The sequence below is a fragment of the Cajanus cajan genome, chromosome 6 (genome assembly GCF_000230855.2).
Source record: "Cajanus cajan strain Asha chromosome 6, NIPB_CcT2T_4, whole genome shotgun sequence".
Taxonomy (NCBI): Eukaryota; Viridiplantae; Streptophyta; class Magnoliopsida; order Fabales; family Fabaceae; genus Cajanus; species Cajanus cajan.
In genome coordinates this window covers 33,829,269-33,901,357 of record NC_138522.1, presented here as the reverse complement: position 1 = coordinate 33,901,357, position 72,089 = coordinate 33,829,269, and the positions used below count along the sequence as shown (strand labels likewise).

The 72,089-nt window shown below is 35.3% G+C and overlaps 2 protein-coding genes across 3 annotated transcripts; one reads left to right on the top strand and one right to left on the bottom strand.

The window, feature by feature from the left end:
* Positions 1-24,607: 24,607 nt before the first annotated feature.
* On the top strand, positions 24,608-34,292 carry DMR6 (2-oxoglutarate (2OG) and Fe(II)-dependent oxygenase superfamily protein). 2 transcript variants are annotated; one of them, XM_020383262.3, is made up of 5 exons: positions 24,608-24,977; positions 25,111-25,358; positions 31,649-31,973; positions 33,435-33,722; positions 33,864-34,292. In XM_020383262.3, the coding sequence occupies exons 1-4, from the start codon at positions 24,780-24,782 to the stop codon at positions 33,678-33,680; spliced, it is 1,017 nt and encodes a 338-aa protein (XP_020238851.1). In that variant the 5' UTR covers positions 24,608-24,779; the 3' UTR covers positions 33,681-33,722; positions 33,864-34,292. The 2 variants fall into 2 exon arrangements, with proteins under 2 accessions (XP_020238851.1, XP_020238850.1); XM_020383261.3 differs by having other exon boundaries at positions 33,435-34,292.
* A 4,882-nt stretch (positions 34,293-39,174) lies between these two features.
* Positions 39,175-42,608, bottom strand: OMT1 (O-methyltransferase 1). Its single transcript, XM_020383263.2, has 4 exons — positions 42,135-42,608; positions 40,086-40,396; positions 39,842-39,906; positions 39,175-39,669 (listed from the first exon to the last, which is right to left on the bottom strand). Exons 1-4 carry the CDS (start codon positions 42,551-42,553, stop codon positions 39,367-39,369), a joined length of 1,098 nt encoding a protein of 365 aa, XP_020238852.1. The 5' UTR covers positions 42,554-42,608; the 3' UTR covers positions 39,175-39,366.
* Positions 42,609-72,089: the final 29,481 nt, after the last annotated feature.

Here is a 72,089-nt window from a genome sequence, read left to right as displayed (position 1 = left end):
TGGAAGACCATGAGCCAAAGGCCCAATTACTATAGCCATGGTTAAGAGCATACATGAGGGATTGGCTAGCTTGGAGAATAGTGGGCTTTCTAGGCCCAAGCTACTCTTCACGTGAATCATTACATCTTGAAGCTTGATCTAGCCAATTTGTACATAGATGATGGCAAAAGAAAGGAGAAGTGAATGAGGTTCCTCCCCTTAGCTTCACCAATGCACGAATCTTCTTCTTGGAGACTTTAACCAAACGGATTGAAGGTGTTTGAATGAAGAACTCGAAGTAGAGAAACCTAGGCTAGAGATGGAAGCATCCTAGCTTGAAGGTTCAAAGGATTGCTCACTTCAAAAGGTAGGAACTATGGTGAGTTTCCTAGGGTTTGAAGGCAATTTCACTCGGTGACTCTTGGGAGAAATTTGGCTGAAGTAAGCTCACAAATTTCATATATTCAAAAGTGAGTACAATAGGTGAGGAGGGAACCATTTAAGAAACCGAAATTAGGAAGCATTTGGCGCCAATGTGAAAGCTTCACATGTGGCGCCAAGATTTGAATTCAAAATTTGAAATTTTGAATTCAAATCTAAACCCACATGTGCAAGTCCGGATCTCATGGGTACTAAATGCATTTAGGTTTAATTTAGTGTGTATTTAGGGTTGAATTTGAGTCACACATGTTCAGCCAAGGTGGCTCCATCCATGTGACTCAAAATGCAACTTAAATGCATACTAAATTAAACCTAATTTTTCCTAATTCAATTAAACAAGTAATCCTCCTTAAATCCTAAACTAATGACCTAAATACAATGGTCAAGGAAATACAATGAATAGGAAAAATTACAAGAATGAAAATGAGCCCAATACTGGGTACCAAAAACCTAAAGGCCCATGAAGCCCAAAACTAGACTCGACAAACCTAAAGCCCAAAATGCTACTCTATGTGGTCCAAAATACAAGACCAAAATATATGAATACTATACTAATAAAACATAAGAAAAATGTTCATAACAAGATAGGCCCATGTGATGCTTGTCTTGGGCCTTTCAAGCCCATCGGGCCCATTGGGCCTTGACTGGCCCAATCCTCCATGTCTAGCCCACTCCTCTTGGATCTTTTAGTATGTCACCTCTTGCATTCCAAAGCATGATTTCATCAATAGATTAGGATCATTTCACTGTATTAATTTTTGATGGAATCACACTAAGGCCAAGAAGACCAAGAGGTGATATATTGAAGGAGGTAAGAGGAATGGGTTAATTTTGAAAACCATAAGAGGAGTGGGCCTACTTTTGGGCCTTAGCTCTTACGTTTTTTTTTATTAGTATAGGATTTATTCCTATTTTACCCTTGTCTTTAATTTCCTATTTTACCCTTGTATTTTGGGTACCTTAGACATAGGATTTTTTTATCTTGTATTTCCTATTTTACCCTTGTATTTTGGGGTGTCTTAGTTATAGGATTTATTTTTACTTGTACTTTCCTTTTTACCCTTGTATTATGGGGTGCCTTAGATTATAGGATTTTATTTTATAGCTAGGGTATTTTATTAGGGTGAGAAAATAAGGCCTAGACGTTTTTTTTTGTAGCCTTGGATTTATTTTTGGACTGGCAAGGTTTAGGCCCAAATGGAGGGCACCTAGGTTGCATGGTCTTATCATGCACCTAGATGTAGCTTAACCAAACCCAAAGATTCCATCCTTGGCCACCAAGTAGCATCTAGGGTTAATTTAGGTTTCATTTGAAGTGCATTTGGTTTGCATTTTTCAATCAAGCACTCTCAAATGTAACCCTAAATGCATTCTTCCTTCTATAAATACTCTAGGCTAGCAACCTTGTAAATACTTTGGAATTTATGATATTAAGAGAGCCTTTGAGCCTTAATATTCTTTCCTTAGTCCCCTTGGTCATTTTGGCCAACTATCCTTCTCATATTCACCGTGAGTGTTCTCACCTTTAGGAGTGGCCTTCATCCATCAATGAAGTGAGCCAAAACCCTAGAGTCTCCCTCTCAAACCTTTCATCAAACACCTTCACCTCACCCTTCCATTTTTGGTTTCCATCCTAAAGCACGCCCACCTTGAAGAGCTTGATCCAAGGAGTCAATGCTTCCTTCACATTGGTCATCATCTCTCCACCAATGCTAGTCAGGATGCCATCAATTTTGTCTTTTATTTTTGGCATTTTTGGCTATAGGCTTTGCATATGCAATATTGATCTTATTTTCTTTGTCTTTTTATTTTAGGAATTATTGTGTAGTTTATTTTTGACCTTGTATTTTAGGTTAAGTAGTTTAGGTCATTTTTTAGGCAGAAGGAACCTAATGTTCATTAGAATGTAATTTAGGATTACATTTCATATGCATTTGAAGCATGCATGATAGGTCACACCTAGGTGCCATCTACATGCCTCAAATCCATATGAAATATTGTCTAAATTACATTTCAAATGAACACACAGTTCATGTGAGGGAATGCAGGCTTGTGTGACTTGCCAAGTCACCCAAATTTGAATTTGGGTGGCTAAGGTTTAAGGTAACCATACCATGGTTTCCTTTAAACCTTAGTTAGGCTTAGCTTCTCCCACAAGTTTCTCCACCCTATATACTCTTTGGACGTTTAGCTGATCACTTTTTGATGGTATATGGGTTTTCATTTCAGAAAATTCTCTCAAAGAGTCCTTGAGAACTTCAGGAAAATTATCCCTTCTTAAGCTACTTCACAAAGGAATCCTTCCTTTGTGTTTTGGTGCTTCTTGCTCCTTCATTAGGGAGATGAACCATCCATGATTTTAGCTGCTTCTTCACGATTCTAGAAGTCTTCTTCATCCATTGGAACCTCAAAGGAACTCGTGTGGACTTGGAGGAAGCAAGGTGAAGAACATCCATCACTTTTACTTGCTTATTCCATCATTGTTTTAGCCCATAAAGAGCCTTTTTTATTTGTAAAATTTGTTCTTATTTCCTATTTTCACATAGCTAGGGAGTTGATCAATAAATACATGTTCCTCCAAGTAACCACGTAAGAATGCAACTACCAACCTGATTGTGTCATGTCTTGCAACTGGTGAAAAAATTTTGTGTAATCAACCCCATACTGTTTCTTGTAACCTTTAATGTACTTATCCATTTCACCATTTTCCTTTAGTTTTTTTTTTAAAACCCACTTCACTCCTATGGTATTGTACCCAAATCAGAAGATCACAAAACTCCCAAGTATCAATTCTTTAATGGAATCAATTTCATCATACATCATTTTTCTTCTTTAATAGCACTTTCAAATATTGTAGGATCACATTCTAAAAATAAAGAAAAATGAGTAATGAGATCTTCAATTCTCGTTACCTCATAATCAAGCATCCATGTAGGCTTACTTCTCGCACGTTGAGGTTCTTCTATTCAAATGTGGCTGTTGGAATTTGTTGTTCTTCTAGCTCCCTTGGCTACGGCTTTTCATCTTCATTATCTCCATCAAAATTTTCAAGAAATCACTATGTTGCATCTATGTTATTTTCCCATAATCTTTCTTCATTTAAACAACTTTTGATTGTTCACTAACACCAAGAAAGATACATTTTTCAACTTTGTCCTCAAGATTTGATCTTTTCTGGTATGGAATATGAGCATATGCAACACGCCCAAAACTCCTAAAATGGTCCATAGTGGGTTTTCCTCCACTCCATGCCTCCTTTCGTGTCATATTCTTCATAACAAATGTGGGACTTCTATTTAGAATGTGCATGCTCTAATTAATTGCTTCATGACAAAAACCTTTTGAAACACTACTCTTAGTTAAGATGTTGCTCACCTTGTTGAGAATGTTTATATTTTTTTCTCTCTCTAAGACACCATTTTGTTGTGGTATATATGTTGTTGTCAACTCCTATATTTTTTGTTTTTCACAAAAAAGAAAAAATTAACCTGAACAATATTCTCCACCACGGTCTACTTGAAGAGACTTAATAGTCTTTTTTGAAGCTTTTAAATGATGAGAGATCTTTGGATTTTTCTTGCAAAAAATAGACCCAAGTTTTCCAAGAAAAATCATAAGTGAAAGTAATTAAATATTTTTTACCTCTATCAGAAGACGAATTTATCATATTGCAAATATCTAAATGGACTAATTCCAAAAAACACTTTTTGCTCTCAAAATTTTCCATTAGAGAATTGATAATGATGTTGTTTACTAATAACACATTCTTCATAGACTTAAAATGGAGTACTAATTCGTGGATGCCCAGTCACCATGTCTTTTTGTTCAAGGGTCTTCAATCCACTGAAGCTCAAATGACCATCAAACTAGATTGAATGCTTTCAATTTTCAGTGGGAATAGACTATTTGAACTCATTTTTACAACTACAATGGCACCTTGAACATGATCAAAAATTTCACAAGCACCTTTATTAACAAAAATTTCATAACCTTTTTTATATAATTGACCAACACTTTACAAGTTGTTTTTCAAGTCATGGACATATAACATGTTATAAATTATTTTTATAAAACCATTATTGGTTTTTATCTTAATATCACATCTTCCTATCCCTTCCACTCATGTGACTACTACAACCAGATTTCTGCCTCGCTATCTTTTACATCTTCAACAGCCATCAACAAGGTTTCTACTTCTTTCTCCCTAACAAAATTTGAACTTTCCCCTTTTTCTTTTAGATTAGGCAGTCTAGTATAGCATTCAGAGGCATAATGACCAAATTTATGACATCTAAAGCATTCTACCTTTAATTTCTTAGGATCTCTCCCTCTATCTTCACCTTGAAATTGGTCACTGTTGCCTTTAGAGTTCTTATTGAAATCTCTATTTTGTCGACCTCCACACCCTCTACCAAGACCTCTACCATACCCTTTCCTCTAGAGTTGTTTGAATGAGTATTGGTAGAAGCCCTTAATGCTTACTCCTTTATTGTTGATCTTTTGTTCATGGACCAACAAAGAACTCTGAAGCTCATTAAGTGAGAAACCATCAATATCATTCGATTCTTCAATTGAGTATACCACATAATCAAATTTTGGTGTTAATGAGCATAGAAGTTTTTCAACAGTGGTTGTGCATCCATCTTCTCAAGGTGAAATCGCATATTGTTAGTAATACCCAAGGTCTTTGAACAATAAATGGTTACAAATTCACCTTCCTTTAGTTGTAGGACTTCAAAGTCTCTTCTAAAAGCTTGAAGATGAGCATGTTTAACTGTTGAGGAGCCTTGATATTTTTTCTTCATTGAATCCCAAATATCCTTGGAAGTATCTTTCCAAAGAATAGTTTAAAGGATTGAATGATCAATAGCTTGAAACAAATAATTCTTGACTTTCAAGTATTTCAATTTCATTACATCAAGCTCCTTCTGTTGTGCATTTGTAAGATTTGTGCCATCTTCTAGTGTTGCCACACCATCTACAACACCATGCCAATACTCCCTAGATCTCAAGAGATTCTCCATCAGCATGCCCCAATGGTCATAGTGACCATCAAATCATGGAATGGTTGGCTACACAAAGTTTTTGAAAGCCATCAATGGTATAATTTTCTCCTCTCTCCTTTTTCACTCTCAGACTACTACCCGTCACTTTCTCCTTTTAACACGTTATATCTGTTACTCTTAATCAAGCTCCTGATACCATTGATAGAAAAATAAAAATTTAGAAGAAGAAATGTGTATTAAAAAATGAATATTTTTCATAATAATAGGAGCCATTTTTTATAGGCAACAAGTACGTGACCAACGTAAAATCACCATAAAAGAAAGAAACATAACATTGATTAACTTAAAACTCCTTAAAAATAGTAACAATATCCCAATAAAGTAGGACAATTATTAACCAATAAAAAAACGTTACAAAACAAAAAATGTCAACAAAGAGTTCTTATAAAGTGATTTAACACTACAAAAAATTGTCATATAATGGTACACACTATAGTAGCTCATTACTTGTCACTAAAAATTATTCTTACCTATATTATAGATACAATATATATGTTGGTATATTGTTAAAAATGTAGATATAACCTACAGTGAAACACAATATATGTTATTGAATTTCATTCAAAATCAACACTAAAATTATGATTAAGTATATGTCAAATAGATCAATGTCAACATATATTGTATCTATAATGATACTTTTTATGTGTCACTCTATGTAACATTTTTTATAGTGTAAAAATAAGTTGAGTTACAATATATTGTAGATTTAAAAACCTAATTATCAAACTTTGAAAACCCTTTATTTATTTTTAAAATCTTACAAGTATTGTAACATTGTACATATTTGCTAATTATTATTAATTTAGTTGAAATATATGTTGTGGTGATTTTGTGTTTTAATTGATCAGAAACTCTATAATTAAGGAATTCGTTGTGAGTTTTAATTGTTTAGAAGTGTCTACGAGTAAAGGTCCAGTTTGACATGTAGGGGGACATATAAGGTTTACTTCAAGACTTGAGCTTCATAAGTTTTCTTATGATTTATGTTTTCAATCTGATTGGCAAGAAATTTTTAAATCTTTTATGTTCTTTACATATATTTATTGCATGTACGTACAAGTGACATCACATAATAACTCTAACTTAGTTGTGAATGGTTACTTTTGTTGTATAGTAGCTAAACTATATTAAGTATAAGTGTAATGACCTGTCGAGTGTGACACCTATTCTACCCCTAACACATATAGTAATAAAATGAAGAATAAATGATCAAAATCCTGGGTTAAATGGTTCACAAATGAAACCTCCAAATAATCGTCTAATCAAAAAATCAAAATTTGAAAATAATAGTTTGCAATTGTACTTAAATAAAGGAACATAAAGCCCCAAATATAATAAAAATTATCAAATAAAATTCCCCGTCCCGATGTCATACTATCACAGTAATCCCTCAACTCAACTGTTGGCACCTTAAGTGTCATTCACACCTTGATCTTCCTCACCTAAAAACAACCACAAAATGTCCAGTGAGAAAAGAAGACATTCTTATACAAATCACAATAGGAAAATCCAATTAATACACCCTCAATTAAATAAATATACACAATTAAACCTCGGTCAATCATACTTTATATTATCAATTCTAAGTTCATTCAATTTTCATTACCACATCACAGTTTAAGCATGCACCATGTCGCACATCCAACATCATGTCACGTACACACCCATGCCAATGCATCACACATCCAGCACCGTGTCATGCACACACCTGTGCCAATGCATCACACCTCCAGCACCATGTTACACATCTAGCACCATGTCACGCACACGCCCATGCCGATGCATCACACATCCAGCACCATGTCACACACACGCTCGTGCCGATGCATCACACATCCAGCATCGTGTCATGCACACGCCCGTGCCGAGGCATTATACACAACATTCTCATACATCTCAATTTATAATTCACATTCAGATCCATTCCATTTCAGCATACACCATATATATATATATATACACAGAGGCACATATATATATAGCAACACATAGGCCATCCAACACACACAAATTTCATCTAATTATATGAAGATGCACCCGACGCAAGGAACAAAGCCCGACTAGCGCAACTTTCTACAATTCTAAAAATGCAAACAAACATCTCATAATTTGTCAATCATCAAACACACTATTTTCATATTCTATTCAATCAAAACTCATCACAATTACTCGAAAACACATCATAACACATCAATTTCATAGAAACATGCATCAATTCCAGAATCCCCAATCCCTCATGAACCCTAACTCACAGTCACATTTCAATCAATCCAATCCATCATCCAACAGTAATTAACACGAGAAATATTAGTATAGATACACACAGAAATCATTAAAATTATTAAACATGCAAACAGAAATAATTATAAAATTTCTAAGAATCCTAGGGAACTCTTCCTCTTCCTTAGAGCTCTTATTTTTCCTCTCCTCTTTTCTCACACCTTCAGAATACCATTTGAAAAACTACAAAACGAGGGTTAATCTGCTAACCCTTCTTAACATCCCCTCGATCCGGGTCAACCCAACTCATTTCACTCTCCGGCCCGCTTCTCTTTTCTCCCAAATAATCAAATAAATAAATATAATACAAAATACTTTTTTCCCAATAATAATAAAATATTTCTGATCTAAAATATATTTTGATATTAAAATATCCTATAAAATAAACCTTTTAAATTTTATAATAAAATATATAATTAATTTAATTATAAAAATATAGAGGGGTTGTATCTCATCTCAACTCCTAAATTATCCTTAAAACATATAAATAATCATTTAAAATACTAATAAAAATACTTATTTAATATGTATAAAATAGTTATTTAAAACATACAAAATATATTTTCTTATAATAATAAAAATAATTTTGACCAAATATTATATAATAATAATAATAATATTTAAAAAAAATGGGTGTTACATCGAATCCTTACAAATTTACAATTTTAATTCTATTTAATTTTAGCGCTAACTTTAATTCTTTCTAAAGATTAACTTGCCTATTAAGACATGTTTCAAACTTTTCTTTTTATATTAATAAGATATAACTTTTTATCATTAAATCAATTTTTATAACAATAACATAATATCAAATTGTAATCCTTAATTATACATACAAGTAGCGACCTATTTGTGATGAGATTTTTAAACAAGTTTCATACTTTGTACCCCACACTACTGCGCAAAACAGTAATGTACGTAACATGCCATGGTGTGATGTCTTGCTCTTTTTTGGTTAATCTGGGTCCACGTATTGATGATCATAAACAAGTGCACAGCACGATCTCTAGAAAGATACTGGAGTGCTGTTTGGGTTAAAACTTAAAACATTACGAGAAATGTCAGAAATAATTACATATAAAAATTATAAATATAATATACATAATATAAATCTATTTGATATATAATTAATATAATTTTAATATTTATTTTTAATAAAATATATTGTATGTCATTATAATTTATATTTATATTTTTTAACGATATATCAATTAATATATATTATATTTATAATATTAATAAAAGTAATTTTTAATAATAAATATTGTATTATTATAAGATGTATATTATTATATAATAATTATTTTTAATAAAATAGTATTTGTGCATGATGTTTGAATAGATCTCATCCACGTGCTTTTTGTCCATTCTATAGTTGCACCTCTTTTATTATGTACCCGCACTTTTTATCTCAGGAATACCAAGATTTTATGTGTTTTTATGTGTGCAATACACGGGATAAACAACAATTGTGAGTATAGTAATTAATTAGTTTTAATAATACTTAGAATCAGTTCTAACTTTTACATAATGACAAATTATGTTAAAAAAAATTAATTTAACGCTTATAACTTAATGGGTTATGAGACTTTCGATTTGTATATAAGATATATTAGTTGTTAATTAAATTTTTTAATACCATGTAAACAGGCATGGAACCAAAAAAAAAATATTAGGGGAGCAAGAAAATTTATATTTGAGTTGATCATCCATACAAAAAAATTTATATTTAAATTAATCATTCATATATTGTCACTGTAAAGTTTTTTACACTGGCAACCAATCATATTTTTTAAATTATTTTATTTTATTTTTGTTTCATTAGATGAGCAACTGACATGATACTATTAAAAGATATAATTAATTTTCACGTAAAAAAATTTTATACTAACAGTATATAATTTGTAATATTGAGATAAACTGACTCAAATTGTCTGGGTAGCCTGTAAACCTACTTCCGTCACTGTATGTAAACATTACTTGAGAATATGAAATATTATGGTAAAAATCATTTGTTTTGTCTGTTTACGAACTACGATACAAATTCATTGATTAAAGTTGAAGATTGAGAAATTAATTAAACAATAAATACAAACTTATCTATTTTTCACAACAACAAACTTTCAATACACGGAAATTCATATTTAGTAGAACTTATAACGCTTAACGTCGCATTATATGAAATTATTACTACTAGTATTGAAATTAGTCTACTAAAATTATAAAAGTATAATTAACAAAAAAATTGAATATATATAAAATATGAATATAAAAGTGTCATTATCATACTGAGATAAGTTATACACATGTATATACAATAATCCCAAAGATAAATTATATAACTAGTACCAGTCGAGCACACATATAAGCTACACAAAGTAGTATTATCACCAACAAATTCGCACTACCTACCAGCAATAGATCCTCAAACCTATCCATGATCTGCTCTCATGTAACGTATGATCATCGTATTCCAAACTACAATGAAAACAGAAGAGTAAGCTAGGATTCAAAAATATGTAAGCATAAAAATAATTATATATCATACAACATCATACCATAACCATATATATATGGAAGCCAAACACTTCAAGGCAAACATATATCTCATCAAAACTATGTCAAACAAGATATCCATTAATGCACATGATCACACCATATCATACATCATATGCAAACATCTCAACCAATGTATCGTTATGCATTCACTTACAAAGATCTCTTAACAACATGAGCAATCCAAGTGACTCCATGCTATCGAACCACCCCAGTCATTTTTGTACTCGAAGCGTCGGCTCGATTACAACAAAATGTGATAACAATCCCTCCTTTGGTAGCTCGAATCTTGTCACTTACACTAGAAAAGTTTGATTTTACTGTTAGGAATAGTACAATTAGATATAGGTTCATCACGATCTTGACATGCATTACTAAGTCACATATGAAATTCGCTCATTAGTTATCCTCAAGAAACCATTCAACCTTTACATGTACTTGGTTAAAGGTTGTAGCTCTTGACCTCCTACCTTATTCAACCACTAACTAAGGACCTAGAAGAGACTCAACACACCTCAAAACTCACGCTAAGAGACACACCTACTCAAGGAGGGTTTTTCAATAGTGACCTACTCAAGCACCACTCCAAGATTCCTTATGTGGGGACTTCATTTTTTAAAACATTTTCTTCTCCTCAAGTCCTATGTCATTCAACATGCCTTAATATCATACCGCATTTTTAACATACATCATTTATATACATCACATCCAGTCAATGCATATAGGGACCCACACCTCATATAAATACATAGTATAAATATGTGGGGTCTTTAATTTTTAAAACATTTTCCTCTCCTCAAGTCCTAAGTTAACCAACATGCATTGATGTCATACCATATTTTCAGGATCCACGCCTCATGCATACATCATCTATATACATCACATTCAATCAATGTATATAGGGATCAACAACCTTATACAAATATATAGTATAAATAGGCACATCATCATCCAACACCATACAAACATCTACATATGTCATATCCAATCAACATACATAGAACTACATCTTTCATACTTCATACAACATGCAATAAAGCTCATACATGTATCCAGGTTTTCCATACAACCTTCCAAAACACACCCATAATCTAAGCATCCCACGCCCGACGCAATATACCTTGCGCTTGACACCATCGAAATAGGGAACTCTCTATCTTGCTCACGTTTAACACCATTGAAATTGCATTCGATGTGATCGGGGTGGAGACCCCCTTGGAACCTCTCACCTAGCATGGCAAAACCCCCGCCCGACCACATCAAGTAGAGAGCCTTTATTTGATTCACGTCTGGTGTCACCTTAGTGGTGTCTAGTGTTACCTAGTTAAATACTTTTCCATACTCCCACATCCAACGTTATTCGAACCACACCTGACGCCATCCCAACTTGAGACGAGTCTCTCCCTTCAAGTTTGACACCACCAATTTTGCGTTTAGCATGACTAAGATAGAGACCTCTGGTTGGAACTATGTCTGACACCATGAAGGCACGCCTGACGTGACACCAAAAATATGTGAATGTAGACTTCGAAAATCACTTCAATCCACCTGAAAAATAGCCAACTCAAACATGCTATGCATCCAAATCCTCGTACCAACTATATACAACTCAAAACCAAGATCAATTCCAGCATGCAACATCATATGCAATCAAATCACTAAAAATCACCCTAACATCCAAAAACACCAAAATCCTTAACCATTCAATCTGATTTTGGCCACATATAACCAAGAATTCATCAAATCAACCAATTGATATCGTCCTGTCATAATCAAGAAGGAGAAGGAAGGAGAAGATGAGTTTTTTCGAACTCCAAGCTCACAAGCTCCACATCAGTCCAACTCTCTGATTCTTAGCTCAAGCTTCAAATCTCACACACAAGAGAAACCTAGAAGGAAGAAGCGAAGACGAAAAGCACTAGTAAGAACTCTTCTCTCTAGAATTCTCTTTCTAAGGTTCTAAAGAACAAGTGATTATGAAGCTATTCTCAAAACATAGACCTTATAAACCTTTCTTCTTAAAGTCAACTGGACCTCTGATCATAGACCCTTATAGTTTATCCGACTCACCTAAGTATAGCATTACAACACTTATTTAAATAACATTAAAAGAGATAGTTATCATTTTGTGATCAATCATAAAGATAAGTGTACACATAACAACAACAAGGAGATGAGATGAAAGACTTATTATAACTTGAATTTTTTGTTCAATTAAAAAAAAGTAAATTAACTCAACATAATTATACCAGTAAAAAAGTTGCATTTGAACAAGAAATTAATAGTCAATATACAAGCACTCTTCCTTTTATCAACTCTTATATATTAAATACAAGTTTGTATCTTGTGCGAAAATGATTTTAAAGATTTTTCTTCAACGAGAAGATTTTTAGAAATTTTTTTAATTTCTTATCTGATTCACATTTAATATATCATAACTATTTATGAATTAACTTTTAAAATTTTAATATAAATTATCAATAAATAAAAGTAATATTATGTTACAATATAAATTATTTATCATAAGTTTAAATATAATTTATATGTTATTGTAAGAAAAATATAATTTATTAGTAAAAATATTTATTTATACAAATTTTAAATATAATTTATATATTTGAATATAACATTTATTTATATATTACTTGTTATAAATTTTAATTATATCTAATAAATATATAATTTATGTATTGTAGATGGTAAAATACTAATTATTATTGAAATTGATTTGAAAAGTAAATTTAAACTGCATATTCATTTCGCGACTGTTTAGATCTGCTTGATTGTAACCACTAGGGTTAGCCTAGCGGTTGGGTAAGGAGGGGTTGGAGTAGTTAGAAACATGAAGACCTAGGTTCAATTCTCATTGCGACCATCTTTGTAATCTTTCCTATCTTTAAAAAAAAAAAAAGATATGCTTGACTATATAAAATTAAATTTAAAATAATATTAAATATAGTGATATATTTAAAATTTATTTAATCTATGCCGACTTTCAAGATTTTATCTTATGAATTATTAAAGACTTAAAGTTGAAATTTATAAATTAAAATCATACATAAATCACCCGATTTTAACATACAATTACAATACCCATGTTGTTCAAAATAATTATGCAACTTTTAAAACTAATTTAGAAAATAAAATAGAATAAATAACTCATATTATTCTTAAAATACATGGATATTCATTTAATTTACTTATTCTTAATGTGTATATTAAATATTTATTATATAAAATTAAAATTCAAAATAAATCATGTATATAAATAATAAAATAAAAGAGAATAATTAAATGATACTAATATAATTTTTATTAATTATTACATTATTCAATAATATTCAATTAAATAATGATAGCATTTTTTTATAAGAAAAGGTATAATGTTATATTATTTATTAAGATATAGAATGTCATATATTATTTTAAAATTAAATATATTATTTAATAAATTATTGACTCTTTATTTAATAGTTATGTAGTTATCTGTCTGTTTATATATAAAAAAGATAAATATGTGATGATAGTTTTCATTAAATAGAATTAGTACATTGAATAAGTTATTTGAAATAAATAACAACTATAACAATTATTATTTGATAAGTGGAATTGTGAGACCCCCTTTTTCCTTTTTCTTTCTCTCCCCGACACTCTTTCTCACTCACACTCTCTTCTACTCACTCTTGCTGATACACTCTCTTCTTCCGTCTCAAACTCTCATTTCTCCTTTTTTGCTTGGATTCTAGGTGCTGATTAGAGTTGTTTGAGTGTGTCGGACAAATTTCCTTTCTTCCTCGTTGAGTTTCTTCTCCTTCTCCATTGTCTTCTTCGTCCCAGAGCTCGGAATTCTTGTGCCGAGGTAAGGGAAGCTAGGTTTTTCGCTGTTTTTGGATGAAAATGAGTTCTAGAATCTCATTAGCTGTCGGTGTTGGTTGATTTTGGCTGAGTTTTGGTGAAAAATGAATTTTTGGGGTCTTTGGGGTTTTGAGAAAATTTTGGGTTTTCCTTGATTTGTGGATGCATGTGTGAAAAGGTGGTACTTTTTAGGTGTATGATGAAAATGTGGCATTTTGGCTAGATTGCATGTGCAATTTCTGTTGATTTATGCAGGTTTTGAGAAAAATTTTTGAAGTTGGAGAGTTTCTGATTGAGAGCACACTGGGCGTTGTTCTTGGCGCCAGGCGCGTGACCAACAGAGGGCTTCATTGGTCGAGCATGCCGGGCGCGGAGTTATGTGCGTCAGGCGAGCTTGAAGATGGATGCCCCTGGATGGCTCACGCCGGGCGTGGTTGGACCACGCAGGGCGCGCTATCAGTTAGTAACCCACTCTTTTGGTTTCTGGTGTGGCGTCGGGCGTGATTATGTCTCGCCAGGCAGGGAGGCTCCTTGGGAGTCTCTGCCAGAGGTGGCGCTAGGCGCAATTTGTATTGCACCGGGCGTGAGACCCTGGGGAGGTCTCTGCTTTCTTGCGCCGAGCGCGGGATTAGCACGCCGAGCTTATGAGACCTTGTGAGGTCTCTGCCTTCCCTCACGCTGGGCGCAATAGGAATTTCACCGGGTGCGCAGGTTCCCTGGTACTCTCTGGTTGTGCCACGCCGGGCACGACCATGAGTGCGCCGGGCGCGTATGATGATGTTGAATTATATGCTGATAGTTGTTGACTTATGCTGAAATTGCTGAGCTGAGATGTAATTGATGAATATGCTGTGTTGACTAGATGGTTATGCTGAATAATGATGTTAAGCTGTTATAGATGTATATTGTCGTGCTGAGCCGTGCTGTAAGACGTTATTATTGTATGATGAATTGTTGTGCTGTGTTGTATGCTGATATAAACTGTTGTAGGCCGTAAGGCTGAGCTGTTGTAGGCCGTAAGGCTGAGCTGTTGTAGGAGATCTCCGAGCTGATATGCGTGATGACGCATTGTGTGTTTATTGCTGATTATGTTGTATAACTGATGAGATGTATGCTGATGTTGTGCTGATAGTTGTAGCTGTTCATATTACTTAAATATGTTTTACATGCTGATTCTTTACACTAGCTTACCCTTTGTTGTTTCCATGTGTTTGGACTGCGATGATCATACGTTGTATGGGAGCAGAGCAGGGTTAGGTTGGTGATAGTGGTAGGTCTGTAGCTGGAAGATAGAGGAGTTTTATTTTGTTGATGTTTTGATGTTTTGGCCACTAGTTTGGCTATTTTGGGCTATATTTGTATATTCTGATGTAGCTCAGATTGGACCTTGTATATATGTATATATTCTAAACACTATATGTATATAGTTGTTCTTTTCTGTGTGCATGTCGTCGTTGTTGGGTAGCGTGTGGTGACCAGCCGGGTCGTTACACTTTAGTGGTATCAGAGCCTGGTTCGAGTCTAGAGGACACTCTGTGGGGGTGGTTCCTTTAGGCTTTTGTTGTGCTGGGATCTGTGTTGTGTTGTCTTGCTATGTTATTTGCTGTGCTGATTGCTGTGTTGTTTTGCTGTAATGTTGATTATCATTTGGTTTAGTGATTGTATACTAAAGATGTTGTTGCTTTTGTAGACAATGACTAGAACCAATGAGAAGATAGCCCGTGCCATGGAGATGATGGCTATGGCTATGCAGTAGCAAAATGCTTATTTTGCTAGGGTGGAGGCTGATAGAGCTGTAGCTGGTGCAGCAAGGCCCACGGGGTCACAGGAGAGCCGGGATCTTGCTGAGTTCTAGAAGTGCCATCCTCCACAGTTCAAGAGAGATGCAGATCCGGAGGTAGCTGACCACTAGATCTGTGAACTTGAGAAGATCTTTACTGTGTTGGGATGTTCTCAAGAGAAGAGGCTGGCATACGCTATTTACATGCTGGTAGGAGAGGCCGAGCATTGGTGGAGGGGTACTCACCATATGCTTACTACTAGAGGAGTTACAGTTGACTGGGAGTGCTTCAGGGTAGTGTTCTTGGAGAAGTACTTCCCGGAGAGCGTGAGGCACGCCAAGGAGGCTGAGTTCATGCGGTTACACCAGGGTGGGCTGTCTGTATCGGAGTATGCGATGAGATTCGAGCACCTGGCTCGTTTCTATTCGCAAGCTATATCTGAGGCCTGGAAATGCAGGAAGTTTGCTGAGGGTCTGAAATATGAGCTGTAGAGGGTGGTGGTGCCTAAGGCCATCACCGAGTTTCTGACCTTGGTGGAGAAGGCGAAGGTTGTGGAGAGATTAGAGGGTGGTAACTGTGTGACTAGAGCTGCTGAGGGATCAGTTGGGTCCAATAAGGGAGTAAATAAGAGGAAGCCATATGATAGGCCCCAACAATAGCAAGGGGGTCCTGTCATAAGGCAACCTGCTGATGCTGCCCGAGGAGGGAGACAAGGTGGAGGAGCTGCCCTTAGATGCTATAGGTGTGCTCGGCCCCATTTGATCAGGGATTGTCCACACATAGAGAGCCGGTGTTTCAAGTGTCAGTAGATGGGCCATAAGTCGTTCAACTGCCCCACCAGGAACAAACCGGAGAGGGGTGCTTAGAGGAGTGATGTGTAGAGAGCCGATACTCAGAGGGGTGACAGACCCACTGCAGCTGGTAGGGTGTTTTCTTTGACGGGTGTTGAGGCTTCGACTTCTTTTGACCTTGTGAAGGGGAAAGGCAAAGCTGCTGGTAAGGATGTGACATTTTTGTTTGATTCTGGAGCTTCCCACTCCTTTATTTCCTATGCTTGTGCTGCTATGCTGGGTGTGCCTGTGTGTGATTTGGGGTTGAGACTACTAGTGTCGACGCCCGCTTCTGCTTCGGTAGTTGCATCTGAGCTGTGTGTTGGCTGCCCTATTGTTGTGAATGGGATGAGGTATAAGGTGACTTGATTTGTTTGCCTTTGGTTAATATTGACATAATCTTAGGGATGGATTGGTTGTCTACAAATCGCATCCTTATAGATTGTGCCAATAGGCAGTTAATCTTTCCTCAAGCGGAGGATGAGCTATTGATCTCAGCTGGCCAAGCTGAATCATTGCTGAGAGTTGGAGCAGAGTGTTATCTTCTGCTTGCTGCTATGAGTGTGGAGACCGATAGGGTCATTGTTGAGATAGATGTGGTGAGGGATTTTGCTGAGGTGTTCCCGGATGAAGTACCTGGGTTACCTCCTGTTAGGGAGATGAAGTTTAGCATTGACTTTGTTCCAGGTGCGGGGCCAGTGTCGGTGGCTCCCTATAGGATGGCTCCTGGTGAGTTGGTTTAGCTGAAAGGTCAGTTGGTGGACCTGTTGGAGAAGCAGTTGGTGCGGCCGAGTGTTTCGCCGTGGGGTGCTCTTGTGTTGTTGGTGAAGAAGAAGGATGGAGGTAGTTGACTTTGTGTGGATTACCGGCAGTTGAACAAGTTGACCATTAAGAACAAATATCCACTTCCCCGATAGATGACTTAATGGATCAACTGAGGGGAGCATCCGTTTTCTCGAAGATTGACTTGAGGTCAGGTTATCACCAGATTAGGGTGAAGGAGGGCGACATACCGAAGATTGATTTCAGGACTAGGTATGGTCACTATGAATATGTTGTGATGCCGTTTGGTGTGACCAACGCCCCTGCAGTGTTCATGGATTACATGAACAGGATCTTCCGGCCTTTCTTGGATAAATTTGTGGTGGTGTTCATTGATGACATCCTGATTTATTCAAGGACACCGGAGGAGCATGGAGAGCACTTGAGGTTGGTGCTGGAGATTTTGAAAGCAAAGCAGCTGTACGCTAAGCTTTCAAAATGTGAGTTCTGGTTGGATGAGGTGAAGTTCTTGGGCCACGTGATTTCAGCTGAGGGAATTGTTGTTGATCCGGCTAAGGTGGAGTCGGTGTTGTAGTGGGAGCGTCCAAGAACTATCACTGATATTCGAAGTTTTGTGGGTCTAGCGAGTTACTATCGAAGGTTCGTTGAGGGATTCTCTAAGATAGTAGCGCCTTTAACCCAGTTGACGAGGAAGGAGCAGCCATTCATTTGGACAGATGCCTGTGAGCGAAGTTTTGATGAGCTGAAGAGGAGGTTGACTACTTCTCCTGTGCTGGTGTTGCCGGATTCTGGTGAGCCCTTTGATGTGTACTGCAATGCTTCTCACCAAGGTCTTGGGTGTGTGCTAATGCAAAATAGGAAAGTAGTGGCATATGCTTCAAGAAAACTGAAGAACCATGAGAGGATTTATCCCACTCATGACTTGGAGTTAGCAGCTGTGGTGTTTGCCTTGAAGATATGGAGACATTATCTGTATGGTGCTCGGTTCAGCGTCTTTAGTGATCACAAGAGTCTGAAGTACCTGTTTGATCAGAAGGAGCTGAACATGAGGCAAAGACGGTGGGTGGAGTTTCTGAAGGATTATGACTTCCAGTTGATGTATCATCCTGGTAAGGCCAATGTTGTGGCGGATGCGCTGAGTAGGAAATCCATCCACATGTCTAGTATGATGGTGAAAGAGCTGGAGCTGGTGGAGAAGTTCATAGATTTGAATCTCTGTGTGGAGTTAGCTCAGGATCACATTATTTGTGGGGCGATTACCATAACTAGTGAGTTCTTGAGGCAGGTTGGACTCAAGCAGTTGCAGGACGTTGAGCTGGTGAAGCTTCTTGGTTTGCTGGGTACCAAGAAGGCTATTGGTTTTGAGCTGGGCGGAGATGGAATCTTGAGGTTCAAGGGCAGAATTTGCCTACCTTAGGATGCTGAGCTGAAGAGAGCTGTTATGGAGGAAGGCCACAAGAGCAGACTTAGCATACATCCGGGTATGACTAAGATGTACCAAGACCTCAAGAAGACCTTCTGGTGGTCTGTTATGAAGAGGGAGATAGCTGAATATGTGGCGGCCTGTCTGACGTGTCAGAAGGCAAAGGTTGAGCATCAGAAGCCGAGTAGATGGAGATTCCGGAATGGAAATGGGATAGTATCACTATGGATTTCATTATGGGGTTGCCTAGGTCGGCTAGGAATAGTGATGCTATCTGGGTGATTGTTGATCGATTGACCAAGTGTGCTCATTTCTTGCCTGTCAACATCAAGTGGTCCTTGGAGAAGCTGATGCAGTTGTATGTGAGGGAAATAGTACTGTTGCACGGGGTGCCTTCCAGTATTATTTCAGACAAAGATCCGAGGTTCACTTCCAGATTTTAGCAGAGTCTACACCAAGCCTTAGGCACGAAGCTGAAGTTGAGTTTTGCTTATCATCCGCAGACGGATGGTCGGTCAGAGAGGACAATCCAGTCCTTGGAGGATTTGCTGAGGGCTTGTGTGTTAGACCACTTGGGTAGCTGGGAGGAGGTCCTACCGCTGGTTGAGTTCACGTACAATAATAGCTTTCATGCTAGTATTGGGATGGCGCCGTTTGAAGCCTTGTATGGCAGAAGATGTAGGACTCCTCTATGCTGGTATCAAGATGGTGAGTCAGTGGTTGTGGGACCGGAGTTGATCCTACAGACTACTGAGAAGGTGAAGATGATTCAGGAGAGGATGAAGACTGCTCAGAGTAGGCAGAAATCATATGCTGACAAAAGGCGTAAGCCTTTGGAGTTTGCTGAAGGGGAGCATGTATTTCTGAAGGTGACCCCGACTTCTGGTGTGGGTAGAGTGCTGAGGGCAAGGAAGTTGACACCGAGGTTTGTTGGTCCCTATCAGATCATACAGCGTGTAGGTCCGGTTGCTTATCGGTTGGTTTTGCCACCGACCCTTTCAAACCTACACGATGTATTTCATGTATCCCAATTGAGGAAGTATGCTCATGACCCTGGTCATGTGGTGGAGCTGGATGATGTGCGAGTGAAGGAGAACCTGACGTTTGAGAAGTTGCCGGTAGCTGTGGTTGATCATAAGCTGAAGGAGTTGAGGGGCAAGTCTATTGCTCTGGTGAAGGTGTTGTGGGATGCAGCTACTAGTGAGGCTACTTGGGAGGTTGAGCAGCAGTGCAAGGAGCGGTATCCGTTTCTTTTCCCAAGTAAGTCTGTTTTTGGGGACAAAAACTCTTGTTGTTGGGGAGGTTGTGAGACCCCATTTTTCCTTTTCCTTTCTCTCCCCGACACTCTTTCTCACTCACACTCTCTTCTCACTCACTCTTGCTGATACACTCTCTTCTTCCCTCTCAAACTCTCACTTCTCCTCTTTTGCTTGGATTCTAGGTGCTGATTAGAGTTGTTTGAGTGTGCTGGACGGATTTCCTTTCTTCCTCGTTGAGTTTCTTCTCCTTCTCCATTGTCTTCTTCGTCCCGCAGCTCGGAATTCTTGTGCCGAGGTAAGGGAAGCTAGGTTTTTCGCTATTTTTAGATGAAAATGAGTTCTAGAAGCTCATTAGCTGTCGGTGTTGGCTGATTTTGGCTGAGTTTTGGTGAAAAATGAATTTTTGGGGTCTTTGGGGTTTTGAGAAAATTTTGGGTTTTCCTTGATTTGTGGATGCATGTGTGAAAAGGTGGTACTTTTTAGGTGTATGATGAAAATGTGGCATTTTGGCTGGATTGCATGTGGAATTTTTGTTGATTTATGCAAGTTTTGAGCAAAATTTTCGAAGTTGGAGAGTTTTTGATTGAGAGCACGCCGGGCGTTGTTCTTGGCGCCGGGCGCGTGACCAACAGAGGGCTTCATTGGTCGAGCACGCCGGGCGCGGAGTTGTGCGCCAGGCGAGCTTGAAGATGGATGCCCCTGGATGGCTCACGCCGGGCGTGGTTGGACCACGTAGGGTGCGCTATCAGTCAGTGACCCACTCTTTTGGTTTCTGGTGTGGCGTTGGGCGTGACTATGTCTTGCCAGGCGGGGAGGCTCCTTGGGAGTCTCTGCCAGAGGTGGCGCCAGGCGCAATTTGTATTGTGCCGGGAGTGAGACCTTGGGGAGGTCTCTACTTTCTTGCGCCGAGCGCAAGATTAGCACGCCGGGCTTATGAGACCTTGTGAGGTCTCTGCCTTCCCTCACGTTGGGCGTAATAGGAATTGCGCCGGGCGCGCTGGTTCCCTGGTACTCTCTGGTTGTGCCACGCCGGGCGCGACCATGAGTGCGCCGGGCGCGTATGATGATGTTGAATTATATGTTGATAGTTGTTGACTTATGCTGAAATTGATGAGCTGAGATGTAATTGATGAATATGCTGTGTTGACTAGATGGTTATGCTGAATAATGATGTTAAGCTGTTATAGATGTATATTGCCGTGCTGTAAGCCGTTATTGCTGTATGATGAATTGCTGTTTTGTGTTGTATGCTGATATAAACTGTTGTAGGTCGTAAGGCTGAGCTGTTGTAGGCCGTAAGGTTGAGCTGTTGTAGGCCGTAAGGCTGAGCTGTTATAGGCCGTAAGGCTGAGCTGTTGTAGGCTGAAAGGCTGAGCTGTTGTAGGCCATAAGGCTGAGCTGTTGTAGGAGATCTCCGAGCTGATATGCGTGACGACGCATTGTGTGTTTATTGCTGATTATGCTATATAACTGATGAGATGTATGCTGATGTTGTGCTGATAGCTGTAGCTATTCATATTACTTAAATATGTTTTACATGCTGATTCTTTACACTAGCTTACCCTTTGTTGTTTCCATGTGTTTGGACTGCGATGATCATACGTTGTATGGGAGCAGAGTAGGGTTAGGTTGGTGATAGTGGCACGTCTACAGCTGGCAGATAGAGGAGTTTTATTTTGCTGGTGTTTTGATGTTTTGGCCACTAATTTGGCTATTTTGGGCTGTATTTGTATATTCTGATGTAGCTCAGATTGGACCTTGTATATATGTATATATTCTAGACACTATATGTATATACTTGTTTTTTTCTGTGTGCATGTCGTCGTTGTTGGGTAGCGTGTGGTGACTAGCCGGGTCGTTACAGGAATGTTATATCATTTGATAAATTATTTTTTTTATATTTTCAAATAAAATAATATAACGGCTGATAATTTTCATTAAATAGAATTAATATGTTGAAAAAAAATAAATTCTCAATCACTTTGAGTAAATTTAAATTTAATAATGTAAGTCAAATTTTAAAATCATATTAATAAAATCATGAATCTTATAATTAAATAATAAAATAATGATCATTCACTTTTAAAATTATATTTATGTATTATAATCATTTCATAATTATATAAATTTCTAAAATCCAGCATAATTATAGAAAAATAAAATTACAAAAAAAAAGACTGCATTTAAGCGAAAAAATGTACACTTATCCTTTTATTATAATGAAAATGAAGATGAAGTGACTTATAATATTAATTTTTTAAAAAAATATTTCCATGAAAAGTATAATTTTTAAAATTATTGGTTTTAAAAAAATAAACGAGATTCATTATAATTATTAACATTATGAGTTACTAATCTAGTTTTTATTATAAAAAAAAATTACCACAAAAGTAAATGTCACGCATATTTATAATTTTCACCTAATTGCTACTAAATTTTTATATTTAATTTATAAAATAAAATATTGTGACTATTACATCAAATATGTATTATAATTAAGGGTGTATTTTACAAGGTATTTGAGATCTTATAAATTCATTTGACCAATTTATAAATTAATTTGACCTATATTTTGAATGCGAGTTAATCTTAGAATTTATAATTTATTTTCATAAATTAATCGAAGTAAATTATTTATAAGTTATTATTATTATTTTTTATCTTTATTAATTTACTTAAATACTTTTTATTTTTTTAATTTAAAAATCATTTTACCTATATATTATTAAATAAATAAGTATTTCATTTCATTCACTCACTTTCCCTTTCGTTATTAAATAAAAAATTATTGTGATTTACCAATATAGAATGAGTTGCTATGCTACCCACTCCCCAAAATCTACATTTGCATGTTCTAGATTCACTTGGAATGCTTTTATATAACTCTATACCTTGAACTTTTGACCTCCGGTCTAAAATTTCGATCATTCCCTAGAAACAATTAGTTGTTCTCTAGCTTTCGAAATCATCCATTAAAAGCTTATGAGATGTCATTCGTAAGTTACATGTTGTTTAATTTGTCATATGATATTTAACTCAAAAGGTTAGACCTACTTGTATCACCCAATTATGAACATAAATACGTCTTTTAACTCTTTCATTCGGTTCTTCCAAGTCCCAAGTTGCTTGATATGCTACTTTTGAACTTAGTATCATTGTGTCTCTCGGTCATGAAATAAAAGTTCTTGAACTATGCAAGGGATGAAATCTCATCCCAAGCTTAAATATGAAAAATCTTTGCCCATTTATGAAGGTTTGTCTTGGTTTCTTTGACCTTATGTCCTTCACCTTTATGTCATCAACATAGTTATAAACTCCAATTCATCATTGTCATATTAGGAATCTATTTCTTTCATTCCATTTTCATCAAGCTTGTAACTATGGTCTTCATTCCTATCTTCACTTCCTTTTGAATCATAACCAATGTATTTCGACTAGGTCTCATAACTATTATCTTCAAACCTAAAACAGTTGATATAAACACTACTTTTCAAAAACCACCCTTATCATCGATGATCTCTTCAATTGTTTGTATCACACCCTTTATCATTTATCTTTATTCCACATTTTGCTTCCCCCAACCTGGTCCCAAATATACGGTTAAAATATTGAACACAACCTTTTATATTTCCAATCCTCTAGTATCCCACTTATCTATTCATCAGAATTAGACTCATTCATTATATATGTTACCCACTTGTCCTACAAAATTTAACCACTCCCCTCTTATGTGTGTTGATTTTTTCATCAATTGACTACTATACTTTATAAAGTCAATAAACACCATTGGAATCATGATTCATGACTGACATCATGTATAGATACAACTAATATCATCACAACAAAAGTCAAATGCCTCGCTCCTTTTGTAAAAACTTCAACCTTATGTCTCAGAAACACAACCCCCTACAACGTTAGCTGCCACTAATGCTTCTAAAAGATGGCAAGTGAAGCTGAATAAACCATGACAAAATTATAAACCAATGAGCACTGATTCTGCAAAATTTTTACATGGGAATATGAATCTTTTTATTCGGAAATTAACATCTAATCTGACATCAAATATGGCGGGGTTGTCAACATAGCCATTAACTGAAATTTCCGTAAGCCATGTTAGCTTGTTAAAAAGAAAATAAGAAAAAAAGAGAAGTTAAAATAACAAGAGGAATTAAAGTGTAACCATAAGATATTCTTAGAGAATAAAATTTATATATATTTTGTCATATGACACTAATTTGTCCAGTATAGAGAACAAATTATTATTTTAACCTTTAAAATAATAAGAAAACAGTAAGATTTTTAGACAAGGTCACAATAGGATCTAAAAAGAAAAAAGAAAAAATAGAGTACCCCTGTTCTCACTCCCCTGCATCCAGTTGTATATAAATGCATGCTGTGTTGCCCTTTAGGCTTATCTTCCTGGAAGCTACTCACTCATCACTTTCCACTTCTCAGGACCCAAAAAAAGTTTTTTTTTTCTTTTTACATATTCTTTGGTAGTATTTAAGAAGGGGTATCAAATAATGGACACAAAGGTACTTTCTTCTGGAATCCACTACCCAAATCTGCCAGAAAGTTACATCCGACCCGAATCTGAGCGACCTAGACTCTCCGAAGTGTCGGAGTGCGAGGATGTTCCAATCATCGACTTGGGTTCTCAAGACAGAACCCAGATTGTGCAACAAATCGGTGAAGCCTGCAGATTCTATGGCTTTTTCCAGGCATGTTTCAACATTTTTCTCCATTTTTTTATATTATCAATTTGATATATATAAGTTGAAAAAGCCTATTGATAAATATCTTGGGAAGTTACATATTTTAGAATGATTATATAACTTGGAAATAATTAAATAGGTAATTAATCATGGGGTGGGTCTAGAAGCAATGAAGGAAATGGAAGAGGTGGCACATGGATTCTTCAAGTTGCCGGTGGAGGAGAAGCTTAAGCTGTACTCCGAGGATCCATCGAAGACAATGAGGTTGTCAACTAGTTTTAATGTGAACAAAGAAAAGGTTCATAATTGGAGGGATTATCTTAGGCTTCATTGCTATCCATTGGACAAGTATGTGCCTGAATGGCCATCTAATCCTCCTTCTTTCAAGTAAGTCACTCTTCTCTCCCTATCTCTATTTCTCTCAGCCATACATCTCTTAGTGCTGACTCAGTCTTACTAGATTCATGTTTTATACCCATGTGGTACATTTGCTTTTCTTAAAGATTTATGTCATGCAAGATGTATGTATGACGGCTCACCCACTTTATCATCTGTTTAATCTTATCTTTTTTATAATTACTTTTAATCAAAAACATTTTAATTAAGAGATATTTTCACTAGATGAGTCTTTAAGTAGTATCTTCAATCTTAATTTTACATCAAATGTATGGATGAAATTTCGATAGTTAAGATAAAAACTACACCCCTTGTCATAATTTAGTTTAAGGAAATAAATGAAAAAAATTAAATAGATAAAATTAAGATAGGTTTGTAGGTTGTTTGACAAAAAAATATGTAAGGAAAAAATATTAAATTTTGTATTTCTTGTTGTTTCCTTGTATAAAAAGATTAAAAAAATTAATACATATAAAACTATATAAATATTTCTAATAAAAATATACAAAACGAGGATAGTTTTTTCTTTCTAATAAAAAACAAATTTCTCTTTTTATTCCATCTACTTTTGGAGAAATTAAAAAGCTTTTGGGAATCAAAGGCTTTTTTTTAATTGGCTTTCTTCCTAAAATCTTAAAAGGTGAAAATAACACTTTTATCTTCTTGTTATGTGTTTCATGTTTTTTTTTTATCTCTCTATTGTTTGTTTTATACGTATTATTAGTTTAAAATATCTTATATTATCACTCAATAAAAAAATTATAACAATATTTAAAAGTAATTATTTTTCATTCAATAAATTTATCATATATAATAATATGTACTTAAATGTTAATAATATAAAATATTTATTATATCTTTATATTTTAGGAAAATTCGTTTTATATTCTTTCTTTATTTGTTTTATAATTCGTAAGTTAATAGAAAGTATACAAATTTAAATATAATACTATTGTTTTTAAAGGGTATATATAAAAATAAAAATGCTATTGTTGGAAAGTACAAACATAAGCTTTTTAGTTATGCATGCACGTGTCTGTTTCAACTTTCATTGTTTATCCTATTCTGTTTTGGGAAATTAATTGGCACAAATTTCATTATAGAGTACTGTGGTCCTGTCGGGGATCATATGCGTAATCAATAAAGAAAGAAATCAAACAAATAAATAAATAAAGAGATTTGATTGACTGTTTTATTTTTTATTTTTTTTGGTTACTTTTTATTTGGTAGTATTACAGATTTGGAATTTTTATTGGAAACTCGAGAACAAGGTGAAGCAAGGGAGAGAAAAAAAAAAAGAATTAATTGAACCCACATTTAAAAGAATTTTTCTAATTTAGAAAGAAAATAAAAAAAGAAAAGTATATATATATATATGTGCGCGCGAATATAATTAGATGAATCAAGTCACTAGACTTGTTGATATAATTTATTAATCTTAATGTTTTGTATAAATAAAATTAAACAGGCATAAACTATATTTAAGATTAATTTTTAATATATTTTGAAAAAAATAATTACAATATAAATATAATATAATGTTTTAAAAAATGTTATTGATTTAGTTAAAAAAATCTTATTATTGATGTATTATTGTTTAAAGATATAAAATTTGAAAGAATGTTGGATGTTTCGATTAAAATTTAAACTTATTCGTAAAAAACACTTTTTTTTAGAAAAAAACTAAACGAGTTAAAATTAACTTTGAATCGAGCCGAATTAATGAAACAAATAAAAACAGTAAGAATAATTTAGGTATTTTTATATGTGAAACTTCTCATTTTTATTACATAAAAATAAAATAAAAAATTCTTTTATCAGTTTTCTTACGTACGTAGTTTCTTATAAATATTGCTTGTCCGTTATCAATAATTTACTTATTTTTACGTAACTCAAAACTATATTCACTTTTTTCAACTAGTTCAATTTTATTCCTATATTATAGGGATAATAAAGTAGGTCAATTTACTTAAAGTAGGATAGAATGAGTTAATCTACCAAAGAAGTTAGATGAGAAGAGTTAAGCTATCAAAGAAAATGGGTTGAAAAAATAATACACCCTAATTATTGGTGGATTGATGAGTTGGTAGATTGACTTACTTTAACAAGTTTTTGGGTTAAAAATAATAGATTGATAACCTGTTTCACCTTTAATCTATCTATTTTCTTAAAAAATTAATTAATATATTTTAATATATATTATTACTTTATCTTATATTTTATTATTATTTGTAAAATTGATTATAGATATTATATTTTTCATGAAAAGGAATAAGATAATATATATTTTTATTGAGAAAATACATTATACATGAAAATATACTAGTAAAAAACATGTATTAAAATAATATTTCTATTTCATATAAAATGAAAATAATTACCTAGAAAAAGAAGTTAAATTATAAAATAAAAATATTGATCCAACATAAATTCATTACAAATTTATTTTTTAAAACAAAAAAAATGGATTGATGAGTTGATCTACCGAGTTGGTGGGTTAAACTCACTAGATTGACAAATTTAACGAGTTAGTAAATTTATTTGTTCAATCTAACTCTTCAAAATTATGTGGGTTAACGGTTTGATATACCGAGTTCAATCTAGATTACTATTTTTGATAATTTGAACCTCTTTTAACTTTGTCTTACTTTTTTTTCACCTTATCATGTGCTTACATGCAATGTATATTGAGGATATGTTGTAACCTTGTGAAAAAAAAATTGTTAATATTTTATTTTTTTAGAATATTTTATATAATAAGTTACAAAATTATCATATGTTAATCTAATTGGTGTTGTGATGGTTTCAAAAGTTTAAGATTTCAAATTTAAATTTTGAATTTGATAAAAAGAAATGATGATAAAAAGGTAACCTTAGCGTTCTCAAGATTTCAAAAACATTGATTTTCAACTTGTCTTAATGTTTTCAAATTCTGAAGAAGATTAATTTTTGAAGAAACTGAAAATACTTCTGACAATATTATTGTACTAATATATATATATATATATATATATATATATATATATATATATATATATATATATAAAAGAGATTAAAAAAGAAAGACAATTATGTGAAAATATTTAAATATTTAAATAATATATCTTTTAAAATATGTATTATTATTTTTAAACTAAAAGTTTATAAGACTTGATAACGGCAAGAAGTTGACTTAAAAAAAAAAAAAAGATGATGGCAAGAAGACAAAATAGTAATCACGTATAATAATTAATAAAAAAAGACTACCATAACTCTTGATTGTAAACGTAATTCTCTTGACGTTAGAGTCTTATTTTATAAAATTTTTAAGGAAAGATTAGGTGGAGAAGTGGGAGACAAAACTCGAAAGCAAGTGAAATGAATAAAAAATTGACGTGTCTAAATTTAAATCCAAGTAAATATTATTATTTTAAAAGAATCTAAAAAAAACTTGATACCAATGTTTAAATTATTTAATGTTTATTATGTAAAATTATGTAAAATATTGTTATTTAAAATTTTTTAATGATTAAATTTGTATTTTACAATAAAGTATTGGGTACAACGTTGTCCTTATATATAAAACAATATTTATTTCATTTTTTTCCCCTTTTATAAGAATTTTTTAATTATTTTTTACATATATTCTTAATTTATACTGCCAATAAAGTATTCTTAATTAATTAATAGTTTTTAATAAATACTAAAAATTAATAAGATATTCACTTTAGTTTCGAATATAGAAAAAAGAATTTAATTTTTTCTAACTAAAAAATTGTAGTTAATATCATTTAATTTCACTAATTTTATTTTAAAAAATCATATAAAATACAATATCAATTAAATGGATAGTATTTTTCAAAAGATTTTATTATTAAACTGAATAATTAATTAAAATTTATTTATATTTGAAACTAATATGATTACAATTATTTTCTCCTTATATTTGAGATCGGTTATTATTTTTCTCTTATTATGATTGGAGAAGATGAGTAGGAATAATTTTTAAACATTAATTATGTAAAAATTATTTAAGCGAAAAGATAAAATTAATTTAAAAAATATTAAAGTTAAATTAAAATATAAATTTAATTTATTGAATAATTTATTACTATTATTAATTAAATTAATCAAGTTTTTTAAAAATTATAATCGATAAAAAAAATCTTATATATAATGGAGAGAAAATGATGTAACTTTTATAATTATTATATTATTTAATAATTTTATATAACTCAATCAAACTATTGATTAAAATCTCTTTTTACATAAATTATATATATATATATAATTTTATATTAATATAAAATTATAAAATATTTCATTTATATAAATCAAAATTAATGTGATACATTTTTTAAAATACACTAAAATATAAATAATTTTATCACTTTTTTATTATTATCTAATTTTAACACAAATTTGATATAAATATTCAAAATAAAGTAAAATTTTAATTTAATAGATAAATCAATAAAATATATTTTTAATATAAAATTATTAAACAATATAATGATTCCAAAACTTAACGATGTAATTTGACCCCTATCACTATTTAATTAATATATATAATATGCGGTGGGAATTGACGTTAAGAAAATATAACATTCGAAAAGGTTAACTACGGGATCTTCTATTACATATTTGTTGATGATAAGGCATAAATTTGGCGGTGACGTGGATATTAAATTAGCAGTGACGTCAGCGGATGTTTGCGTGTTGACGCAACCTTTCTAATGATACATATTCAGATCTATCTAGGAACGAGAATGGGACCTATAGCGTAATAATAGATTCACCCCCGTGTTGTTAGATACAAGTTGGTTTCATACTCATCTTATATTCGCGCGAATTTAGTAGGTATTTATGAATTTTTTAAATACTTATGGATATTCGTGAGTATTTATAAATTTTTTAAAAAATTAAAAAAAATTATATTATAAATAATTTTAAGTTTATATTTAATGTCATTGAAATATTAAAAATAAAAATTCAGTGTTAATTTTGAATTCGTATTTAATGTTAATTTTGTTGAAATAATAATAAAAATACAAGATAATCAATAACTTAAAATACATCAATCTCATAAATAAGTTAAAGTCTCATCACAAAGCTATAATAATTCAATCATATAATTCCAAACAGGAGTAAATAACTTAAAATATATAAATCTTATTGGTTCAATCAAAGCTAGAAAATTAATCAAATTACATCCAACATAATTTTATAACATGCTTAACACATGTTAATTTCATTAACCTCACTTTTATAAGAAAATAAGATGAGAGAGTATAGTTTTAGAATTATGTAATGCAAAGATAGTTAGGGTATTTAAAAAATATTATTAAACGGGTACCCGCAGTATGGATATCATCATACCCACCTCCTCGTTTATAAATGGGTAAAAAATTATCCGTCCCCATTATTCGCGGATACTCAACTAACCTATCCATTTATTATCTGTAGCGGAATTTACCCACAAATACTCGCGGCTGCGGGTATTTTTGTCATTCCTAGATCTGATGCTTGTCCTCTCCCTAACATAACAACATCTACCCTTTTTAAGTACGCTAGTCACAATTTTTAAATTTTTTAAATTTTTTTTACATTTTAATTATTAGTCAAAATGTATTAAAATTATAAATATTCTCACCACTAAATCAGAAAAAATCTTTAAATGAAATATGAGATTTATCATAATTTATATTCAATTTTTTTTAGTAAAATTTGATTTATGATAAATAAAAAAAATATTTGCGCAGACAGTCTAGAAAAGTGAGGATGTAATATGTTGAATTAATGAATTATTCAACACGTTCAAGTCAATTCATATATATAAGGATTAAGTAATACTTTTAATTTCCTAAAAAAAAAAGTAATACTTTTAATTCAAAAAGTTGAAAAGTTATTTTGGGTCGAAAATGTATAAAAAATAAATTGAGGAATTGTTACTTTAATAAAAAAAAATATTTTTCAAAATACAGGAAACCAGGTAGGTAAAGGGACCAGACACTTTATGATTGAAAAGTTTCATCATGGCCCACATGAAACATGTCGAATTTAGTTGGTCCACAATTATTTTTTAACAAATTATAATGCTATTTCTCAAATTATATTACACCTGTCCATCGTGGTATTATTTTAAATTATTTATTGGTTTTTAATTATACTGATCTAAAATTGTGTACATTGTACAACAACTATAACACTACCGGATTTGTTTTTATTTTTATTTTTGTTGAATTGTTTAGCAATGGGCCTGCGGCCCAATTGTGAGATGATAACTGGTTTGGCATTGGCAGGGAAAGTGTAACAAAATACTGCAAAGTGGTTCGGGAATTGGGGTTGAGAATACAAGAATACATATCAGAGAGTTTGGGCCTTGAAAAAGATTACATAAAGAATGTTTTGGGGGAACAAGGGCAACACATGGCTGTGAACTACTATCCACCATGCCCAGAGCCAGAACTCACATATGGATTGCCAGGGCACACTGACCCAAATGCACTCACAATTCTGCTCCAAGACTTGCATGTTTCGGGCCTTCAAGTTCTCAAAGATGGCAAATGGGTCGCAATTAGTCCCCATCCTCAAGCCTTTGTCATTAACATAGGTGATCAACTGCAGGTAACTAACTTACTTTTTACCTCATTTCATAATGTCTTGCAACTAGCAACTAGCAACTAGCAACATAAACTAAAACTAAGTCTTGATTTCGTCACGTGATTTTTCTTTTTAGTTTTTGGGAATCTCTTTACCCTTTCTTTATCATATGATTTGATACTTTTAATAGAATGAAAAGGGGTGCTACACATAAATAAATGATGACCTGTATTTGGAAATTATATTTAGCTTTTCACATTGCATGTCTGCTTTATGTTTCTAGTGGAGCCTAGTCTGGCGAATGGCCTACACCCATGTGGGTTTTATGACTTTGGCTTTTTGGTCTAGTTTGATCATTAGATAAGGTCAATTACTTGTGGTTAGGTTTAGATGGATCCAAACTAAATCATTTAAATTGCTTTGGGGTGATTAGGTCAATTAGTTATTTTCAGTTTCAAATCAATTATAATCAGTCCGGTTCTCCATTTTTTTTAATCTGAATCAATTTGATAACTTAACCAATCATTTTTTTAATAAATTTTTTAGACTCAATATACTTTTTATCTCTTTAATTATTCCTTTTATATTATTTTTTAAACGGTTATTTTTTTAAAAATATTTTAGTTCATATTATTTTATTTTAATCTTTGTAATATATATATATTTTTTGTTTTTATCTTTTTAATATGTGAATAGTTTACCTTTAGTCTCATTGATTTATTTTTTTTTAATGAGACTAACTCAAATAGAATAAGATAATACAATGACTAAAACAATTATAAAACAAATGTTACAAAGATCACTTTAAGAAAATAACTTTACTAAAAAAAATGTGATATATTTTATTATGAAACTTCTTTCATCAAATTTTGAGTAAATAAATTAATGAGATATATCAAGTAATAATTATTATTATTATAAAAAAAATTTAAATAAAATAATTTAGTCATTAAGAATAAAAAATATTTTTACCTTGCATTAATATAAAATAATTTTTTATAAAATAGAATATAATTAACTTTAAAATATAATATTTTTTTATCACAGCCCGAAATTCAATACAAATCAATTCAATCTTGGGTCGATTAATTTGGATAGGCCAATTTTTTTTTAAAAAAAACTTTTAACTAATTTAGCCCAATTAAATTTGGTCAGTTTAAATTTAATTTATCTTGAATCCGAAACAATTGAACACATGATCACCTTGATTGGGATTTGGATAAAAGCATATAGCAAAGCCTAGAATATGATAAGAGATGACATGATTTTACAAGAGCAATTATTTTTTTGCAAAGGGAAGATTAAGTTTATATAATTTTAGGACAATTTTAGTTTCATCTTCATAGGAAATTGAAAGAGGGAGACACAAATACAATGAGGGAAAACTGGGGGAACAAAGTGAAAATGTTGCAATGCTCCTTGTCTTTAGAATTATGACAACACTAACTATAACAACGAATTTGATATTACCTTGAGTGATTGCAGGCTTTGAGTAACGGGCTTTATAAGAGTGTATGGCACCGTGCTGTTGTCAATGTTGATAAGCCAAGACTTTCTGTGGCTTCATTTCTTTGTCCCAATGATGAGGCATTGATAAGCCCTGCAAAACCACTCACACAAGATGGATCCAATGTCATATACAGAGGATATACATATGCAGAATACTACAAGAAGTTCTGGAGCAGGGACTTGGAGCAAGAACATTGTTTGGAACTTTTCAAGAACAAGTAACCTTTAAGGAGAGAACTAAAATAATGATAAAGAAGGAGGGAGGTATTGGACAATAAGCTCAGTGTTATTGTTAACATTTTGCTGCTTTTGCCGTTTAATTGTTAATCCATTTGCTTGTTACAAATTGTAGTTGGTTACATAACTTTTATGTCAAATGCTCATCATTTCTGTGTGTTGATATAGCTGCAAGACTGGACTGCTTATTCTTCTGCTTTGTGTGAAGGAAGTCGCATAAGACCCCACAAGCAATCATGTTCTAGTAGCTTTATGGTAGGAAGACAAAAAAATGTCATGTAATATTCTTATGTTGAACCTTCAAATTTTCTTAATGCTGCCCATGCATGCATTCTTGGTCCAAGAGAAGTGAGGAAAAATGTGTTAAGTTTATGTTAGCTATTGTGTTTAGAACTGTTGCCACGTTTGCAATTACCCGTTTTGAATATGTCAAAGTCAATTTCCTAGATTTTAGGAGTTTAATAGTTTTCAGTCTTTTCTTTTAGGTTTGTTTAATCGTGGCCTCGCTAGAAAATGTGTTGTTAGTGGTTAGTTATTTTATTGGCTATATATGTACGTTTTGAATCAATTAAATAATATCTTTCTCACTTCTGCATATCTCTATTACTCTCTGTTAAAGTATAATATTCCCTTCCTTCAAATTATCTTTTCTTTTCCGCTGCAACTTCAAATAACCAACAAATTGGTATCATAACTCTCTTCTTGAGGGACTTGTGAAATGGATGTTGAATCAAGTTTCTCGTATGATGCTCCTCCTATCTTTGATGGGGATAACTATGACCTTTGGACAATAAAAATAAAGTCCTACTAAGAAATTTTGGATTTGTGGGAAGTTGTGGAAGAAAATTACGACATACTTCTATTGCTTGACAATCCCACCATGGCCAAAATAAGGAAACACAAGAGAGAGAAAATCAAGAAAGCAAAGGTAAAGTCATGTCTATTTGCTAGTGTTTCTTAGAATATAAGTACTAAAACCATAACCCATAAGACACCAAAGTCAATTTAGGACTATTTGAAGGAAGAGTATGCGAGGATGACTGAATTTGAGACATGCAAGTTCTGAATTTGATGCGGGAATTCAAGCTGCAAAAAACAAAAGAGTTTGAGACAATTAAGGGTTACTCAAACATATTGCTAAGATAAGATTGCTTGACACTATATTTGTTGATTCTAGAATAGTTGAAATTTTTTTGATTTTAGTGCCCAAGAGATATGAAGCCTCAATAACCACATTGGAGAATACATAGGACCTGTCCAAGATCACTTTGGTAGAAGTCATACATGCCTTACAAATCTAAGAGCAATGAAGGCTTATGAGGCAAGATCATACAATTGAATGTGCTTTACAAGCCAAAAGCCAAGAAGTTGGAATGAGTAATATGAAAAATTACAAGAAGAATAAGTTTATAGGTAACGAGAATGCTAAAAATAATTATAGCAAAGGAAAAAGGTAAAAAAAAAAAAGCTACCCACCTTGTCAACATTGTGGTAGAATGGATCACCCTTCATTCAAATGTTGGAAAAGACCTGATGCAAAATGCAACAAGTGTAACCAACTTAGTCATGAAATTGTAATATGCAAAGTAAAATTTCAATAGCAAGAAACACATGCTCAAGTTGTTGATTAAGAGGAGAAGGATCAACTCTTTGTTGCTACTTGTTTCCCAAGTAATGATTCAAGTGAAATTTGGTTAATTGATAGTGGTTACACTAATCAAATGACTCATGACAAGGGAAGAGCCACGATTGCAATCAAAAGTTGTCTCAATACAAAACTTATCTCTAATGTTCTTTATGTTCCAGAAATTAACCAAAATAGTATTGGTCAATTGATGAAGAAAGGCTACAAATTATATTTTGAAGACAAATATTGCTTGATAAAAGATGCATCTAGTCAAGAAATGTTCAAGGTCAAGATGAGAGGATAAAACTTCACATTTAATCTATTAGAGGGAGAATGGTTGTTTTTCCTATTAAGGAAAGTGTCATAAAGATATGGAACAAGAAGTTGGTCACTATCATCATAAGGATTGTTATTGCTTCAAACAAAACAATTAGTGAAAGATTTACCTAAACAAACCAATTAGTGAAAGGTTTACCTGATTTAGAAGACCATCTTTCTAATTGTCAAGCATGTCAATTTGGAAAGCATCATAAGAAACCCTTTCTGAAAACAACTTAGAGAGAAACAAAAAAGCTTTAATTAATCCACATTAATTTATGTGGACCACAAAGAATACTATCTTTCAAAGGTAGTCTTTACTATATTATCTTTATTGATGATTTACAAGATTTTGTTGATTTTTTTTCTTAAAATTCTAGTTAGAAGTGGCTGGAGTGATTTGGAAGTTCAAGAAAATGGTGGAAAATCAAAGTGGTTACACCATTCAATTTCTACAATCAAGTAATGGAAAAGAGTAAACCTTAGGAGAATTTAATTCATTTTGTGAGGATGCTAGCATAGAACACTAGTTTACTGCTCCCTACACTCCATAATAAAATGGAGTTAGTGAGAGAAAAAACAAATACATTCTAGAAATGGCAAAATGCATTCTACACAAGAAAAATTTGCTAAAGCGATTTTGGGCTGAGGCGACAAATATTGTATAGTTTTTCTTCATAATAGACTTCCTTCAAAGGCAATGGAGAATCTAACACCATTCGAAGCATGGTATGGATATAAACCATCTCTAAACTTTTTAAAAGTGTTTGGTTGTTTGTGATTCACCTATGTTCCTCAAGTTAAGTGTGATAAATTAGACAAGAGGGCAATACAAGGTATCTTTGTTGGCTACAACAACATCCAAGGCTTACAAACTCTTTCAACCACAAACAAGGAGTATCGTCATAAGTAAGGATGCGCACTTTATGGAAAACGAAGACTGGAACTGAGAGTAAAGAAATTAATCCTCAAATTATTCAAATTTTCTTGTCACAAATTTTGAAGAACAAATTAATGAAGATTGGAAAAATGAGATGGTGGGATGACATTCTAGTCGAAGGCACTAGACTGCTTTATGATATTTATCATACTTGTAACATTGCAATTTATGAGCCTACAAATTTTGAAGAAGTAAAACATGATCAAAACTAAATGATTGCAATGAAGGAGTTGTTCATTATAAAAAAAATAAAAAAAATATATACATGGCAACTTGTAGACAAACCTCAAGATAGAAAAGTCATTGGGATCAAATGGGTGTTTCAAACCAAGCTGAATGTAGATGGCTCAATGAATAAACATAATGCAGGGCTTGTGATTAAAGGTTATGCTCAACTGTTTAGAGTGGACTATTTAGACACATTTACACTAGTTGTCAAGCTAGATATCATCAGGTTGCTACTTGTTATTGTAGCACAAATGGGTTGAAAAGTGTATCAATTAGATGTTAAATATGCATTTTTTGAATAGTTTCTTGCATGAGAAAATTTATGTTGAGCAACCTAAAGGATTTGAGAAGAAAGGAGAATAAGGCAAGGTTTATTTTCTCAAGAAGGCGCTTTGAATTGAAGCAAGCTACAAGATATTGGTACAACATAATCAATAATCATCTGCTAAGTTTAGGCTTTGTGTAAACCTTATTTGAGTCCACTTTTTACATCAAACATTGTGAGTTTAATAATTTCATTATTTCTTTTTATGTCGATGATCTTTTAATGATTAGATATAATGCTTCCTTAATTGATGATATTAAGATGGAAATGGTGACAGTTTTTTAGATAACTGATTTGGTATTGATTACTTATTTTCTTGGAATGGAGATCAAGCAAAGTCAAAATGAAGTTTTTGTTTGCCATAAGAAGTACGCTAAGCAAATTCTCAAGAAATTTCATATGGAAGATTGCAAGACAATGAGTACTCCTATGAATATAAAGGAAAAGTTCAACCAGGAAGATGGAATTCAAAAAGTGGATGAAGCATACTTCAAGAGTTTTATTAGGTGTCTAATGTACCTTATAGCAACAAAACCTGATATATTGACTAAATATTTTGTCTCAGTTCATGCATTGTGCAAGTGAAACATACTTAAAGGCGGCTAGAAGAATGATCAGATACATCAAAGGCACAACCAACTTTGGCATCAAGTTCAAGAAAAACAAGGATTTCAAGTTGTTAGGCTTCTTTAATAGTGATTGGGCATGGGGCATTAATGACATGAAAATCACCTCGAGATATTGTTTTAGTCTTTGATTTGGAGTTTTTTCATGGAGTTCAAAGAAACACAAAACAATAACTCAATCTACTACTAAAGTAGAGTTTATTGTTGCAACTACTACTGTCAAACAAGATTTATGGCTGAGGAAGATATTGAGTGATCTTAATCTTGAGTAAAAAAAAAGACACTAAGATCTTTGTGGATAATCAATCAACAATAATTATGTCTCACAATCTAGTATTCCATAGGAAAACTAAACATTTCGACATCAAGATGTTTTTCTTGAGAGAAGTGCAAAGAGATGATGTCATGACTCTTATTCATTACAAAACAAAAGAGCAAATAGCTAATACTAAACCCTTAACGACAAGCAAATTCAAGACCCTAAGAATGAAACTTGGAGTTTGTAGTCTCTAGAACAAGGAGGAGTATGTTAGTTGTTGTGTTTAGAACTGCTGGCACGTTTGCAAATATCGGCTTATTTATGTTGTTTTGAATATGTCAAAATTAGTTTCTTAGGTTTTTAGAGTTTGATAGTTTTTCAATTTTTTTCTTTTAAGTTTGTTTAATCGTGGTCTCACTAAAAAATGTGTTGTTAATGGTTAGTTATTTCATTGACTATATGTACATTTTGAATCTCTTAAATGGTTTCTCTCACTTTCGCATGTCTCTGTTACTTTTCATTGAAGCATAATTTTTCCCTTTCTTCAAATTATATTTGTTTTTCTACAGTAACTTCAAATAACCAACAATTTAGAACTTTATTGTTAATTATGAAAGTGTTCCTCAAATTTTTGTATCATAAGTTGCTTACTATCTTTTTATAAACCTAAGAACCAACGTCCCCCAATAAACCGATAATAATGCTTCTTACAACATGAGTTTGATTTTAATTCAACTTAAAAGATTAATTAATAATAAGATAATTTTTTTTGTTGATATAAAACTTATGCTTTTTTAATACTCATGCAAAATAATATCAAACTTGATGCATAAATAATATGATAGATAACTTGTTAATAAATATTAGAATAAGTCTCGAGAACATCTTAAAATTTGGTTTTAAGAAAAGAATTGTCTGCTTCAAAAAAGAAAAGAATTGTCCATCAATACCTTGAATTTTTTTTCCAAAAATATGTTGTTAGCTCTTTGTTATAACGTTCCATTCATTCAAGAGATCGTGGATTTTCCACGAAAGAAAATTATAACCATGGTCAATGGAATTTAATTACCATAGTATATTATTTACTAGTGATACACCCGTTAAATGTTAATCAATGGAAAAAGTGTTGGCAGTAAAGAGAAAACACAGAGCTATATATAATCCACAACATGAAACTTGTTATTTGGTATAGGCTGTATACATTGAACTTCGTTCATTATTCTTTTCCTAATATATTTAAGAGAAAATTACATTTTTTTTCCGAGAAAGCTTTTGTAAGTAGCAGCACAAGCACAATCTCAAAATTCAAAACCCAAATACAACTTGATATGAATCCACACCAAAGAACTTAAACCTTTTTGAGAAATTCCATGACGTAGGTATTGAAAGCACAACACAGGACTCGGAAACCTTGGAATCCTGCCCCTTTGGCCAGAGCCTCAAACTCTTTCTCTGTTCTTTCTTTCCCACCTGGATTATGAGCCAACATGATCACATCGATGTGAACCACACCTTTTGTGGCCAAGCTAGAGTCTGGAGCCACTGGAAGAATGCATTCCGCCACAATCACCTTCCCGTTATCTGGAAGTGCCTCGTAGCAGTTCTTCAAAAACTTCAAGCAGTGTTCATCACTCCAATCGTGGCAAATCCACTGAATGTAGTAAATGATATTAAAGTCATTAGCATAAACAAATGGAACATGAATTTGAGGTGTCAAAAAGTAACGGTTCAAAACTAGGACCCTGAGAAAAGAAAACCTTTAAAGGCCTTTCTAGAGTAGGTAAGAGTAAGACATTCAAAGGGATTCATATTATAAAATTCACCTTCATAAAAATAGCGTCAGCTTTTGGAACACTGACAAACATGTCTCCACCGACATGCTCCACTCCTACACGAAATCATCATTGTCAATTTTGATGTTAGGTAAGGTAACCATTAACCAGACAATATTATTCAAATTGATACATAATGCATAACAATGACAACTAACAAAAGATGACGATGCTAGGTAAACTAACACAAGCAGGACCTCTAAACTACATGATGGTGATGTCAAGTTAAAAATACCTTGATAGGATGGGGCATCTTCGATGACATGGGGCAAATCAAAATTAATGCCCTTAATAGTGGGATATTTTGAGACAATCATGTTGACTACAGCTCCAGTGCCACCACCAACATCAACCAGAGATTTAAGACCCTCAAAGCCTGTGTAGGTCTCAAGGATTTTCTTCATTGTGATGGTAGAGTGATCAGACATGCCCTTGTTGAAAACCCTGTTAAACCTTGGATCTGTTCCATGGTATTCAAAGGCTGTCATTCCATAGGCCTTGTTAAATGGAATTCCCCCTTCAAGAACTGCATCTTTCAAGTAGTACCTACAAGAACACAATCGTGTCAACCCCCCTGATATCAGTGTTTACCATATAGTTTAATTCAATTATGTAAACATAATAGTGTCATGTTCCAACTCTTCTGACTTGTAAGTTCTTTTTTCCCACCCTTCTGCGCGGGCAACATGTTATATATCAAAATCACATAAAGTCATTTTGAACGAAGTTGACACATGTAATTAGCCATATACTATTAAACAAAGTCCATACAAATACGACTAATATCACTTGATAGTCATGTATGGTTTTTTATTGTTTTTTATAGATTTTCAAAAAATAAAATTTCAATTCAAATTTTATTAATAACTAGTTTGATTTTATTCGAATGACCATAATAACATTTCTCATTTTCTTGTCAAATTTAGATAAAATCTGAATTTAAAAATAAGATATAGCTAAACTCATGCATAACATAAAAGATAATAAACCTTGCATAGTGATACAATTTTTTTAAATCGATATCACTCAATCAAGTATATGCTTTAATTTATTTATTTCAATGTTATCATTTGTAATGCATAGATATACTTTAATTCTAATACTGCAACTACTCATTTTTTTAACAAAAGAAAATACTTTTAAATATTTAAGAAAGACTTTTGAAAATGTATTTCATTTACATGGTTGTCTATTTCATCAAGCTTTATATGATTATAGTCAAGGACTCACTTTTATCACCAATTAACAATTAACAAAGCCGTCATATTCATTCAACTACTCACGTCATGTAGACATGTGTAGGAAACTCAATGGTTTTTTTTTAGTCTTGACAAAATAAGTCTCGCTGTTCATATTGGAACCCTCAAACAAAATTGGTTCACACACAATTGGTGATTCGATCTGGTAGTAGGTGAAATGGTGACCTCTCAATCTCATAGTGATGGGTCCCGGTTGCAATTTCATAATTTATGGGTGTTGAATTTAGTCAGAATGTTTGCGGATAATCGTCGTTAATATAATAAAAGTGGTTGAACTTCTCACCGTTTCTATATCCAAAGTCCTACGCCACCTTATCAGTCATAAGTTAATCAATAATTAACACTCATAGATTTTGACTTCATAACAGCTCCCTTATATTTTAACCTGCAACACCCAATAAACAGAGCTAAGTTCCCCCAATCCCTTACCCCCCCTTCCTTTTTCTGTTCACCCCTTCTTGTAACAAAATAATCTTTCTAATATATAAGAAAACCTACCATAAACTACTTTTTTTAAGCAAAAAAGCCCAAATGAAATGCCTAAAGAAAAAACTTAGGTATAATATAATAGATACACAAAATGTTATACTTAAATTCCACTTCAATAATTGTTTCTACATAAGTCTATGTTAGGAGATATTGTCCTTTTTGACATGGGTTAAAGAGTGAAAGTATTTATAAATTAAACTTAGTCTAAACTCAAAAGTGATGTAAAACTTTTTAGAAATTCTGGAACAATAATCAACCTTTAAATTTAATGAAATCTCTTGTAATGTATGCCGTTCGAGTGAATCTCTAGTTCTGACTAAACAACAATTTCAATATATCTAGTTCTATTTAAGGACTTGTAATGTTTATAAAAAGTATTATATTTCTAACTTGATGCTTAATAAAGAAACAAGATTATTTACTAATAATGGCATAGGTTGATGGTAAAACCTAAGATAAAGCACAAATTAAACGCAAGGAACATAACAACAGGGAAACTTGGGAGAAGAAGCAGAGTAGGTTGAAAACATATATACCAGCTTTCCATGAGGACTTTGTCCTGGTTCATGAGGTTGAGAGAAGCAATGGAGACACCATCTTGGTTCTTGACCAAGTACTTGGCAACGGGAGCAAGGCCATAGAGCCTCTGGACCTTGCCGTCGGGGAGGGTGCGGAGGGAGAAAGTGAGGATGTTGTAGCAAGCCAAGAGGCGGAGGATGCGGTCGAGCATGACGGGGGCGTCGGGGTTGCGCGTCGGGAGCTGGGCGGCGATGTCCGCCGGAGAGAGGTGGACGCCGGGGCCGGCCTTCGCCATGATTTCCAGCAGCTCCAGCTCCAGGGCCGACTTCAGGACCATTGGGAGGACCGACGCGCTCGCCAGCTGCATCGCGAACAGGTTCGCCTCTTCGTCCGACACGTGGCTTGGGGTTATCTGGGTCTCGCCGGTTGAACCCATGCTTTCTTCGATCAACTGTTTTCGGTGTGACTTCTTGTGAGTGGCCACTGATGCCGAGTCAAGTGCTTATATATATTATTCACAGATACTCACAAATCATGTTAATGGACCACCCACCTACACTTGGGTCTTGGGTCCCACCCCAACCACCACACCATGGCCCCACTTAGACCATGCGTATATACTTTGTACTATACTACTCATTTATTATTATTATTATTATTATTTTAATGTCATGGTTGGTGAACTCTTTTATAAAGATGTTGAAAAATGTTTGTAAGATATGTTTTTAATGTTTTAAACTATAATTATTTTTTAAGAATATCATTTATTATTTAATTAATCACTTTCGTGGTAGTTTCTCATAAATTACACTAAAATTCTTAAATTATTTTATGATATTTTTATTATTTATAATGATTCTTTCGACAAATACGATAAGAAGAACCGTTAATCCCAACTTAATAATTAAACGAAGAAGAAATGAGATAGTTAAAAACACGATGACTTACATTTAATTTTTATTGTAATCATCTTTGTAATCTTTCTTATCTTTATAAAAAAAATTACAATAAAAAATATATTTAAGACATCTTAAACACAAATAACTTAATAGTAATTATTTATTCGATTATTGATATTATAATTATTGAAATGCGTATTCAACCATAATTCAACCAACATCACAATTATTATAAATAGTAATTTCTCAGTGTTACAAGTCAATAAATTCTTTTTAATATATTTAATAACCGAATCCAACATTCTTTTATTTATAAATATACTTGTACTAAATTTTCATAAATTACGTAAGATATATATAACACATTAAATCATTTCAAATATTTGTTAATTTTGACATTCAAAAACCTTTTACATGTACAAATCATCTTATACTTGAAATTCGGTGATCAAGAAACCAAAGATCGAAAACTTTCAATCAAAGATTTGTCGTGCTTATTATTTTAGCGAGAAAAAGACATTAGAAACCTAAAAAATTCCAATCAGAATGACTTTTCGGTGTTCTCATTTTTCATGTCTGGAGTTTTGAAAATGGGACATCTATGGTTTACCTAATACTCCAGATGTCACTATTAGACTTTCAACTAATTTACACAAGAGTTCGCATTTGTAGCTATAGCCGTTGTATCAACGTAGACAAATATGTACTTATGGCATTCAAATTCAAATATTCATAATTTTTTTATAACTTCATATAAAATGTATGTTGAAATGTAAATAAAGTCTCACATTAATCAAATCAAAGAATAGACATGAATTTATATATATATAATTATCTTAATTATTGGAAAGATTTTTTTTGGGTGCTATCAACATGGAAACATCTATATTTGTATGGTAAACTTTATTAATGATGAAATGAACTGTGGATGCCACTGGAGCTGCGTGGTTCAAGATCAGGAACCGAGAGTCAATAGTTCATTTCCTTAAACTATGATGACAGGCATCAAAATGTGTCCTATATTTGTATCCGAAAAAGGAAAGAAAGAAAGAAAAAAAAAAAAAAAACATGCACTTATAGCACTTGTTACTTTAACTTCAAACAACAATGAACAATTATATTTGTGTTTTTAATTTGGACTGATTTCTTGTAATTCACTTAACTTACCTAATAATAAAATGGTGAGATAATTTATTACTGCAAGTTGGGGCAATGCCATCGTTCGTGAGAACGAGAAAAGGACCCACAGAGACTTTGCCATGTTAAAAGCAGGAAAAACCAACCTATGATTACCAAAATGGTTTTATTTACTAGACTTCATTTAAAAATTCACAAATGATTCAAAATTATATTAAAAAAAATATTCATTAGGGGCGATTACAATTGGGAAAATTTTGAGGTTATAAATATTTATTCAATTTTTTTTAAAGAAAAACATCATAAATTTTAAAAACTAAATTAAAAATTATTTTTATTTAATTCTTAATATATAATTTTGATATTTTAATTTTCAAAATTCACAATTTTTGTCCAACAGCTAAATCTATATATCTTGACCATTTTAATTCAGAAATTTTGTTTACGCAAAAGGTGAGAAATTAATGATATTTTATGTTGTCATGTTATTGCATGTATGCGACATAATAATGCATATATGCATTACAAGTATGCAAATTTAGCAATTGGAGTAGGACCATGTTTAGAATTTATAAGGTCTGAGCGAATTTACATTTAAAATTTTCATTTTTTTATTTTTATAAATTTAAAAACTAATTTATTAAAATCACATTTAATATTATTTCTTATATTTCACAATAATTTCATTCAATTTATTTTTGGACATGGATAATCTTAAATGAGAATTTGATGGTTTCAATTTCTTTTAAAATTGTCAATAATATTTTAGAAGCAATTTGTATTTGAAAAAACATATATAGTGTAATAGTTTTAGTAGAGTGTGATTTTTTGTTGTAAGTAATATTTGCTAAATTTTTTAAAATAAATCAAGATTGTATTATTTGTTAAATTTTTAGTTCATCTTCATCAACTTTTTTCAATTTTTAGACTTCAAATGAAAATTAAATGTGAATTTATATTTTAAAATTATTCAATTTGTCTCTTAATTAAAGATTTAGATTAATCTAATATGTATATACAAAATGATCAAAATGAAAAGAATTTTTAGTAGAGGATAATCATATCCTTAATATTTTCATTAAAATATATATATATATATATATATATATATATATATATATATCATATCATATTTTCATTAATTAAATTTAAACTCTACTATTTTCAAAATCGAAAAGAGAGAGAGAGAGATAAACTCTAAATTAGATGTAAAATGATCTTGTAGCTTTACAAAATAAATAATAAAATTGCACTTCAATAATTTACGATAACAGTTTTTAATCATATCTTAAGATTATGTAACCTTATTAATAAAAATAATAATATATATTAGAACACTTCATAAGTAAAATTATTATCTAATAATTTAAATAAATACAACTAATTTATTAAAATATATAAAATATAAAATCTATATATTTGGAGGTCTAAGACACTCTGACCTTGTAATCTCCACGTTCTTAAATTGGCACTACTAGAATTTTTCTTATTACATACGATTTTTTCTGCGAATTTTTCTGCAAAATTTTATTTACAGGTAATACGTTCGTGGATAATATATTTTTGCGAATTTTAAAATTCGCAGGAAATTTTCCTGCGAAATTTCTTGCGAAAAAAATTCGCAGGAAAGTTTCTTGCAAAAAAAAATTTGCAGGAAATTTTCCTACAAAAAAAAATTGCAGGAAAATTCGCAGGAAATTTTCCTGCAAATTTTTTCACAAGAAATTCTGCAGGAATATTTTTTACGAAAAAAATTAAAAAAAAATTACTATAAATTCTATATTTTAAAAATTCATAATCTTTTATTTGCATGCCTCATACATAATCTTTTAAATTCTAAGATTGTAGATTATAAGTCTAACACTCAGCCATACAATTCAACTTATAAGATAAGTGTTACTCCAACTTATATATTCTTTAATTGTTTTATTTTCAATCGATGTGGAACTTGAATATTTTTTAAAACATTAAACTTATGAATTTAAATATATTTTTTTATTTTTCCTGTGAATTAAAATTTGCAGGAAAATCCGCAGGGAAAGTTACTTGCAAAATTTTTCTACCATTTAGTAAACATTACTTGCGAATTTATTTTTGCAAGAAAATCTGCAAGAAATAAAATAAAATTCTTACAATATTTTCTGCAAATTTTTACCATGAAATTATTTTCCCATGATTATTAAAATTGTAGCAAAACTTGTAAGAAATATTTGTAAATTATTTTTTGCAGGAAAATTTGTAAAAAATTTCTGCGAATATTTTTTTCAGGAAAAATCGCAAAAAATTTCTGCAAAAAATTTTTTGCAGGAAAATTTGCAAAAACTTTCTACGAATATTTTTTTGCAAGAAAATTTACAAAAAAAATAACACTTTTCTAGTAGTGTGGATCAAAATTGTTAATTTTTAAAAAAATAGAAAATTATGAATAAAATGTAAAAAGAAAATATAATTTAGTTAATGTCCGCGAAGCCGAGCTCCGAGCTCGGCATCACAACACAAAATGAGGTCGGGCACGCGCTACGCGACGTCAGCTCGGCATTTAAGTAGATCATAACCGATCTCGAGGGATCTCGCTTCGGACGGGATCCACCATTTAATCCTATCATATCTTATCTCAGGCCCAAGGCCCAAAGCAACCCTAATTCACACTAAGGTACGTGCATTACTTATACGAGATTCATACTCCCACAAACACTAACTTTAGCATCGGAGTCTCTTTTGCAGGTACCACCCCCATCTTGGAGCATCACGCGTACCAGCGAAGGAGGCTCACCGATCTTACCTGGCGGATCAGCTCTACAACAGATTTCCAGTAAGAACATTTGGCGCCCACCGTGGGGCCGATCAAGATAGCTCTTATCGGCCACGCTTATGGTATTCACCAGAAGCCATAGTAGACGCACAACAGACGACGCAAACCACTCAACTACCATGGATAACGAAGCGGCGTTGAGAAGATTAATCGACCAGGTCGAACAGATGCGACAACAACACGCCGCCGACCTACAAATCATGCGTGCCAAGCACGACACTGACCTAGCGGCATTGCATACCGCTAATGAGGCTGACCTAGCGGCTCTGCACGCGGAGAACAAGAGGATTCACGCTCAACCCCAGCGGCGACACTCTGATCATCACTCCGGCTCTCAACCCAACCCCGGCGGAGCAATGCGAGCCGAGGTAGCCCAGGAAGCAGGATCAACTCCCCCACAAGGAGTGATCAGCATAATTGCAGGAGGTTTCGCAGGAGGGGGAGCCAGCAGCTCGGCCCGGAAAAAACACCTGCGCAACGTCAACCGCGTACAATTTACCACCTCTGCTTCGCACCAGAGCTCCCTGACGATCACTTTCGCCGACGATGACTATGCCGGGGTCAACCCCAACCAGGATGATCCCATGGTTATCGTCGTGGCATTAGCCAATTGGGAGGTTCACAAGACCTTGGTCGACCAAGGGAGCTCGGCCGACATCCTATATTGGCCAACGTTCCTCAGGTTAGACATCCCCCAATCTCTCATACAACCTCACACAGAACCCCTAGTCGGTTTTGCAGGAAGAAGCATTCACACTCGGGGGTACGTGGACTTACTGACGACTTTCGGAGCACCTCCGGATTCAAGGCGGGTCATGGTTCGATACCTCCTCGTGCAAGCTGACACCTCCTATAACATCATTATCGGCAGGCCAACCTTGAATCGGCTCGGAGCAGTAGTGTCCACCCCACACCTCACCATGAAATTCCCAGGGCATGACGGGAAGATTATCTCCGTCAAAGAAAATCAAAAGATAGCACGACAATGCTACACTGAAAGCCTAAAAATTGCCTCACCTGGCGAACAGTGCAAAAGCAACCTTACCACCGTAGCTCACACCAACCACGAAGAAATCACCGACCTCGATCCAAGATCCGACGCTCGTGACGAGCGGCCTAGCCCCATTGACGAGCTCGATGACCTCCAGATCGGGAAACTCCCCATGCAAACCACGAAGATCAGCAGACAGTTGACTCTAGAGTTGCGACAGCAACTTGAAGCGGAAATCCTCAAGAATGCCGACCTCTTCGCCTGGTCTAGCGCTGACATGTCGGGCATAGACGTCGATTTCATCTGCCACAGGCTAGCAATACACAAGGAGGCAAAACCAGTCGCCCAGAGGAAGAGGAAGGCCGGCGGTGAAAGCCGGGAGGCCATCGTCGCCGAAACACAGAAATTGCTCAACGCTGGCTTCATCCGTGAAGTCAGATACACCACATGGATGGCGAACGTGGTCCTGGTAAAGAAGAACTCGGGGAAGTGGCGTATGTGCGTCGACTATACCGACCTAAACAAAGCATGCCCCAAGGACTCATACCCTTTGCCGAGCATTGACAGGTTAGTCGATGAAGCCTCCGGACACGCCCTCCTCAGTTTCCTCGAAGCCTACTCTGGTACAACCAGATAATGATGTACCCACCTGATGAAGTGCATACGTCTTTCATCACCGACCATGCTAACTACTGCTACCGGGTGATGCCCTTCGGCCTCAAAAACGCAGGGGCAACCTACCAGCGGCTGATGGATAAGGTTTTCCATCGACAGATCGGGAGAAATATGGAAGTTTACGTCGACGACATGGTAGACAAAACTACCTCGGCGATAGACCACGTTGCCGACCTCGCCGAAATATTTGCCCAGGTCAGGAAGCATAACATGCGCCTCAACCCGGAGAAATGTGTCTTCGTTGTCCAGGGGGGTAAATTCCCCGGCTTCATGATTACTAGCAGAGGAATCGAGGCCAACCCCGAGAAGTGCAAAGCCATCATCCAGATGCAAAGCCCGCAAACGGTGAAAGAAGTCCAACGCCTGGCCGGACGGTTAGTCTCACTGTCCCGCTTCATTCCCAAACTCGCGGAGAAGGCGGGACCAATCTTCACTCTGCTAAAAAAGCCGAAGGATTTCCTGTGGACAGATCAGTGCGAAGAAGCTTTCCAAAGCTTCAAAACCTTCCTCACAACTCCACCAATCCTACAAAGGCCGGATCACAACACCGACCTCCTCCTTTACTTGGCCGTAGCAGAGAACGCCATCAGCGCAATTATCGTACAAGAACACCAAAAGGTACAGACACCTATCTACTTCATCAGCCGAGTCCTCCAAGACGCGGAAAGAAGATACCAAATGATCGAGAAGCTGGCATTAGCACTCGTCACCGCAGCTCGGCGGCTCCGACCCTACTTCCAGAGCCACCAGGTGATAGTCAAAACTGACTACCCCGTCAAGCAAATTCTGCGAAAGCCTGAGCTCGCCGGACGCATGATCGCCTGGTCGGTAGAACTATCCGAATTCGGCATCCAGTACGAAAGTCGCGGACCCCTGAAGGCCCAATGCTTAGCCGACTTCGTAGCCGAGCTCACGCCAACTACTGCCGAGGAACCCCAGGTATGGACTTTGCATGTCGACGGGTCCTCCAACTCTAAAGGCGGCGGCGCAGGCATCATTCTGGAAGGGCCAAACCAAGTCACCTTGGAGCAGTCCCTCAAGTTTGGTTTCAAGGTGACCAATAACCAGGCGGAGTACGAGGCACTTCTCGCAGGACTGAGGCTGGCCCGCGACCTCGGAGCTCGAAGAGTGAGTTGCAACAGTGACTCGAAACTCATGGTGGAGCAGCTCAGTGGGATGTACCAGGCAAAGGACACTCTGCTACAACGGTACTTCCACACTACGTCCCACCAAATCTCGTCCTTCGACGAATTCACCATAAAGCATGTGCCGTGAGAGCAAAACGCCTGAGCTGACCTCCTATCGAAGCTCGCCAGCACCAAAAGGCCCGGACAGCACCGAACCATCATCCAGGAAACCTTGCACTCACCTAGCTTAGATGACAGGGTCGTCAGCGTCAGTGACAATGAAGACCTGGGATGGATGGCAGGCATCTGGGGCTACTTCAAAGAGGGAATCCTACCCGGGGATAAAGACGAAGCTCGGAAGATAAGGATGAGATCGGCCAAGTTCATCATCGTCGGAGATGAATTATTCAAGCGTGGCGTCTCCTCTCCACTGCTCAAATGCCTGACCGCGTCTCAAGCAGCCTATGTCATCAAGGAAATTCACCAGGGGATATGTGGCATGCATTCCGGGGCGCGTTCAATGGCAACCAGGATACTCCGACCTGGCTATTACTGGCCCACTCTGAAGTCGGATTACCAAAGCCACATCCAAAAATGCAAAGAATGCCAGCAGTTCGGCAACGAACACCGACAACCACCCGAAACTCTCCACCACATCCTCGGGCCATTCCCCCCCGCGAAAGGCCAACTAAAATTCCTCCTGGTGGCGATCGACTACTTCACCAAGTGGATCGAAGCATGTCCACTCGCCAAAATCACCACCGAGAACGTGCGGAAGTTCACCTGGAAGAACATCATCTGCAGGTTCGAAATCCCTCACGCCCTCGTCACTAACAACGACCGACAGTTCATCGCACAGGAATTCGAGGACTTCCTCCACGAACTCGGAATCAAACACCTTTTTGACCTCGGTGGAACACCCTCAGACCAATGGCCAGGCCGAAGCTGCCAACAAGGTCATCCTCCGGGAACTCAAAAAGCGACTAGGAAACGCCAAAAGGCAATGGCTCGATGAACTCCCCAGCATCCTATGGGCGTATCATTACACCCCCCAATCAACCACACAAGAAACGCCTTACAGGATGACCTACGGAGCTGACGCAATGATCCCAGTAGAAGTCGGCGAAACATCCCACAAACGCCAAGTCTTCAACGGCGAACAGAATGCCCAAGAACTGGTAGCTGACCTCGACTTAGGGGACGAGCTTAGAGACGAAGCTCAAATCCATGAAGAAGCCTGCAAGCTCCGAGCTTCCCGAAGATACAATACCCGAGTAAAACCTCGCTCGTTCCGGGTAGGTGACTTGGTATGGCGATTACGAGGCGAAGCAAGAAAGGACACGTCAGATGGGAAACTCGCACCCACTTGGGGTGGCCCCTTCCGAGTTACAGAAAACTTGGAAAATGGAGCGTATAGACTGGAAGAACTCAGCGGCAAACCTATACCGCGAACTTGGAATGCTACGCATCTCAAGTTTTATTTTAGTTGAACTTTGTATGAATGAGCTGTGCACTCTTTTCCCGCTTCAGTCTTTTGTCCCAAAAACAGAAAGATGGGTTTTGACTGAGAGGGTTTTTAACGAGGCACATCTACATAATCAATAAAATGACTCATTCCATTCAACTCACATCTTTTTCCCATCATTTTACGTTTCACCTCAAATGGAGGTCGAGTTCGAACCTCGGTTTGTTAAGGTCAAGTTTGAACCTTCACGAAAATTTAAGGTCGAGTTCGAACCTCGATTTGTTAAGGTCAAGTTTGAACCTTTACGAAAATAAAAGGTCAAGTTTGAACCTTCACGAAAATTTAAGGTCGAGTTCGAACCTCGATTTGTTAAGGTCAAGTTTGAACCTTCACGAAAATAAAAGGTCAAGTTTGAACCTTCACGAAAATAAAAGGTCAAGTTTGAACCTTCACGAAAATTTAAGGTTGAGTTCGAACCTCGGTTTGTTAAGGTCAAGTTTGAACCTTCACGAAAATAAAAGGTCAAGTTTGAACCTTCACGAAAATAAAAGGTCAAGTTTGAACCCCGGTTCAGTAAGGTCAAATTCGAACCTACCATAAGAATCATTTGTGAAAAACCAAGGTCGAGGTCTAACCCCGGCATGACCAGCTCGGATCCATAAAAAATGCAAAACAGACATCGAGCGTATATCCCAAAAACGCGCACAAAGAAAAAATCAAGCGCAAACACATAAAGGCAAAGCAAAATATGCATATACAAGCAAAGTTCCCAGAATTCAACACTTGAATCCAAAATAGAATATTCAACTAGCCTATCACAAAATTAGCCTACGCAGAGGCATTCTCGCTGGAGCTATCCTCGACGTCGTCCTCCTTGACCAGCTTCCCAAAGCGAATGACCTTCTCCACGTGCATACCGGAGAAGTCAAACCCTGGCGCAAGGAACCTGGCCTGGCGGACAGCCTTGAGAAAGCCCCTCTTATGCTCTACCACGAGGGAGCGCTCGACCTTGTAACGACCCGCCCTAGGCCGTCACATCAATAACCAACCAAAATAAAATATATAAAATAAAGAAAATAGAGCAAAAGCCAGCTACGCTAGAGTGCAATTATACAATAACATATAAATTGTTTCCAAAATATATAATATAATCTGCTATAGCAGAGTCATCATCCCTAGTAAAGTTATACAGTAATCCAAAAGATAATATAATATAGACACCCTAGGTGCTGGTCAAGCTCTAAACCTTGCTACTACTCAAAGCAGCTAACAGAAGACTTCTTGCTATCCCAAGCCTCACACCTGATCTGCTCCCCCACATAGTGAGATCATCACAGTCCAAACCACATGGAAAACATGCAAGGGTTAGCACATATAAAACCAACCATAGTACATGATAAAATATCATTAAACAGATATTTATCCATAATATATATATATATCCGCACCAAGGAAATAAACCTTATAAATAGTTATTTCCATGCCAAATATAAATCAAATCTAAAATCCAATGCATACAATCCACACCATTTGTATACATATTCCACATCCAGAAACAAAGTCACACCACTGTATAATTATTCCATGATCTCACACCAACATATCCTCACAATGTTGGCCTCAACACCATCCACCAAGTGTTAACACGCACGCTGAAACATATCAGCAACACAGGAATCACACCTGACCTCTCATGGAAAATATACAGCTGGAATTACGTCGTCACGTAACCCTGGTGATCATGACCACTTCATCCATCGGTATGACTCGACCTGGCCCCCATACCGGTAGCAAATAGAATACTTAAAGGAGTACTTCAGAATCCACCTAACATCTGAAGTGGTTTATCATATAACCTTTGGAAAAGTTCCACATTGGAATCCTCACCATGGGATTCTCAATTTCATACTTTTCCAAAGATTATATCCTGATCTCACCAAGAGATCTAATCCATACCATAACCTTACTCCTTTAAGTCCTATTTACTTTTCCAAACCACATACACAGCATATTCCATAATTAAACATATATCATAACCATGCCAAATTGTCAATATAATAATAATATAATTATCCAAAACAACCATCAACTTGAATAAATAACAATCTTCATACAAACAAAATAGCATATTAAAATTATACTATTCCTATCATGGTCATACGCACTAGATTAATTTTATAAGCACTACCCTTACTTAGCATACTAGATTAATTTTATAAATGCCACCCTTACTTAGCATACTAGATTAATTTTATAAATACCACCCTTACTTAGCATACTAGATTAATTTTATAAATACCACCCTTACTTAGCATACTAGATTAATTTTATAAATACCACCCTTACTTAGCATACTAGATTAATTTTATAAATACCACCCTTACTTAGCATACTAGATTAATTTTATAAATGTCACCCTTACTTGTATAAACCTGAACTGAAACTCGGGCAGAACCTCCACCTCTCTCCTTAAACAGGAACCGAAACTCGGGCAGAATCTCCTCTACTGGATTCTTCTTTCTTCCTCTCCTCTTTCCTCTCTCTTTCTCCCTTTCTCTCTCTAGGAATTTTCTCTCTCAAGGCATACATTTCCAACACCCCAAGGCCCCTATTTATAGCAAAATTTCGCCACCTAACCAGAACGGCCCGTTCCGAAAACGGAACGCCCGTTCTGAACCCTTCAGAACAACGTAAATTTTTCGACTGGAACGGCCCCGGAACGGCCCGTTTCGAAACCCAGCAGAACGGCCCGTTCTCCTTTCAGAACGGCCCGTTCTGCAAGGAGAACGCCCTGTTCTCCAAGCAGAACGGCCCGTTCTGCAAGGGGAACGCCCCGTTCTCCAAGCAGAACGGCCCGTTCTCCTTTGGAGAACGGCCCGTTCCGGCCCTGTTCTGCACAAACACAGAACACACATTTTTCTCTTTTGGAACGGCCCGTTCCGCTTTTGGAACAGCCCGTTCCAAAATCCGAAAATGCCCCAAAAATTTTAATAAAATTACGAAAATGCCACCGATAATTACTAAAATGCCATCCAATAATAAGATTACAAAAATACCCCTATACCTTTGAAAATTTACGAAAATGCCATTATAATAAAATGGATATTACAATTCTCTCCAACAACAAAAATTTTCGTCCTCGAAAATTCACTTACTCTTAAAGAGATATGGGTATTGATCCTTCATCCTTTCCTCCAACTCCCAAGTAGCTTCATTAGTAATCTCATCCCAAATAACTTTCACCAAATTGATAGATTTACCTCGCAACTGTTTAACTTTCTTATCTGCCACTGAAACTGGCTGTTTCTCAAAAGTTAAATTTTCCTTAACTTGTACTGCCTCTGATTCCAAGACATGACTTGGATCGTGAATATATTTCCTCAGTTGTGAAACATGGAACACATCATGCAGATTAGAAAGGAACGGAGGTAATGCAATCTGATATGCCACTGGTCCAATCCTCTTGAGAATTTGATACGGTCCAATAAACTTAGGATTCAACTTCTTAGCTTTGATAGCTCTTCCCACACCTGTGGTAGGAGTTACTTTCAAAAACACATGTTCTCCTTCTGAAAACTCCAAAGGTTTCCTCCTTTTGTCTGCATAAGACTTTTGCCGACTCTGAGCAGCTCTCATTCTTTCCTGAATTTGTTTCACCTTTTCAGTAGTCTGTAAGATGATCTCTGGCCCCACCATCACTGATTCTCCCTCTTTAAACCAACACAAAGGTGTTCGACATTTCCTCCCATACAGAGCCTCAAACAGTGCCATTCCTATACTTGCATGAAAACTGTTATTATAAGTGAACTCGACCAAAGGCAACATCTCTTCCCAATTCCCTAGATGATCCAAAATACAAGCCCTCAACAAGTCCTCCAAAGATTGGATAGTCCTCTCAGACTGCCCATCAGTTTGTGGGTGATAAGCAGAACTGAGTCTCAACTTAGTTCCTAACGCCTGATGCAAACTCTGCCAAAATCGGGATGTAAAACGAGGATCCCTATCAGAGATGATACTAGAGGGCACACCATGTAATCTAACAATCTCCTTAATATACAATTGAGTTAACTTATCCAAGGACCACTTTATATTCACTGGAAGAAAATGAGCACACTTAGTTAATCTGTCCACGATCACCCAAATAGAATTACAATTCTTAGCAGACCTTGGTAATCCAACAACAAAATCCATGGTTATACTATCCCATTTCCATTCAGGGATCTCCATCATTTGTAACAAACCTCCTGGTTTTTGATGTTCTACTTTAGCTTTTTGACACACAATGCAAGATGCAACATACTCAGCTATCTCCCTCTTCATACCATTCCACCAGAACATTTTCTTCAAATCTTGATACATTTTTGTCATACCTGGATGTACACTTAACTTACTTTTATGACCTTCCTCAAGTATCAACTTCTTCAACTCCTCATCTTGTGGAATACAAATTCTACCCTTATACCTCAATATTCCATCCATATCTTGTTCAAATCCTTCAGCTTTCTCAGAACCCAACAACTCTCTAACTTTATTCAAACTCGCATCCTGAACTTGTTTTTGTTTCACCATCTCTAAGAAATCACTAGTAATGGTAGTCATACCACAACTAATAAAATCTGAGGCAATCACAACATTAAGATTCATATCCCTGAATTTCTCTACTAACTCCATCTCTTTAACCATCATGTAAGACATATGAAGAGATTTTCTACTCAAAGCATCTGCCACCACATTTGCTTTACCTGGATGGTACATTAACTGAAAATCATAATCTTTCAAAAATTCAATCCACCTCCTTTGCCTCATATTTAACTCTTTCTGATCAAACAAATATTTCAGACTCTTATGATCACTAAACACATCAAACTTTGCCCCATAGAGATAATGCCTCCAAATCTTTAAAGCAAAAACTACCGCCGCCAACTCTAGATCATGCGTAGGATAATTCCGTTCATGAGTCTTTAACTGCCTAGATGCATAGGCCACAACCTGCCTATCTTGCATAAGAACACATCCTAAACCTTGATGAGATGCATCACAATAAACCTCAAAAGATTTATTAGGATCTGGCAAAATCAACACTGGAGACGACGTCAGCTTTTCCTTTAACTCTTGAAAACTCCTTTCACACTCCTCCGTCCATATAAAAGGATGATCCTTCCTGGTTAGCTGTGTTAAAGGCATAACTATTTTAGAAAATCCTTCTATAAATCTTCTATAATAGCCAGCCAATCCCACAAAACCTCTAATTTCAGTAACTGATTTTGGACGCTCCCACCTCAAAATCGCTTCCACCTTAGTAGGATCAACTGCAATTCCTTGTGCAGAAATCACATGACCCAAGAACTTAACTTCAGATAACCAAAACTCACATTTTGACAACTTTGCAAATAATTGTTTCTCCTTCAATACCTGTAAAACTATTCTCAGATGTTCTCTATGTTCTTCCATAGATTTAGAATAAACCAGAATATCATCAATGAACACCACAACAAACTTATCCAGAAAGGGTCTGAAAATCCTGTTCATATAATCCATGAAAATAGCTGGAGCATTCGTCACTCCAAAAGGCATGACAACATACTCATAATGACCATACCGAGTCCTGAAAGCAGTCTTTGGTATGTCCTCTTCCTTTACCCGAATCTGGTGATACCCAGATCTCAAATCAATCTTGGAGAAAACAGAAGCTCCCCTCAATTGGTCCATCAAATCATCTATCCTTGGCAAAGGATACTTATTCTTGATTGTCAATTTATTTAACTGCCTGTAATCCACACATAACCTCACACCACCATCCTTCTTCTTTACCAATAACACTGGTGCTCCCCACGGAGAGACACTTGGTCTGATCATCTGCTTCTCCAAAAGCTCCTCAACCTGCTTTTTCAATTCAAACAACTCCGCTGGTGCCATTCTATAAGGAGAAATGGACACTGGTCCCGCCCCTGGTATAAGATCAATACTAAACTCTAACTCTCGCTTTGGTGGTAATCCTGGAACATCATCCGGAAAAACCTCTGGAAATTCTCTAACAACATCAATACTATTCAACAACTTTTCATTCTCTATACTAATAAAAGATAAGATCATAAACCCAAGAGCTCCATTTTTCAACAACCCATCCACCTGTCTATTAGAAATAAATCTCTCCTGTTCATCAGTAGGAAAGATTAATTTCTTCTCTGAACAATCTATCAAAATCCTATTGGCAGAAAGCCAATCCATCCCTAAAATCACATCCAAATCGGATAGAGGTAAACAAAACAAATTCACTTTATAACAACGCCCTTCCACCTCCACTGGACATCTCAAACAAACCTCAGAAGTCAAAATAGACCCTGAAGCTGGGGTAGAAACAACTAGATCCACACACAAGGAACTCACAACTAAATTTAACCTTGCCACGCATTCATAAGAAATAAAAGAATGTGAAGCACCAGAATCAAATAAAATAGAAATATCATTACCATCAGCTTTGCCCTTTCCTTTTACCAGCTCAGATGTCGTCTCAGCTTCAGCACCTGTTAAAGCAAAGACACGACCTGCTGCAGTAGGCCGATCCACTTTCTGGTTCTCTCTAGCTGGAATATTTTTGACATTGCAATCTTTAGCCATGTGACCCACCTTGCCACATTTAAAACACGTATAGTTCTTTGTAGGACAATCCCTTATCATATGTGGGCCTCCACATCTATAACATCTAACAGCTCCTGTAGTAGTCCCCATTGGTTTCTTATTAGCATTTCCAATTTGAAACTGAGATGGTCTCTTTTGAGGATGTTTCCCCCTACCAAATCCAGATGATCCCTCTGGACCCTTTTCCATTTTATTTCCTCCTTCAAATCTTTCCACTGTTTTTGCCTTTTCAACTAAAACTGGAAACTCCATAATTTCCATAGGAACAATGGTTTTCTTCAGCTCAAATCTTAAACCCTCACTAAACTTCCTGCATCTCCAGGCTTCAGTGATAGCTTGAGAATAATACCTAGCCAAGTGTTCAAACTTGACCACATACTCTTGTACTGACATATTTCCTTGTTGCAATCTCAAAAATTCAGCTTCTTTAGCATACCTAGCACTATCTGGAAAATATTTCTCCAGAAACACCTTTTTAAAGTTATCCCAATTTACCGCTTCACCTCTAGCCTCCATCATAGCTTGAGCACCCTTCCACCAGAAACTAGCCTCACCCACTAGCATATAAACAGCATAATTTAGCTTCCTCTCCTCTGGACACTGCATCACCATGAAGATTTTCTCCATCTCCTCAATCCATTGATCAGCAACTTCAGGTCCATTAACACCTGTAAATTGAGGAGGATTCCCTTTTCTGAATTCTGACAAGCCCCTATATTCATCAGGTACTTCAGTCCTAGCTGCTTCAGCTGCAGCCCGGTTAGTCTCCATCTGAGCCAACAAGGTATTCTGTTGTCCAATAGCAGCAGCAATTTGCTCCATAGCTTGAGCAATCTGTTGCGCATCCACGCCTGAAGAAGGATTAGAATTGTTTCCCCTACCAACCATCCTAATCAAGATGAAAGATCAAGGAACCCATGAGTTTACACTAAAACACATAAGAAATTCCTAATCAAGATCAAGAAACTCATGAAGTTCCTTTCATTTCCACACAACGGAAATGCAACAAGACCATTTCCCACAAACCCTAAAGAGACTTGACCAGCTCTGATACCAAAATTGTAACGACCCGCCCTAGGCCGTCACATCAATAACCAACCAAAATAAAATATATAAAATAAAGAAAATAGAGCAAAAGCCAGCTACGCTAGAGTGCAATTATACAATAACATATAAATTGTTTCCAAAATATATAATATAATCTGCTATAGCAGAGTCATCATCCCTAGTAAAGTTATACAGTAATCCAAAAGATAATATAATATAGACACCCTAGGTGCTGGTCAAGCTCTAAACCTTGCTACTACTCAAAGCAGCTAACAGAAGACTTCTTGCTATCCCAAGCCTCACACCTGATCTGCTCCCCCACATAGTGAGATCATCACAGTCCAAACCACATGGAAAACATGCAAGGGTTAGCACATATAAAACCAACCATAGTACATGATAAAATATCATTAAACAGATATTTATCCATAATATATATATATATCCGCACCAAGGAAATAAACCTTATAAATAGTTATTTCCATGCCAAATATAAATCAAATCTAAAATCCAATGCATACAATCCACACCATTTGTATACATATTCCACATCCAGAAACAAAGTCACACCACTGTATAATTATTCCATGATCTCACACCAACATATCCTCACAATGTTGGCCTCAACACCATCCACCAAGTGTTAACACGCACGCTGAAACATATCAGCAACACAGGAATCACACCTGACCTCTCATGGAAAATATACAGCTGGAATTACGTCGTCACGTAACCCTGGTGATCATGGCCACTTCATCCATCGGTATGACTCGACCTGGCCCCCATACCGGTAGCAAATAGAATACTTAAAGGAGTACTTCAGAATCCACCTAACATCTGAAGTGGTTTATCATATAACCTTTGGAAAAGTTCCACATTGGAATCCTCACCATGGGATTCTCAATTTCATACTTTTCCAAAGATTATATCCTGATCTCACCAAGAGATCTAATCCATACCATAACCTTACTCCTTTAAGTCCTATTTACTTTTCCAAACCACATACACAGCATATTCCATAATTAAACATATATCATAACCATGCCAAATTGTCAATATAATAATAATATAATTATCCAAAACAACCATCAACTTGAATAAATAACAATCTTCATACAAACAAAATAGCATATTAAAATTATACTATTCCTATCATGGTCATACGCACTAGATTAATTTTATAAGCACTACCCTTACTTAGCATACTAGATTAATTTTATAAATGCCACCCTTACTTAGCATACTAGATTAATTTTATAAATACCACCCTTACTTAGCATACTAGATTAATTTTATAAATACCACCCTTACTTAGCATACTAGATTAATTTTATAAATACCACCCTTACTTAGCATACTAGATTAATTTTATAAATACCACCCTTACTTAGCATACTAGATTAATTTTATAAATGCCACCCTTACTTGTATAAACCTGAACTGAAACTCGGGCAGAACCTCCACCTCTCTCCTTAAACAGGAACCGAAACTCGGGCAGAATCTCCTCTACTGGATTCTTCTTTCTTCCTCTCCTCTTTCCTCTCTCTTTCTCCCTTTCTCTCTCTAGGAATTTTCTCTCTCAAGGCATACATTTCCAACACCCCAAGGCCCCTATTTATAGCAAAATTTCGCCACCTAACCAGAACGGCCCGTTCCGAAAACGGAACGCCCGTTCTGAACCCTTCAGAACAACGTAAATTTTTCGACTGGAACGGCCCCGGAACGGCCCGTTTCGAAACCCAGCAGAACGGCCCGTTCTCCTTTCAGAACGGCCCGTTCTGCAAGGAGAACGCCCTGTTCTCCAAGCAGAACGGCCCGTTCTGCAAGGGGAACGCCCCGTTCTCCAAGCAGAACGGCCCGTTCTCCTTTGGAGAACGGCCCGTTCCGGCCCTGTTCTGCACAAACACAGAACACACATTTTTCTCTTTTGGAACGGCCCGTTCCGCTTTTGGAACAGCCCGTTCCAAAATCCGAAAATGCCCCAAAAATTTTAATAAAATTACGAAAATGCCACTGATAATTACTAAAATGCCATCCAATAATAAGATTACAAAAATACCCCTATACCTTTGAAAATTTACGAAAATGCCATTATAATAAAATGGATATTACAGACCTCCTCAAGTCTCCTCTCCAACGCCGCCTTCTCGACCTCCAGCGACGAAAGGTCTACTCTCTGGGCAGCAATCTCCTCCTCTTTGCTGCCAAGAATGACCTCATCACGGAGACGCTCCTCGGTCACCGACACTAATTCGCTCCTCAAAAATGCGACTTCACCTTCCAAAGAGCGAACCTGCTCCCGAGAAGACATCACAGATCTAGTGGTCAACTACCTTTGGGTCTGCATCTCCCTTGAACTGTGGAGGACGGCATTTTCCGGAACTCAACTAGGTTCCGGCTCTCCTGCGACCCCACGGGCCTTGCTGCACCAGCTACAGCTCTATCAGCGTCCATCCTAGCAAAATAAGCATTTTACTACGGCATAGCCATAGCCATCATCTCCATGGCACGGGCTATCTGCTCATTGGTTCTAGTCATTATCTACAGAAGTAACAGCATCTTCAGTATACAATAACTAAACCAAACAACCATCAACAGCACAACAATCAATGAAGAAATCAGCACAACAAAATAACACAGCAAAGCAACACAACACAGAGCTCAGCACAACAAAAGCCTAAAAGAACCACCCCACAGAGTGTCCACTAGACTCGAACTGCTCTGATACCACTAAAGTGTAACGACCCGCCTGGTCAATACACACAGCATAGCACACCAGAACACTACATAGAAACGAACAAGTATATACATATAGGATCTAGAATATATATATATATATATATATATATATATATATATATATATATATATATATATATATATATATATACAAGGTCCAAATCCGTCTAGAATCAGAGTGTACAACAATTTCATCCAGCAAGTGCTAACTAAGTAGCTAAATACATCCAAAGGAATAAACTCCATTTGCCAGCTGCAGACTCTCCTCATCAAACACCAACCTAACCTTGCCCTGCTCCCATACATAGTATGATCATCGCAATCCAAACCACATGGAACAACAAAGGGTAAGCTAGTGAAAAGAAACAACATACATATATAAATATGTGAATAGTAAACAGCTACAACTATCAACACATCAATCAGCACATCAATCAGCTTAACCAAAATCAGCTTAAAATACCACAACATTCAGCGATAACAGCACCGACATAGCAGCTACAGCAGAACCACAATAGTGGCTAATAACAGCACCGACATAGCGGCTATAGTACCACAATAGTGGCTAATAACAGCACCGACATAGCGGCTACAACAGCACCACAATAGTGGCTAATAACAGCACCAACATAGCGATTATAGTACCACAATAGTGGCTAATAACAGCACCGACATAGCGGCTATAACAGCACAGCACAGCAATATCATCAAATACAACTTAAATCATCATACAGCACAGCTCAGCTTAAACATCTAAACACAGCTTATAACACGGCTTAAACATCCTTATTCAACAATAACATATAACAGCACGACATATTCGGCAATTTTAGTTCAGTTCAGCACATATCAACCTTTGTCAGCAATTTTCAGCATATAAATCACCATCTCATCCGCGCCCAGCGCACTCATGGTCGCACCCGGCGTGGCACAACCAGAAAGCACCAGGGATCATCGCGCCCGACACAATTCCTATTGCGCCCGGCGTGATAGGAGGCAGAGACCTCACAAGGTCTCATAAGCCCGGCGTGCAAACCCGCGCTCGACGCAATGTAAGCAGAGACTTTCCCAGGGTCTCATGCCCGGCGCAATATAAATTGCGCCTGGCGCCACCTCTGGCAGAGACTCCTAGGGAGTCTCTACGCCAGGCGAGACAAGGTCACGCTCGGCGCCAAACCAGAAACACAAAGCATAAGTCACCTACTTATATCGCGCCCAACGCCCTCTCACAACGCCTGGCGTGGGCCATCTAGAGGCTCACATTCTCAAGCTCGCCCGACGCATACACCACCACGCCCGGCGTGCTTGCCCAATGAAGCCTTCTGATGGTCACGCTGCGCCCGGCGTGATACCCAACAGCAACTCACCAAGTTCAAAAATTTCTTCAAAAACTTGCATAACCAGCCAGAAAATCCACATGTAATCGGCCCAAAACCTCACATTTTCATCAAATCACCCAAAAATCCCAGCTTTTCCCACATGCATCCATAATCAAAGAAAAACCCCAAAATTTTCATCATCCCCCGAAATCCCAAAAACCCCATATCCTCCAATCTCAGCTCGAAATTATCAAACATCAAACAATCAAGGAGTTCCTAGAACTCGTTTTCAGCCAAAACGCAGCAAAAACTAACTTCCCTTACCTGAAGATTGGATCATGATAGCCAAGAAGCGAAATCCCCTTACCGAAGCTCAACCTGGAACTTCAATCCTTCAAAAATAAGCTTTCTAGTCCAGAGCCCTTCTCTCTAGAACCTCTCTCTAAAAACCTCATTTCCTCAACTGCCCACAACCTCTATTTATAGACATTCCGGAGTGGCCAGAATGGCCTGTACCGAATCCGGAACGGCCCGTTCTGCACCCCTTCATCATATGCAAAAATCACATGCAGAACGGCCCGTTCTGGAACTCATCCAGAACGGCCCGTACTCCCTTCCAGAACGGCCCGTTCTCCCTCTAGAATGGCCCATTCTCCAACCAGAACGGCTCGTTCTTCCTCCAGAACGGCCCGTTCTCAACAACGATTTACATGTCATTTTAATAGCTTGGAACGGCCTGTTCCAGATTGGGAACGGCCCGTTCTGAACTACTAAAACACCAACTTGTTACGTCACATAATGTGTACTCTTTGAACTCAAAACTGAATAGAGTAAATTATTCTAATGGAATATATATGAATCATTGTGTTAATTATCTATTGATTTAATCAAGGCAAAAGCACAATATTTTAACATCATATTATATATATTTACATTGACTAAGATCAAAAGTAATTATGCCTAGATTTTTATCTCTAAAGAATTCAAAATTTTAATACACTTAAAAGTATATAACTCTCTCTTAAGATTAAAATGTGATTGGATATTCTCTTGAATATTTTCATCTGAACTGCCGCTAGGTTATTCCAACAAAAGTCCTTCACATATGAACAATTTAAAATTAACAAACAAGAATTAAAATTATAATCGTGGTTGAAATCTTGTACCAGTTAACAATTTTTATGTTGCAGTGTCGAGATCGCGACTGAGATTCATTTTGTAAAACTTTGTTTTTATATTTGATCATTATTAATTTTTTGTATAGAGATGATAATATTTGAATTATATTTACATATGCCAGCGTTAATTATTATTGTTAGCATGATTATACAATATTAAATTGTTTTTATGTAAGGACTGCAGTAAGAAAGTGGGCCGGGACCTGTGGGTCAACCCGGCCCACCTTGAAAATAGGTCGGGTCGGGCTAAAAAAAATTGAAGTTTTATATTATGTGGGTATATCTCAACCTGACCCACTTTGACCTAGCCCACCCGGGCTAAACTCGTGGTGTGCCGGATAACCCACCAACCCACCATTTTTTTTAGCAATAAAAATTTAAGTATGATTTGTAGTTAATTTTGTATGATGAGATATTGAAAATTTTTATTTTAGACTTTTATCATGATTTGTATTTAATTTTGTATGATGAGTTATGACTTATGACTATTATGTTAATTTATAATTAATTTTAAATTTTAAATTTTGTTGATAATTTTTTTTTTATATTTTTGGTGGGCTGGTAGGCTGGCCCGTATAACCCACCAATCCATGGTGGGCCGGGCCGGGCCAGGCCAAATTTATTTTGAAAAAATTAAAAGTGAATCAAGTTAGGTTGACTCATTTTTAAAGTAGGTTAAAGTAGGCCCGTTTTGACAGCTTTATCCTTGTATATGGAGAAAAATGACCTTCCAATAGTTTATGGTAGCATTTCCACGTCAAGCCGATTCACATCTTACCTAATTTTTAAAAGAAACGATGTCAAACATAATGAGGGTTAGAGGATGAAAATAAGGAAGGTGAAGCCTACTAGTGTTTAATTTTCTTTTTCTTTTTCTTTTCTCTGTTTGGTGCTTGATGAAACCTGTAGTGTGTGAGCACACCCACGAACATATTTAACTTCGCCAACATATCCCACCAACTTTGGTTTTCTTGCCCATGATTGGCACCACATATATGCTAAACGGAGTACCACTACATCAAACTAGTATTGAAAAAAAAAAAAAAAACTTCATGCAAGTAATTTATATTTTTTTTAACCACAATATGAGTAATATTTATCGATAAATTAATCTTTTCACCAATTTTAATTATCCTTAATAGGTCTCTTTTTTTAACTATTTTTTTCGTACACAGGATTTTAATACAGACTTTATTTAAGAGAATCGATTTTGATATCACTAGAATGAAAAATTGTTGATTAATAATTTATATCTAATAATTAACGATTTGTTATATATTTTAATGAATAAATCCTAAATCAAAATACCATATACGCTAATATTTCCTAAATATATGGAGAATAGTTGTCTAATTTTGAAAATACTTTAATTGTAAAATTAAATGATTTTTTAAGATTTCCTATAAATAATTATAACGTGCATTTTAACTAATTTAGATTATTCCCCGACTATGACCCAGAGGAGGAAAAACAATAGTCATCATATGTCAAAGTAAAACACATATATTGATAAGAATTCCATGTTGTGTGTTACATGACCATTTAATCAGTTTGAATCCTAACTTTTATACAGTTTAACATTTTGTTCTATATAACGTTGTTTGGCTATGAGTGGGTGAAGGGTGATGTTAGAAAGTATGAAAGTAGGTTTAAGACATTACCTGCGATTACTCTGCTTTACAAGAGCGTACTAATTCCAATCTTCTTGTTGTAGAACCTTGCTACCCCGAGGAGTGAGTGTTTTTGTCCAACCAGGCTACCCCCATTTCACCTATGTCTACTGTTGTCTATTTAAAGATTTGGGGGTTTCTTTCTTATTTTCCGCCTTCGAATGTGAGTTCCTTAAGAGGGTGAATGTGGCTTCAACTCAATTACATCGCAATAGTTGGGTTTCCTCCGAACTTTTCAAGTCTTATACTTTGTTCTGAAAGTTAGGTTAAGTGTTTCAAGCTTCATGCACTTCTTCCAACTTAAGCTCAGTGATCTGCCTTATGATTGGGTGTCATTGAGTGTACCCAAATGAATGGGTTGTTCCAACTTTACTCTCAACCTTATAATTGTTTAAATATCATATATTTTTAATATTTTTTTTGTTGAGATATAACACAAGGAGAAATAATTTAGAAACTACAAATCTCAAAGGTGAACCATAACTCTAAGATACATAGAAGATTTTTCTAAGCTAGCATAATTCACTTAAACGACCAAATCACCGCTTTAAGCGAGTAAAGTTAAAGAGTAGCCCTAGAAGCACGCACATGCTTGCTCATAACGAGATACATAGACGTTTTGAATGAATGTACATCACAAACTCAATTGAAAAAAACTCGTTAGCAAATATTATAAAAATAGGATCTCTATAAGGTCTCAGTATCCCATTCTTACTTTTACAAACAAAATTTTAGAGAGATTAGATAGTTTTTGTGAGGTTACTCTTATAATAATGGATTGCTCAAAGGTCCTTCTTTTATTGTGTAATTCTTAGTCATGAATGGCTAAGTCCTATTCTGTTGGAGATTGGTGTAGTTGTGTACTCATGTAATCCTCCATGTTCTCATTCAATATATTGTTTTTATTCAATTAATTATTTTACTTTTGTGCATAATGCATGCTTTGGCCAATATATGATTTTATAATTTTAACTAAAGTTGAGAAACTCTTTAGAATTATGATCTAGGCAAAACATTGATAATATTTATTATTGAGGACTTGAGATAAACCTTATCAGTAGACTTTTGGTTCTTGACCTTAATGTAGGATTGTTTAACAAACTTCACCAAGGAATTAAGATTTCTCTTAAACAACCTAGAATTTCTCGTCTAAGGAATTAGGGTTTAAATATAATTGTGGATTGTTAAATTAATTGTATAATTTCTAATATTGAATGAAAATTGGGGAGGATTTACATGGGGAAGGTTAGTGAAATCAATCTTTGATTACTCTTATCCTTATATAAATTCAAATTGTGTATTGCTTTGTTATATGTTTTTCTATATATTTTCATATTTCATTCTAAACAATTTTAAAATCTTGTTATTCAACTATTTAATACCAAAATTATATTAAACAATTATAAATTCAAGTCCATATGGATTCAATACTTGGACTTTTGTCCTCTTTACTACCTATGACAATTACTTGTCAAATGTGCATCAAGTAAATAACATCATTGTTGGAGACTTGCATTCTATAATTGATTAATTGTAATTCAATACTATTTTAGGATTTTAAATTTATGCATTTAAATTCTATTTTTATGTTATCTTATCTGATTTGATTTGTTTATATCCTTGATCTAATTTGGTTTTCTTTTATTTTTTTTATCTAAATTAGATTTGATTTTATTTTATTTTATTTTTTATCTTTTTATTTGATTTTATTTTATTAGATCTCACTTGTTTTTTCTAGCCTTAATTTTGTTTATACAAGGTAAAACTCCAATCTCGAAGTTGTACTATGATCCCAAAATTGAAAGGACTTGTAGGAGAAACAACGTTATGCGAAAAAGAGACGACTACTAGCAAATCAAGACACTTCAACATTAGAACTAATGGTAGAAGAATGAGCAAATCCTCCTCCTCTAACTATTCCTAACCCACTAGAAAGGAGAACGATGACTGACCACATGGCACACCATGGCCCTAAGAAGTTCAAAAACATTGCACAACCCACTAATACCGCAACCCAATTTGAGATTAAGCCGTCATTGCTAAATCTGGTAAGGGGAAATCAATTCTCTAGAGAAAACAATGAAGATCCTCATACACAATTGTTTGAGTTCATCATGATTTGCAACACCATGCAATATCAGGGTGTTATAGATGACACTATGAAATTGGCAATGTTCCCTTTTCCATTGTTTAGGAAAGCAAGTTATTGATTATAGTGATTCCCACCCAATAGTTTTACCAAATGGGGTGATTTGGCTTATAAGTTTCTCGAGAAGTACTTCCTTCTGAACAACATCAAGCAATGCAAGATAACTATCAACAACTTTTAGTAGGAGGCAAGTGAGTCATTATCAAAAACATAGGATAGATATCAAAATTTGTTGGGGAAGTGCCCAAATAATGGATTGGATTATGTATTAGATGTGCACCTGATGGAGTAGCATGGACCAATGATCCATCCACTAAAGCCATGGCCAGGATGATATAGGAAGATTTGGCTAGTTTAGAGCCTGGTGGGCCCAAGTTGCTTTTCACGTGGGCCACACTTTGAGATCTTGATTATCCATCATTTAGTATGTATTATATTAGTATAGGTTTCATATATTTTGATCTTGTATTTTGAGTCACATAGATGAGGATTTTTGGGCCATAGACTTATTGTTCTTATTTTTCGGCTTAATGGGCTTTGGATATTTTGGTACTTAATATTGGACTTATTTCGCTTCTTTTATTATTTCCTAATGTTTATGATAGTTTGGCAATTGTATTTAGGCCATTAGAGTAGGTTTTGAGAGGGAAAACTTAATAAGGCAAGGTTAGCTAAATTAGGTCACATTTAGGTGTAATTTGAGTTGTATTTGGTGCACATGTGCTAGCTTAAGGTTGGCTGCACATGATTCGAAAGTAACATCAAATTAACCCTAAATGCAACCTAAATCAAATTGGATCTGCACATGGGAGCTAGCATGTGGGTGCCTAGAAATTTGAATTCCAAATTTCATTTGAAATTCAAATTTCTTGCGCCAATGGAAGCCATTGTGTGTGGTGCCAATTTAAGTGCTTTCTTGGCCTATAAATTGAGCTCTCCTCCTTCTATTATATTCACTTTGAGTATATGATACAGAGCATTCTACACATTTGCAAAATTCTCTCTCACTTGAAGTCCATTTAGACGCCTAGAATCTAGAGTTTTTAGAAAGCTTTTAGGTTTAGCACCTTGTGAACAATCATTTGTTCCGTTGGCTTAGGTGCTTACAACTCTAGATTCTCCAACATTTTTAATTCTTCTCCTTCTCTTCTCACATCCAGAATTCACTCAAGGAAGATCCAAAGAGCTTGGAGTAAGTCAATTGAAGAAAACTTCCATCATTCTTCAAGATTTGCCATTAACACCTTTCTAGATGGTCTGTCGTATGATACTAACCTTATTATGGTGCCTTAGTATTAATTACAAGACACCAAAAGAAGTATTCTTCATCATAAATAGTATTTCCAACAGCCATGGTGGATCCTGCAAGATGAGATTTACACCAAGGATGGGAGTATATGAGTTGGGTCTCAATAATACTATATTGGCTCAAAACAAACTCTTGGCATAACAAATTGAGATATTAAACAAGACAATGGAAAAGTTGTCACAAAAAATCCAATAGCTACAATCTTAGGCACTTGCATCTAGATACCATATCACTATCAGTGGCTGTGAGAGATGTGGAGGCACTCATCTACAAAGGCAATGTATAACAATGGTGAAGGAACCTCAACAAGAGGTTAACTACATGTGCAATCAAAGAGGATATGTAGGTCAATGAGGTGGAAATTTCAACAAAGGAGAAGGATAATACCATCAAAATTTTGGATGGAATCAGAATAGTGTAGGCACTTCTAGTGCACCTCCTCAAGTACCTCAAATGAATATGTATGATCGTTAGACAAGTTTGGAGGACACCCTCGACCAATTCATACAAACTTCCACCATTTGTAACGACCCACCGTAGGCCGTCACATCAATAACCAATATGACAACTAAAATAAAATAATATATAATAAAAAAAATAGAGCAAAGGCCAGCTACACTAGAGTGTAAATATACAATAATGTATAAATTGTTTTTATTATCTAAAACATAATTTTATAAAAGAGTCATCCTCAGCAAGGTTATACAGTAATCCAAAAAGATAATGAATATACAACGTCATGAAGACATCAAAATAAGACACCCTAGGTGCTGGTCAAGCTCTAAGCCTAGCCACTTCTCAAAGCAGCTACCAAAAGACTCCTTGATATCCCAAAGCCTCACACCTGATTTGCTCCCCCACATAATGAGATCATCACAGTCCACATCATGGAAATATAAGGGTTAGCACGTATAAAACCAACCATAGTACAACATAATGAAATATCATTAAACTAGATATTCATCAACAGTATGTATCCATACCAAGGGAATGACAACATTATAAAAAGTCATTTCCATGCCAAATATAAACCAATCCAAAGTCCAATGTATACACATCCATGCCAATGCATACATATTTTATGATAATAAAGAATCCATAACTAATGTATACAATCCATACCAAATGCATACATATTCCACATCCAAACCAAAGTCACACCACTATATAATCCCATGAAGTAGCCAACACATCCAAACCAAATGTTAGCCTCAACATATCCAAACCAAGTGTTGAATTTGTGAACATGTCACTTTCCCATGTCACACACCTAACCTCTCATGGAAAATATACAGTTGAGTTACGTCGTCACATAACCCTAGTGATCGCGGCCACTTCATCCATCGGTATGACTCGACCTTGCCCCCATACCGGTAGCAAATAGAATACTTAGAGGAGTACTTCAGAATCCACCTAACATCTGAAGTGGTTTATTATATAATCTTTGGAAAAGTTCCATATTGGAATCCTCACCATGGGATTCCCAAATTCCATATTTTTCCAAAGACTATATCCTGATCTCACCAAGAGATCTCCTAATCCATACCATAACCTTACTCCTCTAAGTCCTATTAGCTTTCCAAACCAAACACACATAGCATATTCCATAATTACATACAAAATTTTCCATAACCATGCCAAATTACTCAATATAACAACATAAATAATTAAACAACCAAAACAACTATCAACTTATCCAAATTACCCTTTGTGAAATGACAATCTTCACATAAAATAGTATATTAAGAGTTATACTACTCCTATCATACTCATACTTATCTCATATGAAATATAAGAAGATTTCCTACAACTCTTATGAAGACATCATGTCTTAATTCCATCATCTACTTTGTTAAAAATTCTAAAAACTGCAACAGCTATAACCAATACTGGCAGCTTGACCCCTGTTCACTAAAACAGTCATATCTGGAGTTTTAGACCTCCTTTTTGAGTGATTCCAATGCCATTGGAAAGCTAACATCCAAGGCTACAACTTTCATGCAGACTTCAAGACCAACATACTAACGCCTGGCGCACTAATATCACGCCCGGCTCAAAACTCAAAAAGAGACCTACAAAGGTCATTGCGCCGGATGCAATTATTCTGCACCCGGCTCAATATTCAGTAACCAAATCCCTTCGTGACTAATCTTGCGCCCAACGTGATTTGGCAATGATGGTCTTTGATGAATTCGCGCCCGGTGCCAAGAACTGCGCCCGGCGCATTTACAACCAGAAACCCTAAAAAAACCTCGAAAATTCCTTCCAATCATGAATCCAATCCAAATTACATGAATTCGAACCATTATAAAGCATAAAAAATATCCAAAAACAACATTTTAAGCAATAAAATCAAGTATTAACCATTAATCCATGGAAATCATGAAGAAATCATGAAGAACCCTAACCAAACCCTCTCCAGCTCAATCCAGCCTCAATCATGCGTAAAACATGGAATCAATGTGATATTTCAACTCCATACATACTAGATTAAGTCTTATAAGTACTACCCTTATCTCAGAAACTTCAGAAATGCAAGATTTGAACAAAACCCTCAAATTCCCAATTCAAACTTCAATCTCACTTTTCAAGGCTTTAAAGTTTGAATCTCTTGAAACTCTAGTTGTGAAGATTGATCCTGGCTTGATAAGCTTCCCAAATGTGTCCTCAGATTCCCTCCGGACTAGAGCCCCTCTCTCTACTTTCTCTCTCTAGAACTGTCCTTGTCTGACAAATGAGATCCTTCGGTCCTAAGTCCCTATATATAGCCATTTTCCAAAATTTCCAAATTTCACCCTTAGTAACTATTCACCTCA

Excerpts from the sequence above, each read along its gene's own strand:
- OMT1 (XM_020383263.2), bottom strand. The coding sequence starts at position 42,553 with ATGGGTTCAACCGGCGAGACCCAGATAACCCCAAGCCACGTGTCGGAC. Across the intron at positions 40,397-42,134 it reads AAAGTCCTCATGGAAAGCTG|GTACTACTTGAAAGATGCAG; the intron begins GTATATATGTTT and ends GTGTTCTTGTAG. Across the intron at positions 39,907-40,085 it reads AGATGCCCCATCCTATCAAG|GAGTGGAGCATGTCGGTGGA; the intron begins GTATTTTTAACT and ends GATTTCGTGTAG.
- DMR6 (XM_020383262.3), top strand. The coding sequence starts at position 24,780 with ATGGACACAAAGGTACTTTCTTCTGGAATCCACTACCCAAATCTGCCA. Across the intron at positions 25,359-31,648 it reads TCTAATCCTCCTTCTTTCAA|GGAAAGTGTAACAAAATACT; the intron begins GTAAGTCACTCT and ends TGGCATTGGCAG. Across the intron at positions 31,974-33,434 it reads ACATAGGTGATCAACTGCAG|GCTTTGAGTAACGGGCTTTA; the intron begins GTAACTAACTTA and ends GAGTGATTGCAG.